Below are 62,409 nucleotides of genomic sequence, written 5' to 3' on the forward strand. Positions count from 1 at the left end.
CAGGAGTAGTAAACTTTACGTCTGTTGCCCATTACATCCCATCTTCCAAAGCGCTTGAAGGCTGGAAAAGGAAGCTTACCTTCAAGGAGCCCTTCCTTCAGTGGAAGTACCTCCCCTTGGACGTGGGCTCTTGGGTTCTGGAGATGGACCTGGGCTTTGGGTCTGGGCTCTCTCCTGGTTAGGCGGTGACCACAGGTTCTGTCCTTAAGTGTCACTCACAGGAGGCACAGAGGCACTAGCAGGTGCCCATATCCCGTAGTTTGGCCGTAGTTACCTTCATCTAGAACCAGATAACTTACCCGGAACCATTACTCAAAATGGTGGTGAGGCCGCTGGTGAAGCAGCTGTCAAGGATCTAACCCCCAAAACACCTTGACAGATCTGTGAGGGCTGGGGGTGAGGTAAGAAACAGTGTGGTGGGGCGCCTGGGTGGCTCAGATGGTTAAGCGTCTGCCTTCGGCTCAGGTCATGATCTCAGGGTCCTGGGATCGAGTCCCGCATCAGGCTCCCTGCTCCTTGGGAGCCTGCTTCTCCCTCTGCCTTTCTCTCTCGCTCTGTCTCTCATGAATAAAAAAAAAAAAAAAAAAAAAAATCTTTAAAAAAAGAAACAGTGTGGTGTTCCCCATCACCAACTGGAATCCTGGCTGGAAAAAAAAAAAAACCCTGCTGTGGGACTAGGGTCCCCAGGAAAATCCCCACTACGAAACCAGGCTGCTCTTCACTCAGACACCTGCCTGGAGCTTCCAAGTTGGTGGGGGGGGACGGGGGTGTGTGAGGCCTGGGCTGCGCTCTACAGAGCAGGGGGATTTGAATACCCTGACAGACGAAGGTGGCTCCCACAATTGCCACCACCAGGTGTGCACATCTCATGGAATCTCCTTCCAACATAGGCCAGACCCGTGGCTGCTAAGCAACACAACAAGGCAAAGGTGACAAGATGTTTCCATGATCACGTTACAGAACATTACATCTGTCCTGCTGTCAGGACATCTGTCCAGAGACAGACCCTCTCTCCCTGCCTTTGGAGAAGCAAGCTGCCATGTGTGTGCTGCCCCAGTTGGAGAGTCAAAGAGGCAAGGAACTAGGGCAGCCTCAGGCTGACTGCCAACAGGGGACCAAAGCTCCTGGTCCAGCAGTCTGCAAGGAACGGAGCACTGCCCGCCCAAACCGCGGGAGACTGGAAGCCGGTCCTTCCCCAGCTGGCCGTTCAGATGAGCCCCAGCCCTGGCCAAGGCTTGACTGCAGCTGTGCAGAGGACCCGGCCAAGCTGGGCCCAGACTCCCGACCCAGAGAAACAGCCAGTAAATGTTTTAAGCTGCTAAATTTGTGGGGATACTGTTATACAGCAATAGATGACTAAGACAAGAAGTGAGCAAAGCGTGTTGGAAGTGGGAGTCTCAGAGAAAAGCATCTGGACAGATTCAAGGCCTTTGTGGCCTTGGCAGCTGACTTCACATGCTCCTTTGGGCCTTGTTGACAGCTGTTGCTTGGTGACGCTTACTACGTGCTAGGCACTGTTCCATGCACTTGGCATAAAACTCGTTTCGCCATCACATCAGCCCTACAAGGAGGTACTCACCCGTTTTACAAACGATGAGACTGAAGCAGTGAGATTAGATAGTTTGCCCGAAGTCACGTGGCTGCTAAATGCTGGGTTAAGAGCTGGGTTAGAACCCCGGGCGTCTGGCTCCAGCATCCATGCTTTTTATCAGGTGGATCTGCGCAACCAGGGCTGGCTCAGAAGACCTGGTTAATCCGTGGAAGTTCCCATTCTCCTAGTAGATCAAGAAAGCCACAATATGGCAGGTATCAAATGACAGGCCAAGGGTGGGGCTTTGCCTCCTGGGTGGATCAGAAGCCACTGCCATGCATCACGGCACATAGTAGGCTCTCAGTAGCTGTTGATTTCTCTGAGCAGAGAGTGATGGGAGGATGCCATGCTCTGTGGGCAGAATGGACCAGAGTTGGGAGAAGGCCAGTTTTTCCTTACTGCAGCTTGAACATAGATGTTTTAATGTTTTCTTCCAGATTACAGATGTAACGCAGGTACGAAAACAAAACCACAAAGGATATTAGCAATCATCCCAAGGATTCCTTGGTTTGTAGGAACATGGGCCCACATCTGCCTCTGTCTTCATGTGGGTTTCTCCTTGTGTCTCTGTGTGTGTCCTCTCCCTTTCTTGTAAGGACACCCTGCACTGGATTTAGGGCCTAAGGACACCCTGCACTGGATTTAGGGCCTTAGGTGTATCGGTGGACCTTAAACCCAGGACGATTTTATCTCAAAATTCTTAATTATATAATCCTTAATTATATCTACAAAGGCCCTATATCCAAATAAGGTCACATTCACAGGTATTAGGGGTTGGGACTTGAACGTATCTTTTGGGGGGACACAATTCAACTCGCCACAGTCTACCCACTCCAAGGTCCGTCAGTAGGGGATGGGTTATATAAATTTAGATACATCCATATAGTGGAATACTAGATTTTTTGGGGAAAATGGAATGAAAAAGCTCTTTATAGGGGTGCTTGGGTGGCTCAGTTGGTTAAGCTTTTGCCTTCAGCTCAGGTCATGATCCCGGATCCCTGGGATCAAGCCCCGCCTGCTTCTCCCTCTCCCTGACTCTCCCCTCCACTTGTTTTCTCTCTCAAATAAATAAAATCTTTTTTTTTTTTTCTTAAACTCTTTATATAGAGGTAAGGAAGTATCGCTGAGCTATATCAAGGGCAGGCAGGAAGGTACAGAATAAGGTGTAGATAGAATATGCTATTTTGCATAAATGGGAAGGAAAGCTACTTTTATGTGCATAAAATGTCTCTGGAAAGGTACACACGAAATAGCACCCCACAAGTTGCCTGCAGGTGAGAACTGGGTGCCTGGGAGACAAAGATGCTAGACACCAGGAGATACTTTTACTTGATAACTTTCTGTTTGAATCTGAACCATGTAAATGTACCACCTTTTCAAAGAAAGAAAGAAAATCTACATTTAAAAGGTCATCTGTCATATCAACACAAATGGAGCAGGGTGAGCATTTTAGTGTCTTTTCATCTTACTATATATAAGCAGTAAATTGTTTTTTTTTACAAATATGGGCTTAGTGTTCTGAAACACTTCACTTAATAACTTATAACCATTTCTCCAGGCATTGAATGTTCTTCTCTAACATTTGGAATGACTTCATGGTTTTTCATTAAACGAACCACCCAAGATTATATATGTTATTGCTGGACCTTTCAGTCTTCCCAATTTTTTTTTTTTTAAAGATTTTATTTATTTGACAGAGAGAGACACAGCGAGAGAGGGAACACAAGCAGGGGGAGTGGGAGAGGGAGAAGCAGGCTTCCCGCGGAGCAGGGAGCCCGATGCGGGGCTCGATCCCAGGACCCTGGGATCACGACCTGAGCCGAAGACAGACGCGTAACGACTAAGCCACCCAGGCGCCCCGAGTCTTCCCAATTTTTTTTGCTATTCAAGTTGGACCTTATAGAAAGACTTTGCAAGTCACCCTTAAGATACCCAGTGAATCCAGTTAATCAGAACACGCCCCGTCCTCTAAGCCTCCTGGTTAATGTGGTTTTACAGATGGTGGGCAGAGTCCAACCCAGCCTAGCACCCAGATTTGGCAGGCATTTGGCCCTAGCAACCCTGGGGTGGGGATTCCAGTCACTTGTTTTCCAGTTACCTGAGCTACAGATTTAGAACCCTCTGCAGTGAGCAGGTGAGCCCCTGGTGCGACTCGCTTCGGGTGGCTGGTCTTGGGGTCGCTGGGCTGAGCACCATCTAGTTATGGGGCAGGGTGACCAGTGGGCAACAGTTCTGGGGACTCAGATGACCCACTGGTCAAGCTGAGCTGGGAACACAGCCTCGTCACAGAGAGGGGGGCCAGAGGCCTCCCGAGGAAGCCTGGGGTACATATGGGACTCCCCTGCAGCAGGGTCCTGTGGGCTCTGGGGTAAGAGGGTCAGGAGAGAGCCGCTGTGTTTGCTGTCCCTTCCAAAGTCTCGCATCAGGGAGCGTAGTATAGAGAGGAAAGAAGGGGGGGATTGAAAGCCAAAGAACTCCCTGCTGCGTATCCTTGGGTAAGTGACTGTACCTCTCTGAGTCTCGGTTTCCTCATCCATAAAATAGAAATAATCCTAGAACCTGCTTCACAGCCTAGATCCTGTTTCACAGAGTGTTCAGAGGTGGTTGAGCATAGCATGAGAAAATGGAAGCCGCAACAGCCCTCACAGTGTGGCACGTGGCCGGTGGAGGCCGCCTTCGAGGTCCAGGTGCTGGTAACCAAGGGACCCCTGGTGGAGGCAACAGGCAGGTCTGCTGGTGGGAGGGACAGGGATGGGGGCCTGAGCGTGGACCCTGCTGCTGGGAGGAGCACTCTGGAGTGAGGGCTCTGCAGGGACACGCAGAATCAGCAGTGGACTGATGAGGCCATGAGCTTGTTAGGGCCTGGGTAGGGACCCAGCAAGTCTGGGGGCTCCAGAAAGGGTGACACAGACCTGGGCCATGCTGGGGTACCTGGGGGCCAGCTGTGCTTACTGGAAGACATCAGTCAGCCCTCCCTTGTGCCCTTCTCCTCCCAACCTCACAGCTCCACCTCCGCATCCCCAAACCCCAGGGATTGACCGAAACCTTTCTTGACTCGAAGCCCTGGCCCAGGCCACAGCCTCGCCTGCACCATCCCAGGGTGTCAGGGCTTGAAGGCCACACTGGCAGCCTCGAGTGCCATTTCTCAGATGTAAAACCCAGGCTCTTCTTTGACAAATAGAAAACTCCCACTCACCCCCTCCTACCCACCTATGGCTGTTTTCCAAATATAAAATCATAAAATTAGGGGCGCCTGGGTGGCTCAGTCAGTTAAGCTACTGCCTTCAGCTCAGGTCCTGATCTCAGGGTCCTAGGATCGAGCCCCGAGTGGGGCTCCCTGCTCAGTGCAGAGCCTGCTTCTCCCTCTGCCTCTGCCACTCCCCCCGCTTGTGCTCTGTCAAATAAATAAATAAAATCTTAAAAAAAAAAAATCATAAAATTAAACATGCTGTTTCAAACCAAGCACACCCCTCTCTCTGCCCTAGAGATTCAGAGCTGCCTCCCCCTTTGAAAATGGATGATTTGATTCAATGCTTTGGAGAACAGAGGGAGATTGAGGCCCAGTGGGCGGATAGAATCTAGCTTACTGTTACAATAGAAATGACAGATCACGGTTTAGTTTCGAAAGCATGGTTTCCTCGGAGTGCCTGGCTGGCTCAGTCTGTGAAGCTTGAGACTCTTGATTCCGGGTTTGTGAGTTTGGGCCTCACTTTGGGTGCAGAGATTACAAAAACAACAACAAAAAGCACGGTTTCCTCTATGGTCTGATCCCTATCCCATTTGGGCAAGGCACATGAGTTTGAGAGAAAGAGTGGGTAGCAGATGGGGTTCCGCCATTTCACAGATGAGCAAACTGAGGCCAGAGCGCCTCAGGCTAGATTGCAGGGCAAGCAGGAAAACTTTCTCCTGCGGGTGGCAGTCATCGAAGCCTCAGTACTGTTACGGTGGGCTCCGAAGGCGCGGGCAGGAATGGCCCCTCAGTCTGGCTGCCGAGGGGCGGAGGCCAGAGCTTGAGTTTTAGACCTTCGAGGCCGGGCCAGGGAACACAGGCGAGACCACAGCGGGACTCTGCAGCTGAGCGTGGGCATTTCCCCTCATGCAAAAGGAGCGAATAATCCCTGTTTGCTGGGTTGTCCGGAGCAGCAAACGAGACCGTGTTGGAAAAGCCCTCAACCCAGTACCCGCCACCAGTAAGCGCTCAACAGCTTGGGAGCGGCGGGCCCAGGGACGCGACGCTCCCTTCACCGCCGGCTACGCGGGAAGCGGGAGGGGCGGGCGCTGGCCCCGCCCCCAAGGCAGCCCCCGCCTCCGCCCCGTCCAGGGCGCGCCTCCATCATCTGTCCCCGCCCCCCGTTCACGCCCCGCCCGCCCCGCCCGTGCGGCGGCGGCGGCGGTGGCGGCGGCGGCGGCGGCGCGCGAAGGTAGGAGGTGGCGGTCGCGCGCTCCGGCGGGCGGAGGCCGCGGGGCTGAGGCGGCGGCGCGCGCGGGCGGGAAGGCGGGCGCGCGCCAGGGGGCGGGCCGGAGCCGCCGTCCCCCGGCCCTGGGGAAACCCTGTGCCCTCGCCGCGTCCCCGCACCCCCGGCTCTGCGGGCGTCCTGCCTGCCCCCCGCTCCAGACCCTGCCCCGACTCTCGCGGGCTGCGGGCCGGGCCCGGCGGGGGCCTGCCGGGCCCGGCGGCCTGAGGCCCCGACGGGGGCCCCCGTGGCGGGTCCCCTCGTCCCGCCGGCTGGGCCGCCGCGGGAGGCCCTTCCCCACCGTCGCCACAAACAGCAGCTCCCGCGCTGCGGCTTCTTGTGGGCCCGACACCGTCCTTGCAGTTCTCGCGCGGGAAGGCATTTCGCCCTCGCTGCGACCCGATGGAGTGCAGAGTAGCCCCATTTTACCCATGGGGAAACTGAAGCCCAGAGTGGTCAATTGAGTGGCCAAAGATGGCACAGCCTGTGCAGGGATTTGGGCCCTCCTCAGGTTTCTCAACATGGGGCCTACGGTTGGCATTTTGAATGGTCTCCGTTGTGATTTTTACGCAAACCCGAGAGGACTGTGGTCTGGGCGGATGTCTGCTCCCATGGTGGCCAGTCTCCCCAGCTCCCCCTGGGACTGGGACTTGTCTGGGGGATTGGGACACTGTGGGGCAGGGTCCATCAGGGTACCTTCTGTCTGTTTTCATCTGAGATTTCCTCTTTTCCTTAGCTGGGCTCATAGCAGGTGCTTCATAAATAAACAAGTCCTGTGTTAGGAGCAGACCGAGGCTAAGGCCAGGCTGGGCTCCTTAGTTAGGAGCAGGGTTCAGAAAAGACCTCAGGAGTCAGAAGGCCTGGATCTTGAAGCTTTGCCTGACTTAGCTCCTCCTCTCCCCAGGCTTTCTCTCAAGCCCTGGAGATGAGGGCCAGCCCTTGGACACTAGGCACCCTTCCCACTCAGGGGTCTGCTGTGGGGGACGCTGTCAGGTTTTTACCCTGAGCTCCTGGGATGTTCCCTGGGGGTCCTTCTGGGATCCCAGTCTGTGGGTGACATCATTTATGGCCAGGACTTGCCCAATGTGACGCCCACCAAAGCTCAGGGGAATTGTTTCTTTTTCTTTAATTTCTTTCATTTATTTTCTATATTATTCCTATATTATTACTTGTCTCTTAGCATTCATTCATTCATTCAACAGCTGTTTATGGAGCGCTGGCTGTGGAGACAGCATTGAACAAGGCCAACTTGGTCCCTGTCCTTGGAGGAGAAAGAGAACATACATGTTACAGAAAACAGAGTATGACTATGGGCAGGGACCACTTTAGTTGGGAGGTCAGGATTAGCTCCCTCAGAAGATGATATTTTTGAGTCAAGATCTGGTTGACAAGCAGGAATCAGCCATGCAAAAGCAGGAAGAGCATTGCAGGCAGAGAAAGTGGCAGGTGCAAAGGTCCTGAGGTGGGAGCGTGCCTGATGTGTTTTGATGAGCATCAAGGCCAGCATGGCTAGGGTGGCATGAGCAAGGGGAGGGAGGAAAGGGGATGATGAGGTGGGAGAAGTGGACTGGGGCCAGACTGGGCAAGCCTTGTATGCTGTGGCCAGACTTTGAATTTTGTTATTTTATTTTGAGTGTGATAGGAAGAGTGTGTGTGTGTGTGTGTGTGTGTGTGTGTGTGTGTGGTGGGGGGGAGCATTGAGCAGAAGAGGGATGTGATCTCCATTGCATGAGAATAGACTGGAACTGAGGGACAAGAGTGGAAGCAGGGAGACCTATGAAGAGCCATCTCAGCAGTGCAGGCAAAAGATGGCAGCAGCTTATATAATACACATCCGAGACCCACGGTGGTGCTTGGCACACAGTAAGCGCTACATAGTGGTAGCCATTGCTGTTATTGTTCAAAACTTTGGAACCAGGCATGCCTGGGTCTCACATGTGGCTCTAGCTCTTCATGCTGGGTAACTTTGAGCAAGTTATTTAACTTCGCTGGGCCTTAGTGTTTTCATCTGTAAAGTGGGTAGAACACTACTGGCATCACAGGGCTATCAAGAAGGTTAAAACAGGGCGCCTGGGTGGCTCAGTCGGTTAAGCGACTGCCTTCGGCTCAGGTCATGATCCTGGAGTCCCGGGATCGAGTCCCGCATCGGGCTCCCTGCTCGGCGGGGAGTCTGCTTCTCCCTCTGACCCTCCCCCTTCTCATGTGCTCTCTCTCATTCTCTCTCTCTCAAATAAATAAATAAAATCTTTAAAAAAAAAAAAAAAGAAGGTTAAAACAGACAAGGTACAGATGCAAAGTTATGGGCAGAGGGCTGGGCTCATGGTTGGTGCAGTGTTTTTGTTCTAATTTCTGGTCAGCAGTAGGAGAATAAAGGTGTAAGTGGGTAAGAACACGGGTGTGTTTGAAACGCATGAGTAATCTCCGAGGGACTTTTTGGCTGGTTCCTGCCGCTCGATCTGGCAAACTGCAGGCTTGGAGGGCGGGCAAAGGCCAAGCAGGCTGGGAGGGTGGGCCAGAGCCCAGCAGGAATGGGAGGGAGCAAGTGCAAAGAGTGTCTCCTCTGTATTTATTCGCCAAACAATGGCTGAGGTACGCTACTGGGTACCAGGCACAAGGTTCTAGAATGGGAAGAGCCAATAATAGTAGTGGTAGTAATGATGACACTTAGTAAGAGCCAACACTTACACACTCCTTAATAGCATGTAATCATTTTTTTTTTAAAGATGTTATTTATTTATTTGACAGAGAGAGACACAGCGAGAGAGGGAACACAAGCAGGGGGAGCGGGAGCGGGAGAAGCAGGCTCCCCGCTGAGCAGGGAGCCCGATGCGGGGCTCGATCCCAGGACCCTGGGACCATGACCTGAGCCGAAGGCAGACGCCCAACGACTGAGCCACCCAGGCGCCCCAAGGGAGTCCCATTTCTTAAGAAGAATTGGAAATATGTTTTGGGGGAACACATAGCAGTCTCTGCCACACCACATCCAAGCACACAGCTAAGCAGAGATCACCTTATTGAATCCTCATGACAGAAACAGTCACCATTATCATCTCATTTTACAGATGAGGAAACTGAGGCTCAGAGAGGTGAAGTCACTGGCCCAGGTCACACAGCTGGTAGGGAGGCATAGCCAAGACTGGAGTTGGATGCTGAAGCTATAACGTCCAGACTTTTTCTGTGAGGAATTCAATCACTGTTCTGAGATTTGACTGCAGATGTGGCACACACAGGGTTTAGATGTGATTCCTTGGGATCTAGAGAACCCAGTTGGACTCTAGGGGGAGAACTCGGGGCAGAGCCAAGGGTTCTGGCATCCTGCTCCCTTCCCCTGATCCATTAGGGCACCGGCTGGGGGAAGGCACAGAATAGTTCAGTTCACCAAGCACATCTGGGACCCCCTCGGTGCCAAGCTGGGCAAGCAGGGGTGGAGATCCTGGCCTAGCGGGTGTTTGTGACCTCCCCCCTGCTCTGGTTATGGGTGTGCAGCCTATAGAGGGGACTTCTGGAGGGTGTCTGGAGGTGGGAAAATGAGAGTCCCAGAGTTTTGTAGTGACAGCTCTCTGCCCCTGGCCGAGTTCACTTCTGCCTAAATTTGGCCTTGGTTGCCATGGCAACTTGGTGGCACTTACCTTTTTGGCCTGGTGCCCTGTTTCCTGGCTTTCCATTTGCAGAGCTGATTTCCTAGTTGAGGTGAGGGGTGCAGCCTGACTGATGTGCATTTATGTAGCACGTGCTGCATTCCTGGGTCTGACCTAGACAGAGGAGTAGAGTCTTAGAGGGAAAATGCCTGGCCTCGCCTTGGAGCACTTACTGGGGGGCTGCCTGGCCCAAGTAGAATGAGCTCTGGGTTTACCACTTCCCTGGGGCATGTCGCTTTGAATGGGTGAGAACTCTAACCTCTCTAAGCCTTGGTCTTCTCATCTGGAAATGGGTTGTGGTGGGGATTTAATGAGATAATGCAAGTATGCCTCCTCCGGGACATGGCACTTAGAAGGGCCACAGGAAACGGGACTGATGCTAATGGGAACAGGAACAGCAGCTGCGGTCTGCTCATCGCTCACTCCGAGCCCGCTGGGGTTCAAACCCCCTTACACCTTTCAACCCACTGGATCCTCAGTGACTCTGTGTGGTAGGGGCTCTCAGTCACATTCTAGAGATGAGGAACTGAGGCTCAGAGAGGTACCTAGTCCAAGGTCAGACTGCTGAGGAGCGAGGAGCGCTGGGACAGGGAAGGAGATAAACAGTTCCATGCGCGCTGGGACTCCCATGTGACCGCAGGTGATGCGGCTCAGTCCAGAGTTTCAGGCCTAACTGCTCCAGGCCCGCCTCATTGCTGCAGGGCAAGGAACCATGAGAGGTGGTGGGTGGACCTCTGGCCCTGGGGTACAGGGACTGTCCATTTTGGATTTTTCAACTGAGTGAAGTCGATATTTATCGAATGCTCACTATGACCTGGCACTGAGTCACATGCTCTTTGTGCCCACGCGGTTTTTGGTTTAATCTCCCAGACAACTCCATGAGATGGGTGCCAGTTACTATCCGCATCATACAAGGGGACAATGAGGTTCAGAGAGGCAAAGTTGCTTTCTCAGAAGCACACAGCCTGTGTGTGTGGTGGGGAGTGGGGGTGAGGGGATGACGGGATTCAGGTGGCTTGGTGTGGGCGATTCCACAGCCTGCGATCTTGGCCCTGAACCTGTTGTGGGAAAGATGTCATCCCAGCACCCTGGGAATACAGATTTAGCAAATCACGTGACCGCCATCTGGGTCACCAAAGAAGGTCTAAGACTGGCCTTTCCCGCCTCCTGATACTGACCCCACCCCCTAGGCTTGGAGGGCTCTAGGACCCAGCAGCTGGGGAGGGTGGACAGTGTGTGTGTGTGTGGGGGAAAGGGTTGTGGGGGGGGTCCTCAGCTCCAGGGCCCTCCTCCTCCCTCTCTCCATCCTTTCCCTTTCTCCCCACCTCCTCCCCTCCTTCGTCCCCTCCCCCTCTTCATCCCTCCTCTTCCCTCTCTTCCCTCCCCTCCTCTCCTTCCCCGGCCCCTCCCCCTCCCTCAGCCCCTCCCTCCTCGGTGGTCACATGGGGGCACCACCGGATTTAAGCCTAATCTGCCCTGTGCTCAGCACAGCGGTCTGGCTGTGGGATGGGTGAGCTGAGCTGGTCTGTGGGGCCCTGGAGAAGGGCCTGGAGGGGGGTGCCCACAGCTTGCGCCCCATGAGTTTGGGGCTGGAGGGACCGTTGGAGGACCAGCCGGCACTGGAGACCGTTATCCAGGTGGGTCCTGAGGCCTGAGCCCACCCTGTCCAGGGCAGGGGAGCGTGGGTCTAGCAGGAGTGGATGAGTGGTAGGTGCATCTTGGGGTCATGGGGTGGGAGAGGTGGGTTTGGGGTGCACAGGGGCCCCAGCTTGCAGCTCCCAGCCAAACTGGGGGGTAGAGCGGGTGCTCAGGGCTCAACTGCTATGGCTCCCTTATCCCTGTGCCCCGTGGGGAAAAGGGGATCCCTCCTCCCAGATTTAAGGGTTGAGGTGACCTCTGCTAGCACAGTGGAATCCCCATCCATGTAGGGCTGGAGCTGGACTGGAGCCCCCGACACTGTGCTGCCTGGATGGGGTTTGTGAGTGGGCCATGCGGTTTGGTTCACTTCTCTGGTCCTTGGTGGGGCCTCCTTCCTGGGGCAGGGGGCACACAGAGAGCCTTCCCATGGGGCTGTTTGCCATTCTAACTCCCAGGCTTCCCTCCGTTTGGCATTTCCTGAGGGTCTCCTGGGCACCCACATCTTGGGCCGCAGGACTTTTTTCCTCTCCCACGCAGGGGAGCCCAGGGTCCCAGGTCCCCTTCAGAGCCTCTCTCCCCCCGCCCTTCCCCCAGACCCTGGAGAGCAGCGTCCTGAGAGCAGGCCAGGAGAAGGGCCTGAGCGTGCAGGACCCAGCCCAGGACCGTCCCAGGACCGCTCGCCTGCCTGCCTGCATCAGAGAGATTATTACCCGCAACCTCTCCCAGCCTGAGAGCCAAGGTGCTACTCTTCTTTCACCTTCTACAGACACTGCTTGCGCCTCACCCCTCCTCTTATCCCCCTTTCCCGCGGTCAGTGGTAATAGTGACTCACCGTGAGGCAGGCACAACCCTGTGATGGAGGGACCCATTTTACAGATGAGGAAATGAAGGCTCAGAGGTATATTTGCTCAGAGTTGTTCCCCATATGGTGCTGCTAGACAGTGGGGATGAGCACCCCGTTTGGCAGCCCGCAGCAAAGACTTAGACCCAGACACCACATTCTCTCCCAGGGACAGTGTGAGCTGCCTGAACCAGAGATTACAGGGGGAGGGCAGCTCAGCTTAGCTCAGCACTTTGCAGAAGTCCGAGGGGTGGTACTGACCATTCCCTGCCCGGGCAGAGAGGCTGATGGGCCCCTGTTCCTCCTGGTGGGTGGCATCCACAGCCTCATATGCGGTTTGAGAGTCTGGGAAGGGTGTACACCGTCGTAGCTGGTGTATTTGTAGCTCTCCTTCGTGGTGTTTCTGGTGCTCTGGCCACAGTCCTTGTCCAAGCTCAACCTCCTTGGAAGGACCAGGGATGTTGGGGCCCCTAGGAGCCCCAGGCAGCGAGAGAATTAGAGAGCCCTCACCTCAGGCTGGAAGAGCCTAAAGGCCTGTGGTGTGTGTCCAGTTGTCCTGGGATGGGAGGGGAGCCCACAGGATGGGGGGACACTTCTACTTCTCCCTTTGGCCTTTTTTCCCCTCCTCCTCTTCCTCCTCCCTCTTCCTCTTCCTCCTTCTCCTCCCAACATGACCCATACTATCTTAAGCCCTGGCTTCAGAAGGTACGTGTTAAGTGAGGCCTCCCTGCTCTCCTGGTCGGGTCTCGTTACCCGTTCCACTCATTTCCAGATCAGCAAAACTGAGGCCCAGAGACGAGTAACAGTTGGAGAACGAAGGAGCTAGAACTCAGGTCTAGTCCCTGCCTCCTAGACCGAGCCTCCTTCCCGCACGTTCTGGGCCTGCTGGGGCCACCCTTCCGCTCTGGTTGTGTCCACTCTAAGTCTAGCTCCAGGCCCATCTCTCTGCCCCCAGCCCCCCAGCCCCCCCACACCCCCCCGTTCTTCAGCTCTATGTGTGCTCTGCTGCTGCGTCCCTGCTCAGGGGCCCGGGCCCCCTTCCCGCCTCCGGTGATGGATGTCGTGGGAGCGTGCCCCACTGCACCCCGGGGGAAGCCAACCTCGTGTCTGCTGTCCCTCTCCAGCCCCGCTGCCGGCCACAGAGATGGCGTCCATGCTGTCACTGCAGGAGGAAAACCAGCTGCTGCAGCAGGAGCTGTCCCGCGTGGAGGACCTGTTGGCCCAGAGCCGTGCGGAGCGTGATGAGCTGGCCATCAAGTACAACGCGGTCAGCGAGAGGGTGGGTGCTGCCTCAGGGCCAGGGTGCTCCCCTGAGGCGAGGGCCGGGAGACAGCCGGGCCGGGCCCGGGCACTGGGCTGAAGGTGGGCCCGCAGTCAGGCTGGCCTGGGTGCTGACCGTGGCCCTGCCGGCGTGAGTGGCCTTGAGCAAAACACTGTGCCCTCCCAGTCTGTTTTCTGTCGCGGGCATGCTAATATGATGTGGGCTTGGGAGGAGTCAACGAGCTGACCGAATAAAGTGCCTCTCACCAGGGTATTTCACTCCTATCTGTCCCACGCCTGCTTGGGGTGGGGACAGAGAGTAAGACCCTTAGAGGCCCCTGCCACCCCTCGAGTGTCTGGCCATCTCTCTGTGCTCCCGTGTATGTGGGTCTTGGGGTCCGGCCAGCGGCGGCCGGACACTGAGGCAGGCAGGCTGGAGTAGGCACGGGCAGCCGCAGACCTGCAGCCACTCCCCACGGGGGTGAGGCCTCGCCAAGGAAGGAGGGAGAAGCCAGGCCAGCCTCCAAGTCCAGATAGGACTCACATTCCCCGAGCACCGTGCTGCAGGCTTGTGGGGACCCCAGGGCCTGGGCCAGGACTGCACTGTCTCCTTTGGGGCTCCAGGCTTGTGAGAGGGGACGCTAGGGAGTGGATGGTGGCTGGCAGTTGGTGAGAGAGTTGCCCGAGGGAGGGAGTGTCTAGATGGGAGATGTGTGGGTGGTAACAGTCATCCCAGTAACTACTGTTTATTGAGGCCTTCCTATGGGCCCAGCGCTTGCTCGGTGCATCACATTTGCTGCCCCAAGGTTGAGACCATTATGATGCTCATTTAACAGAGGGGATAGCAGGCTCCGAGAGGGACGGCACCGGGCTTGGGGTCACACAGCCGGTGGAGGCTCGTGAAGGCTCAGGCTCTCGACCCCCAGCCCAGGGCTGTGCATTGCCGTTTTGTTTTCTGGGTGTGCTGGGAGTTCCAGGGGGGGCAGTTGGAAAGGTGGAAGGACCTCGGACATGAGCCTCTGGATGTAGCAAATGGGAGACTGAAGCCCAGAGCTGGAAACTGGCCCAGAGCCTCCCGTGCGCTAGGCAGAGCCAGGTTAGCCGAGGATCCCTGGGCTGGGCCTGTCACGCAGGGGCTTGCCTACTCGGTGGGGAAGAGGGGCATGCATTTATGTGGGTGGTTGCGGGGTGTGCCATTGTCCTGCCATTGGCTCGCCTGGATAGGCCCCCGACTTGTGGAGACTTGCAGAGGAGCAACGCGGAGGGGGGGCCTGGGGTGGCCCCTAGTGCTGGGGACAGTGCAGAGCTAGTTTTCCCAGGTTTGCAGGAGGTATGGAGAGTGGGCTGGCCCGAATCTCCTGTTCTTGGGGGTGACGGGGACTTGAGCCAGCCCTCCTCCAGTTTAGCCCCCTCTCATCTTTTGGCCACTGGCACAGTGCCAGGCCTCCGGGGGCTGTCTCTTAAATGCCAGCTTCTGACTGACAGTGAAGCTGGCGTGGCTCCCCCCCAGCTGGCGGGGGAAGAGAACGAGAGGTGGGAGGTGGCAGGTTTCTTTTCTGCTAAGACACAGCTGCTGAGGCTAGGGCTGCAGCAGGCCAAAGGCTGGTTGGGGCTGGTGGGGGGGTTGCTGCATTAGTCTAGAAGATTCCCTCATGTAGCTGGGGAGGCCCCTGAATAGCATGTAGAGGGAGCCGGGTGTTTCACTTTTCTCAGTGTGAGGTGGTGTGAGTGAGGCCCCCCACCTGCAGGCAGAGTTTGGATGAGAGTGACCTCCAGGCCTGTCCTGGGGCGTGGGCTCCCGGAGAACATCAGAGCCTGGAGATCACCTTATTACAGATGGGGAAGCAGGCCCAGAGCAGGGCTTGATAGGCCCCAAGGTCAGTGGTGGAGCTGGGTTAAGGCTGGGTTAAGGCCACAGGGCTCTGTGGTCCTGTGACACTCTGTCCCTGCTGCCCACTTGTTCCCATGGTGCAGGTGGCAGGGCCGGCCCGCGTGGCCATAACTGTTACATGTGGGCTGTTTGGAGACCCATCAGTGAGATTGTTCTGACCCTTGCAACCCCACGGCATCCCTGGGAAAAAGAAGTGGAGGAGCGGTCAGGATCTGTGTCCTGTTGACTGCATGTAGGGAAACTGAGGCGGGGGCTCCCCGTGGCCACCTCCCAGGTCAGAAGGAGAACCCAGGCCCCCCATCTTCCTGTCCCTGAGGAGCAGGTGTTGGGCGAGGCAGCTGGGAATGGGAAGGAAAGGAAGGCAGGCCACGCCCCCTGGGCTCCACAGGCCAGACCCCCTGGGCTCCCCCAGTGTCCATGGCAACCTGGACCGAGTGAATGAATGGCGGGTAGTAGGGCAGCGGTTGCTAGGGGAGACAGTAAACTTCTTTCATCCTCAGCTTGGTGACCCGCCTCTTTCCCTTTTGAATTACAAGTTAAACTGAAAGGCTCTTTTGTGAGCGGAGAAGTTTGTGCAAAGGGGCAAGGTGTGGCCGGGAGAGGCCCGGGCCTGGCTGTGAGCACTGCAGAAGCCTGTAGGGCACCCAACGACTGCCTGAACCCCCCTAAATCACAGCAGCAAATAGCACCTGCTTCACACAGATGTGCAAAGCACACAGGGCAGGGGCCCCAATCAGACCCCACCCGGACACACACAGATGTCACATGGAAACACAAGTCCCCCATAGTGATACACTCCGATTCATGGAGCAGACACAGCATAAGTGCCCCCCACAGCCAGATGCCACACAGTCCCCCCCTCCCCCATTCACAGCACATACTGCCCAGACGCACAGCCACACCACTGAGCTACCCCATCCTGCAGACTCGGGGACACACACAGCCAGACAGAGGTATGCTGCATGCCTGCACGTTGCAGAGAGTGGCTGAGACGCATGCTGCAGACACACGTGGAGCCCAGACACTCTCCCCAGCCCTGCCCACTTACAGGTCTGCACGCAGACATAAGAACACATGAACAGGGGCGCCTGGGGGGCTCAGTCGTTAAGCCTCTGCCTTCGGCTCAGGTCATGATCCCGGGGTCCTGGGATCTAGCCCCGCATCGGGCTCCCTGCTCCCTACTCCGCGGGAAGCCTGCTTCTCCCTCTCCTCGCTTGTGCTCTCTCTCACTATCTCTGTATTGCTCTCTCAAATAAATAAATAAAATCTTTAAAAAACAAAGCAAACACATGAATACATGGGCACTCACAGAGGTCCCTGTGAAGGCCTAGACACAAAGACACACAGGGTCCCACATGGAGACAAATGACAAAACACAGCCCAGCCACAGCCAGTGAGGCGAGCCCGCGTCGCTGCACAGCACCTGGGATCTCAGTGCCGCCCGCTCGGATGGAGACACTGTCCTGCCACCTGACTTAGGTAGACTCCATGTAGACACTGATCACGAGCCTGCAGCCTCCCTTCCAGGCAGAAGCCCTCAAGCATTCCCCACTGGCCCCTTTTTACGGGTGGCACCCCAGTGGCCACTGCCGCCCCGCTCTGGCACTGACCCCAGCGCATGGGGTGAGGTCGGTAGAGAGCAGGTTGTTAGCATGGTCGGTGGCTCGTCGGAGGGCTCGCGGGCATCCTGGGTGAATGGAGGCCTAAAGGGCTGGCCTGGCCCGGTCCCGTTATTTAGCCAGGGTGAGAGCAGTGGCCCTTGCTGTTGGCTTCCCTGGGACCTGGTGTTGGGGGGCATGTGAATGGCGTGCACGGGCTAGCAGGCCACGCACTGGGGAGGTGGATGGTGAGTGTGGGCCTGGGGCGGGATCAGCCAGGCTGGGCTGTCTTCCCCTTGGTTCTCCCTGGGCACTGTCACTCCTCTGTCAGTCCTGCTCATCCTCAGCTGCCTGCTCCCTCCTCCTTTCCCCAACAGCTCAAGGAGACTGAAGGGCCCCCTGGGACCAGCAGGTGCCTGAGGGGTTAGGAGACTCAGCCAGAGCAACAGATGATGACAACCAGGCATGCAGGCGTCCAGCCTGTGCTCCCAGGGTCTGATAATGAAGGGGCTGCCAGGCTCCTGGGGGTGGAGCAGGGCGCTGACAGCAGCTTTCCGTATAAGCGCGCCCTCCGTTCGTTGGAGTGTGTGCCTCTTACAGAGTGCTGTGGGTGTGGGGATTGGGGGCGGGGCGTTCCTCTGTGTCACCCGGGGAATGTTTGAGACTGCCACTGTGCCTTATGTGTGTGCGTGTCTCCAAGCTCAGATATGCATGCGGATATTTTTGCCTCTGTTTGAATGTATTCATATGTGCTCATGCGATTAATTCATGATTCAACAAACATGCCACTGCCACTCTCCTGGGTCTAAGATACAATGGAGAACAAAAATCTAGGTTTTCCTGAGCTCACCTCGGGTGGGGATGAGGAGACATAGGCATGTTGCTAATAATCAACCACAGCTGGGTTAGGTGTTTGGCGGAGAGGCTCATGGTGCCCACACGCAAGTGCACGGAGGGCCTGTAAGGTTCCCCTCCCCCCCAACCCCGTGCAGCTTTGTGTTTTGCACGCACATGTTCGTGGCCCACCTGCATGTGTCCACCCGTGCTTTGTCTGTGTGTCCATGCATGCTCAGCCTGTGTCCATGCACAGCCTCATTACCCTGTGCACGCGTGCTTTACACCCTGGGCTTGCCCATGTATGCCTGCAAGGCATTGTGGGTCCGGGCCCAGCCTGGCATCCTCTGTAGAGTTCTGTGCCTGCCTTCCCGGGAGGCCCGGGCCTCTCACCCAGGGACCTTCCCTGCAGCTGGAGCAGGCTGTGCGGCTGGAGTCTGGGGAGCTGGAAACGCCCGAGCCCAGGGGGCTGGTACGGCAGAGCGTGGAGCTGCGGAGGCAGCTGCAGGAGGAGCAGGCCTCCTACCGGCGCAAGCTGCAGGCCTACCAGGAAGGCCAGCAGCGGCAGGCCCAGCTGGTGCAGCGGCTGCAGGCCAAGGTCAGGGCCACCCACTCCTGCTCCCGTCCCCCCATGTGCTTGCTGTGCCCTGCCCCCCTCCCCTGGGGCTAATCTTCCACTCCGCACCCATCCGCAGACCCTCCAGTACAAGAAGAAGTGCTCGGAGCTGGAGCAGCAGCTGGTAGAGAGATCCACAGAGCTGGAGCAGCAGCGGCTGAGGGTGGGTGCCGTGGTGGGGCAAGGCAGGCCCTTCCCTCTGCTTGCCCAGGCTGATGCCCCCTTCTCCCCGCCAGGACACCAAGCGCAGCGGCGACCTGGAGAGCGCCCTCGTCCGCCTGGAGGAGGAGCAGCAGAGGTGGGGCGCGGCCGGGAGGGCACAGGGCTGGCAGGGCTGGCAGGGCTGTCCTCTCCTGCCATGTGCCCACCGGTCCCTTCTGCACCCCCCAGGAGTGCCAGCCTGGCCCAGGTGAACGCCATGCTCCGAGAGCAGCTGGACCAGGCGAACTCGGCCAACCAGGCTCTGAGTGAGGACGTGCGCAAGGTGACTATCGACTGGACACGCTGCCGTAAGGAGCTGGAGCAGCGGGAGGCGGCGTGGAGGCGTGAGGAGGAGGTGGGCATGGGGGTGCTGGGAGGCCAGTGGGGCCTCAGGGGCCCAGCCTGACCCGAGGGGTAGGACCAGGGGTGGGGGGGTCAGGAGAGGGAGGCTGTGCTGGCCGGTGAGCCCTTTAGGAGAGGATAATCGCTGGCCTCACTTAGCCCATACCGCGTGCCTGGCGTGCATTTTCTCCTCTGCTCCGCATCATAACTGTGTGGTAGGTGCTGTCACGCTCATTTTAAAGAGAAGTTAAGTAACCTGCCCGCGGTGATGCAGTGATGCCGCAGGCAGCTAGGATGCAAACCTGGGTCTCCAGCACTTTCTGACCTTTGCACTGCGTCTTGCAGCCGCAGCGGGCCGAGGCATTGCAGCCCAGTTCCCTGTGCGGGAAGGAGGCTCGAGAGCCTGAGCGGGACAGCTCCCGCCCTTCCCCTGGGCGCTGGCCGGGCGCAGGCCCAGAGGAAGACCCACTCGCTGGGCCGCCGGGCCTCCCGGGACCCTCCCGTCGGCGTTGGGGGAGGAGGCGGGGCTGGGAGGGGGCTGGGCGGGGGCGGGGCCGGCCCTCACTCAGCCCGCCTTCCCTCCAGTCCTTCAACACCTACTTCAGCAACGAGCACAGCCGCCTGCTCCTCCTCTGGAGGCAGGTTGTGGGGGTCCGTCGGCTGGTCAGCGAGGTGAAGATGTCCACCCAGAGGTGAGTGAGGCCCGGCTGGCGGAGGGACGGCCTGGGGAGACGCCGCAGCAGCTGGGAGATAGCCCCGCTTTTTAAGTTGAATTCAGCTCAACTCAGTTGTAACTTCAGTACAACCCAACACACCTACTGTGTGCCAGGCTCTGTGGAGATGCAGAAACAACTAGTAATAATGAACTCCTACCACCATCATGGCAGTCAGCATTTACTAGGTGTTTACTCTGAGCTAGGCTCTTTGGCCATTTTATTTCTTCTGATATCTACAGTGTCCCTGTGAGGTAGGAACTATAATAATCCCCCTTTTACAGATGAGGGCACTGAGGCTCAGAGAGTCAGAGTGACCTTCCCAAGGTCACACAGCAGTAACTAAGTGGCCGAGTCAGGATTTATAGCTCCTGCTTTTAATCCACTAGAATATTCAGCTTCTTCTACAGGACCTCACAAGCTCTAGGGATGAAAAGATATGGACTCCCAAAATTCTAGACTGAGGAAGTGAGTGGTGAGTGACGTGGAAACAGAACAGAGAATATCCCAGAGTCTCAGAAGGATGGGAGGGTTGGGGGGGTCAGAGAAACACTTCATAGAGGAGGTGGAATGTGCACACTGACCTCAAGGGCTGGGTAAGATTTTAACCAGCAGAGCCAGGGGTGCTCCAGGCAGAGGGAAAAGTGGGAGCAAAGGCTTGGAGGTAGGAGGACATGGTAGTCAGTGGGGCTGAAGCAAAAGGCAGGGGGAAGGGCAGTCAGGCTGGGAGAGCCTCAAAGGCCCACATCAGCAGGGGAACGTGGTCCTACTTGATCTTTGAGCAGGTGAGGCTGTGGGGAGAGCTGAAGCAGGCAGATCAATTCCTTTCTTCTTCTGCATTAAAACTTTGTTTAAAAAAAAAAAAGTCATTGGATATTCAGTATCCAGATTTTCAGTTGACTGATCAGTGTCACAGATGGGTCCCTTCTTGTCTCTATAATTCATTTGAATTAGGACCCATAGATGCTCACCAAATGTAATTGGCTGACTTGTGTTTTAAGTCTTTTCATTTATTTGTTTAGGAAACTGGGACAGTTGGGGGCACCTGGGTGGCTCAGTCAGTTAGGCGTCTGCCTTTGGCTCAGGTCATGATCCTGCCGTCCTGGGATCCAGCCCCATGTCGTCCTCCCTGCTCGGCGGGGAGTCTGCTTCTCCCTCTTTCTGCTCTTGTGCTTGTTTGCTCGCTCTCTCTCACCCTCTCAAATAAATAAATAAATAATTTTAAAAAAGGAAACTGAGACTGTTGTCCTAAGAGATTCCCACAGTCTGGACTCTGAGGTGGTGTTTAACACCTTTGTCCCCTGTATTTCCTGTAAATTGGATGTTAGATTTAATTTTTTTTTAAAGATTTTATTTATTTATTTGAGAGAGAGAGAGATAACGAGAGAGAGCACGAGCAGGGAGGAGGAGCAGAGGGAGAGGGAGAAGCAGGCTCCCTGCTGAGCAGGGAGCCCAGTGCAGGGCTTGATCCCAGGACCCGAAGATCATGACCTGAGCCGAAGGCAGATGCTTAACCAACTGAGCCACCCAGGCGCCCCCGGATTTAATTCTTGATCAGATTCAGGTTTGGGTTTCAGGTACTCCTTTACTTATTTTCATTTTAAGATTAATTTTTTTTAAAGCTTCATTGAGGTATGGGGCCCCTGGGTGGCTCAGTTAAGCATCCAGCTCTTGGTTTTGGCTCAGGTCATGATCTCAGGGTTGTGAGATCAAACCCCGTGTTGGGCTCCATGCTTGGTGTGGAGTCTGCTTGGGATTCTCTCTGCCCCTCCCCCAACTCTCTCCCTCTCTCAAATAAATCAATAAATCTTTAAAAAAATTAAAAATTTAACGTTTTACTTTGAATAACTCACATATTCACACGGTTCAAATTTCAAAAGGGTGTAGAGTGATAAGTCTCCCCCCTCCCCATTTCTGGCCCAGATGCTTCCCTCCCCTCTTGGAGGCAAGTGGTATAACCAGTTTCCTACATGACCTTCCAGGCTTATTTTATACAAGCAAATACAGCAGATCACACACACACACACACACACACACACACTCTCTCTCTCTCTCTGTGTCTCTTTCTTTCTCTCCCTCCCCCACCCCCTTTGCTCCATACTCTTGGTGGAATTTCGTCTTTGTGTTCTTCTTGAAGATGCTGTCTTCACCTAATAGTTAGAACTGGGAGGTAGCTCCATATCAAACTCTGAACAGCTTCCCCATTTTTCTTGGCTATAGAGTATTCCATTGAATGGATATACCACATTTATGTAATAGTAGCCCTCTTTTGGGGCGCCTGGGTGGCTCAGTTGGTTAAGCATCTGCCTTCGGCTCAGGTCATGATCCCGGGGTCCTGGGATGGAGCCCCGCATTGGGCTTCCTGCTCAGTGGGGAGCCTGCGTCTCCCTCTCCCTTTGCCCCTCCCCCTGCTTGTGTTCTTGTGGTTACACGCACTTACCCTCATGCCACCCGTGTCGGGGAGGGCCTGTTTCCCCATGGTCTCACCTACAGTGTGTGTTATGTGACTTTTCTCTTTTTTTGCCAATCTGATAGTGACATCCCACTATAGCATCCTGGGATAGTTTTAATTTATACTTGGGAGCCTGCCCCCATCCCATGCCTATCCTGTGCTCTCTCCACCAGGGACCTGCTGCACTTGGGAGGGGAGCTGGCCCGGACCTCAAGAGCCATCCAGGAGGCAGACCTGGGGCTGAGCACCGGCCTGCGGCTGGCTGAGAGCCGGGCCAAGGCAGCCCTGGAGAAGCAGGCACTGCTGGAGGAGCAGCTGCGGGACAGGGTGCTCCAGGAGAAGGACCTGACCCAGCTGCAGGTGCAGAGCAACGTGGACAAGGCCAATCTCAGTGCCAGGTGGGTGCCTGGTAGGCAGCACAGGAAGCAGGCTTCCCTGTAGAGTGCGCATCTGGGGATGCAGGGAGGAACGAGTGTCTGTTCACTGGGGATGGGCCCTTCCCTGCTGTGTGAGCTCAGCCAGTCTGCCTCGACACCCTGTGTGACAGAGGGGGGGAGACTGAGGTTCGGGAGCCTCTTATCCAGGGCACATTAATGAGCAGTTTAACCCGCTGATGCTAGAGCTTATGCTCCTAGCTCCTGAGACCTGGATGAGTCCCAGAGTGCCTTCCCATGAGGTAAAGCAAGTGGCAACCTCATTCTCCTTTTACAGACGAGCAGTCTGAGGTCCAGAGAGGAGGGACTTGCTCAAGGTCACACAGCCAGGGACATGGATGCTAGGGTCCCTCCCTGAGGCTTGGGAAAGCATGAAGGACACAGCTGGTGGGTTTGAGGAGAAGATGGGGGTGCTCCCCTTCACCTCTGTTACTGCCCTTCCTCCAGAGTAACAGAGCTGGCCCTGACAGTGGAGCGCCTTCAGAACCAGAATCTGGAGAAGGATCAGGTCAACAAGGCCCTGACTGAGAAGCTTGAGGCCCTGGTGAGATGCAGCTGCCCCTGCGATGTGGAGGGCGGGATCGGGAGTCAGAGCAGATCCGTGGATGAGGGCCGTGTTTGCTTGGGCCACCCTTAGCATCCCATGTAGACTCAGTTTCAGCCCTCATTCATTAAGCACCTAGTGTGTGCCAGGCTTAGTGGTAAGTACGTTCACCTCCTTTATCCTATTTCATTCCTCTCAGCAGCCCTGTAGCATGATTCCCATTACACAGATGAGGAAGCTGAGGCCCAAGGGGAAATACTTGTCCAGAGTCTCAGAGCCAATAAGCTGGGGCTTGGACAGATGCCTGTGCCCTGCTAGCCCAGGGCTCCTTCTCTTGGAGCTCAGCTGCCTGCCCCTTGAGAGGGACACCCTTCAGGGTGCTGCTGGGGTTGGTCATCCTTCCGTGTGGGGCCTGGCCTGGGTTCTGTGGCTCTCCTCCAATAGTCTGGGTGACCTGTGTAGTGACACTGCCCTTCTCTGGGCCTGGTCTGTTCCGTGAGGGCACTGGGGCTGCTATGGGGTCTGCCAAGGGTCAGGCCTCTGGGCATGGCTTTAGAGGCCACCTGATGGGCAGGGCCCCCAGGGAGGGAGGTGAAGGTGGAGTTTCCCGCTAGGGCGGAGACCCTGACCACCGTCTCTTTGTCTCCCCAACATCATTCCAGGAATCCCTGCGGCTCCAGGAGCAGGCGGCCCTGGAGACAGAGGACGGAGAGGGGCTGCAGCAGACCCTGAGGGACCTGGCACAGGTGTGAGGTGGGAGGGAGCCCTGCGCAGGGCGGGGCCAGGCAGGCTGGGAGCACCACCCCTCTGCAAGTGGTTGGGGGCCCTGGGGACCCAGGCTGCTGCTGTTGGACACCCCTGCTAGCTGAGCCTGATCTCTGCCCGGAGGGGAGCCCCGGTCTGAGAGGGGAGGCTGCCCGTTCCAGGCCCATCTGTGAGAACCGCCCGATCCTGTCTTGGTAATACATGGGAGACTTCCCGGCCGGCGTGCTGAGGGCGTGCTGAGGGCTGTGAGCCCGGGGAGGCGGAATCATGGGGAAGACCTGTAGGAAGGGAGCTTAGAATGTGCTGCGGAGTGGGCGAGGAAGCCGGACACGTGGCCCCCGCGACCCCACTGCCTCGCCTGGGCTTCGTGGCCCAGCTGACCCGCGGCCCCCTCCTCAGTGGCCTCCCCACCCCACCTCAGGCCGTCCTGTCGGACATGGAGAGCGGTGTCCAGCTAAGCGGCTCCGAGCGCACGGCGGACGCATCGGACGGCAGCCTGCGGGGGCTCTCGGGCCCCCGGACTCCCTCCCCGCCGCGGCGCTCCTCGCCCGGCCGCGGCCGATCCCCGCGCCGAGGCCCATCCCCCGCCTGCTCCGACTCCTCCACGCTCGCCCTGATCCACTCGGCCCTGCACAGGCGCCAGCTGCAGGTCCAGGTAGGAGGGGCCCCAGCGCCCTCCAGGGCGGCGCCAGAGTCCCGGCGAGCCGCTTTGGGCCACTCGGGGCGGGGCCTGTGTCGTGGGGGTGGAGCCCGGGTTCCGGGGGAGGAGCCCGGGTTCCGAGGGAGGAGCCCGGGCGTGAGCCATTTCGGAGCGGGCCAGAGCCCTGAGAAAGAGCAACTGAGTCAGGACCCATGGAAGTGGCTGAGAGCGAGGAGGCAGATCTGAGCCCAGAGTGGGAGGTGCTTGGGCAGCTGGCGGCGGAGCCTGGGGCTGGAGGAGCCTGGGGCGGAGCTAGAATCCTGGTACAGAAAGTGAGGAGATTGCGGGACAGACAGAACCAGGACCGCCGGGAAAAGGCCTGGGGGGAAGAATCAATCTAGGATGAGAGAAGCTGGGGAACTAGGGACAGCGAGGGGTCTGGAGGAGAGTCAGAACCCGGATGCAAAGGGGAGGAGCCTGGGAGCCCTGGGATAGTCAGAATCCACGAGAGGACAGAGTGTGCTTGGTGGTTTATCTGGGGCTTAGGTCGGAGTGGCCAAGGACGTGGAGGCTCCGAGCCCTGGCAGAGCGCTCAGAAGGGCGGTAGGGGCACAGTGAATGGGAGTGGAAACCTAGTCTGGTGGCCTTAGCCCTCCTCTCCTGCCCCAGGCCTAGGCTGCTGAGTAGGCTGGTGTGGAATGAGCAGAGAGTAGGGGGCGCTCTGGGAGCTTCCTGGGGCTCCTCTGGACTCAGTGGTTCTCATGCCGCAGGACATGCGTGGGCGCTATGAGGCCAGCCAGGACCTCCTGGGCGCCCTGCGGAAGCAGCTCAGTGACAGCGAGGGTGAGCGCCGCAGCCTGGAGGAGCAGCTGCAGCGTCTGCGGGACGAGACCAGCGGGGCCACCCAGGCTCATGAGGATGCCCAGCGCGAGGCCCAGCGTCTGCGGAGCACCATCGACCTTCTGAGCAGGTGCCTGAGAGGTCAGAGGTGGGGGCCTGGATTTAATGCCAGCCCGAGCCTGTAGGCATGTGGATTGCACTAATGTGGTCATCACTGGCCATGTATGTCTGTTAAAATTTAGATTAATTAAGCATCATCCGGGTGCCTGGGTGGCTCAGTCAGTTAAACATCTGCCTTCTGCTCAGGTCATGATCCTGGGGTCCTGGGATCGAGCCCCGTGTGGGGCTCCCTGCTTCCCGGGGAGTCTGCTTTTCCCTTTGCCCCTCCCTCTGCTCGTGCTCACTAATAAATACATAAATAAAATATTTAAATCAATCAGTTTTTTTTAAAGATTTTATTTATTTATTTAATTTTATTTTTTAAAGATTTTATTTATTTATTTGAGAGAGAGAGAATGAGAGAGAGCACATGAGAGGGGGGAGGGTCAGAGGGAGAAGCAGACTCCCTGCCGAGCAGGGAGCCCGATGCGGGACTCGATCCCGAGACTCCAGGATCATGACCTGAGCCGAAGGCAGTCACTTAACCAACTGAGCCACCCAGGCGCCCTTTATTTATTTATTTGACAGAGAGAGAGTGAGAGCACAAGCCGGGAGGCAGAGGGAGAGGGAGAAGCAGGGAGCCCGATGCGGGGCTTGATCCCAGGACCCTGGGACCATGACCTGAGCCGAAGGCAGATGCTTAACCAACTGAGCCACCCAGGCGCCCCTAATGAATCATTTTAAAAAGTAAAAGTTCAGTCCTTCAGTTGTCCTCGCCACATTTTAAGTGCTCGGTAGCCACAAAGAGCTGTAGAGCATTTCTCTCGTCTCAGAGAGTTCTACTGACAGTGCTAAGAGATTATCTACTCTTAACTGCCTGGCTATTTTTGTTGTGTTGTTGTTGTTGTTTGTTGTTTCTCTTCATAAATGTAACCGCAGAATAAAAACTTCGAAAAACAAAGGGGAAATAAAAAGGCGGGACCTTGTCATAGCCTAGCCCCTGTTAACTCGCTGGTTCTGCCTCCCGTCGCACTTGCTGACAGTGAGGCAGAAGACGCTTCTCGGACACCTGCCGCGGGCCAGGCTCAGTGCCAGGTGCTCCACGGCATTATCGTAATTAGGCTGCCCGTCAAACTCACCCAGTTCGGAGCTGGGACTGTCCCGAGCTTGAGACACTTGGCCGAGCTGACACAGCAGGGTGGCGAGGGGGTAGGAATTGGAATTCAGGTCCTTCTGACAGCAAAACCAGAGCTTCTCATGCCTTGGGAGAAGGGTAGTTGTGTACACAGTGAACGCCTTATTTTGCATTGTGCTATTTTTTTAAAAAGATTTTATTTATCTATTTGAGAGAGAGAGCGAGTGTGAGCAGGGGGAGAGGCAGAGGGAGAAGCAGGTTTCCTGCTGAGGCAGGGAGCCCGATGCGGGGCTTGATCCGAGGACCCTGAGATCATGACCTGAGCCGAAGGCAGACGCTTCACTGACTGAGCTGCCCAGGCACCCCGATGCATTGTGCTGTTTTTACTTAATGTTGTGTTGTATGGTTTTTCTCACCTCCTGCCGGCCTTGGCGTCTAGTACACATTCGGGCTGCCACTTCGAGTGAAGAGGTGGGGCCGTGGAGGTGATGCCAGCGATCAGCCCCAGCTGGCTCGGAAGGAGGGGTGACAGACACACTCCCCTCCCCCCTTTGCTGTGACTGCTGGAACTGGGGGAGAAGGCAGCACTCTGAAAATCTCCAGTTGCTGCCCCCTCCCTCCCCTGCCGGCTCCCACGTGCTGCTGGCCTGTGCAGCAGGAAGTGTGGCATCTGGGCACACCCAGCTCTGTCTTCCAGAATTGAGGGGCTCGGGATGCTGTAGGGGCATCTCCTGCGTGTCCCAGGAGCTTAGCCTGGCCTCATGGACCTGGTGGGGTGGTTGGAAATAATGCCAGGGCCTCCGTCCATCCCACTAGGCCTCCGAGCGGGTGGGCTGGGGGAGAAGGAAAGCTGGGTGTCCTCCCCTAGGGAGAGTCAGCTCCAGGGAGATGTGGAGGAAGTGAGTCACCCGTGGGAGGAGGCAGGGAAGGCTCCCTGGAGGCAGGTGCCTTAGAGGTCGGAGGATGTGGCTCTGGTTAGGACAGCAGCATGGCCTTCTTCCCTGGGGAGAGCAGCCCCAGCATCCCCTTCAGCGCCCCCTCCTCTCGTCCTGCAGGGAGAAGGATGGCCTGGCCTGCAGCCTGCAGGCGGCCCAGCAGCAGGCCGAGGAGCTACGGCAGGAGCGGGAGAAGCTGCAGGCAGCCCACGAGGAGCTGAGGCGCCAGAGGGACCAGCTGGAGGAGGAACGGGAGGACAGGGTGCAGGACTGTGCGCAGACTCGCCGGGAACTGGAGCGCAGGTGAGTGGCTTCTGGTCTCCCTGCCACAGCTGCTGAAATGGACCTTGGGGCTCCCGACGGTAGCCCTGGGGGCCACGGAGGACCCACGCCTCCCACCATCGTGAAGAATCTTCACGGCACTGCTCTGAGGTAGGGTCTTCCAACCAGCCCCATTTCAGGAAACCAGGGAGGTAGAGTCACGCCCCTGGGATCAAGGACTGCTGTGAGGTAGGAGTGTGGGTGGTGACAACGATAAAATTTAAAATGACAGTAGTAATATTCATATTATTTTTTAAATGGAAAGCCACAGTAATAGTATTGATGATAATATTACCAAGTGCCAGCGCCATTTTAAGCACTGACATTCTCTTGTTCAGCCCTCATGGTAACTCTGTGATGTAGGACCTGTCACTATCCCCATTTTGTGGATGGTGAAACTGAGGCACAGAAGGGTCGTGTAATTTGACCAAGGTCACACAGCTAGTTAGAAGAGCCGGGATTTGAACCCAGGCATTCTGCCTTCAGAGTTAACCTCTTAACCACTGCACTACTTTCTCGTCTGAGGCGTAAGTTACGGTGGCGTTTAGTATGCTGTGCTAGTGGGTAGTCGTCATGTTCCTGCAGCTGTTGGGGAGGTACATCAGGCACTGTATTAAGCACTTCATGTTCAGTAGGTCACGTATCCTTATAACAACTTTGTGAGGCAGCTGTTACCCCATTTTGCAGATGTGAAAACGGAGGCCCAGAGTCACAGAGCCCAAAACGGAGGGCTTGGCTGTTCTAGTGAGTGAGGCTCTGGCCTCCAGGGCTCCTGTCTCAGGCCAGGCCCACACCCTCTGTCCCGCAGCCACAGACAGCTAGAGCGGCTGGAGGTGAAGCGCTCAGGGCTGGCGAAGGAGCTGGTGGAGGTGAGGGAGGCCCTGAGCTGTGCCACGCTGCAGCAGGACATGCTACAGGCCGAGAAGGCCGAGGTGGCTGACGCGCTGACCAAGGTGGGACCCCGGGCGCTGCACAGCCACAGACCTACCTCTCCCCTAGGCCCTAGGCCTTCTCACTCTGGCCACAGACTGACCCCTGCGTCAGGTTGGTCTCTGACCCTCCGTCCCTTCTGCCTGGACCACAGGCTGACCTCTGACCCCAGCCATAAGTGAACTGACCTCTATTAGAGGTCCTGTCCTTGGCTTTCCGGATGCTCCTGGGGCAGTGGCTGTCGTTCAGGTCATCCTGTCCCCTCTCTGGTCCTGGGGATTGTGAGAGCTGGGGGCGCTATCCTTGACGGGTGCCTGCCCCACCCCTGTAGTCTGGGCCCCGAGCAGTGCCCCTCTCCCCAGACCCCACTCCGCGGGACCCTCTGACCCTGCCCCTGCCCTGCACGAGCTGGGCTTCACCTGCTCCCGCACAGCTCTGCCGTGTGCGGCTTCTTTTGAGTAGCTTCGAAGGCAGCAGGCCTTCCGCACTGGTTTTCTGTCTCACATTGTGTCTTCTCTCGCCCCCCACCCCACCGTCTCGGAGGGGCCCGTCTCTCTGCCTCTCCTTTCTCCCCATGCTCCTGCCTCCATCTCTCCACCTTCTCCGTGTCTCTGCGCGTCTGTTCCTGCCTCTCTCCGGCTCCCCTCTTTCTCTGTCTCTCCCTTCTGCCCCTACCTGGCCGCCCTGGCCCCGCAGGCGGAGGCCGGCCGCGTGGAGCTTGAGCTCTCGGTGACGAAGCTGAGAGCAGAGGAGGCCTCTCTGCGGGACTCCTTGTCCAAGCTGAGCGCCCTCAACGAGAGCCTAGCGCAGGACAAGCTGGGTCTGAACCGCCTTGTCGCCCAGGTATGCCGGGTGCCGGCGGGCCCCCCTGCCTCGCCCCCCTTATTCCCCACCCCTTGCGTCAGGGCTTACCTCCCTGTACCCCTGCACCTGTCCTGCCTGCTGCCCCTCTTTCTGTCTCTGTTGTTCCGTTCTGACTCCATCTGTGTCCGAGAGAAAGAAGCTCCACGGGCCCTCCTCTCTACCGCCCCCTTCTCAGTGTCCACACGCCCGAGGGACCACCCTTACCCCCAGGGGGCCTCCCCTGGGCTGGCTGTGATGGGTGGCTGGGTGGAGAGGAGGGGGCGCATCCTTGGTCAGGGGTGAGGCCCCCTTCTGCAGGTGGAGGGGCTGGGCCAACCCGCTCCTTCTGCTTCCACCTGGCCGCCACAGCTGGAAGAGGAGAAGGCAGCGCTGCTGGGTCGGCAGCGGCAGGTGGAACAGGAGGCCTCCTTGGCGCGGGAGGAGCAGGAGCGGCTGGAGCAGCTGCGGCTGGAGCAGGAGGTGGAGCAGCAGGGCCTGGAGGGCTCCCTGCGGGTGGCAGAGCAGGCCCGGGAGGCCCTGGAGCACCAGCTTCCCACACTGCGCCAGGAGCGCTGCCGGCTGCAGGAGCAGCTGACCCAGGTGGGTGTCTGGGCCCGGGGGTGGGGGTGGGGAGCAGGTGGGAGGGGCTTTCAGGCCCCTAGCCCCCTGCATCCGGTCCTGGCCTAACTCCCAGGCCTAGGAGCCTGATTCCGAGTTTAAATCCAGCCCTCCCTTTGCTAGCTGGGAGCCTTGGGCAAGCTACCCAACCTCCCGATGCCTCAGTTGCCCCCTCTGTAACACGGGGCTAAGAGTTCTTATCACAAAGGATTGTTCTGAAGAGTACACCGTGTAAAGCACTTGGTAGGTGGAGGACTCACCACACAGTAAAAATTCAGGATATGATCCCAGATAGAGAATTTTTGAATTGGAATCTTAGCCTTTTTAGAACACAGCTGGAAGGCACCTTAGGCCTTTAGGGATCCAGGGACCTTTATACAGTGTCTGTGCTGGAGGGCCCAGGCTCCTGGGAAGGGACTCTAGGGGATGGGCCGTGGGGCTCAGGGAGCAGGGCTCCAGGTCTCCACTCCGAGTCTGTTTTGTATATTCAGCTCCTCCAGAAAGTTACTCCGCAGACTGCGTGAGGACGCTTACCTATTTTTGTACGCGTGTATGTTGCAGGCCCAGAGAGGCTGTGATTTGCCCCAAGCACGCATAGCACATCCAGGCAGAACCTGAGCTTGACCCCAGGTCTCCCGCCGGCCTGGCTCGGGGCTGGGGTGCTGCTTGGTGAGCAGCTGGGAGATTCGGGGAGTGGTGCTCACAGTGCCCGGGCCGGGGGCCAGCTGTCCCGGCAGCTGAGCGGGAGGGAACAGGAGCTGGAGCGGGCACGGAGGGAGACGCAGCGGCAGGCCGAGGCGCTGGAGCGGGCAGCCCGGGAGAAGGAGGCGCTGGCCAAGGAGCGGGCCGGCCTGACGGTGCAGCTGGCGGCCGCGGAGCGAGAAGGCCGGACCCTGTCGGAGGAGGCCTCTCGCTTACGGTAAGGCCCTTGGGCTCTGCCCAGCCCACCCTGGGGGGTCTGCCCGGGGCCACACTGTGACCAGCCACACCTGGCATTGGTCCACGGGGACAGTTACTTAGGAGCCAGGCTGGCCAGCATGTCCTAGCTAGGGCCCCGGCTTCCCCAGGGAGCGTGCGCCTGGCTGAGCAGGTAGGCTGGCACTTGGCCCACGGCTGGCCGCGCCCTGAGAGTCACAGTTTCCTGGGACCCCGGGAGGCTGAGTCCCAAGGCCTCAGGGGTCGTGTGTGCTGCAGCCTGGAGAAGGAAGCCCTGGAGAGCAGCCTGTTCGAGGTGCAGCGGCAGCTGGTGCAGCTCGAGGCCCGCCGAGAGCAACTGGAAGCCGACGGGCAGGCCCTGCTGCTGGCCAAGGAAGCCCTGACTGGTATGGGGGGGGGCCTGGGCTGGGCGGGGGGGAATGCCAGGCTCTAGCTCAGGACATAACCTGTCGGGTCCTGGGGTCTCCAGAAGTTGGGAGCATTGGCTTTGGAGTCTGGCTGGTCTGAGTTCTGATCCTGTGCTGCCACTGAGCTCCGAGCTTTCTCGGGGAAGCCCCTTCCCTCTCTGGGCCACCAGTTCTTCCTCTGACAGAGGTTATAACGCTCACTGTCTAAGGCTGTTGCCAGGATGAGGCGAGAAAAGCACGTGAAGACCTTGGCACAGGGCCTGGCGGCCAGCGGTGGCTGTTTCTCGTCACCAGGGCACTTAGGTCTGAGTTCTCTGCAGAGCCATGGACTCTCAGCTCCACACTCCCAGCCCCGCTGCCCTCCACGTTCCCCGCCTAGTGTCTGAACTCAGGGGTTCCTCTTGCTCAATAAGCGTGGACTAGGCATCTACTTGGGCCATGAAAATTAACTTTCCTGTCCACATCTACCTGAGCCAGACAGAACCAGGAAGGGAAATGCTGAAAGAGTCTCTGGCGGGCTTCCGACCCAGGAGATAGTTTTTAGATTGTCCACAGTGGGCTGCAGCTTCCCCATGGTGACATCCATTAGTGCTGACAGCCCACCGAGCATGTTTATAGCAATCAGTCAGTAGAAGAGATGCTTTATGGAAAGCGGTGCAGCTTTGGGGAATTACCTGTCTCCTCTGGGCCTCCATTTCCTCCTCTGTAGATTGGGCACGAGGTAAGCTATCTGTGTGTTATCCTGAAGCTCCAGTGAGAGCAGATCTCTCATGTGCTCAGCCAAGAGTTTGACCCCTTGTAAGCACTCAATCCATAATGGGGGTGGTTATATTTTGCTAACCTCCCCATTGAGGGGGTCTTCCTCATGTTATTTCATTCCTTTGATGCCATTCCAGCTAGATAGGGAGGGGGACAGGGCCAATGGAATCATGTGGTAGATGGGGAAAAAGGCATAGGGAGGGCAAGAAGCTTCTCCAAGGGAACTCAGCCTAGATCCCAGGTGGGCCCTCTCCCCTCTGGGATTTTGCCCACATGGCTCATGTGGTTTGAGTCTGCTGGCCCATGGGGAGGTTCTGACCCAAGCCTGTCCCCTCCTCCTGTCCCTCCTATGCAGGGGAGCTGGCGGGCCTACGGCAACAGATGACAACTGCAGAGGAGAAGGCAGCTCTGGACAAGGAGCTGATGGCCCAGAAGCTGGTGCAGGCTGAGCGGGAGGCCCAGGCCTCTCTGCGGGAGCAGCGGGCGGCCCACGAGGAGGATTTGCAACAACTCCAGCGAGAGAAGGTTCGGGCAGCTGGTTGGGGCAGGCAGGGCTCTGAACCAGTGTCTCCTCTGTGACCTCAGAGCACTGAACCTTCTCACTCCGCGTCAGTCTCCAAATCTGTGAAATGGAACTTCATCTCTGTTCCCCTAAGGGCAGCTGAGAGAATCCACTGGGTATGCTTTATCAGACGTGCAGTTTCCCAGGCCCCAAATCTGGTTCAGCCCTGGTGATCCTGATGCAGGGGATCCACAGCCACATTTGGGAAATGCTGACCTAACGTATAGTAGGAAAGCATTTTCATTTGCTAAGAAGTGCTGTCTGAATATGAAAGACCACTCTGGAAAGGCATAGAGCCAGGTTACTAGAAGACAGAACAGAGCTATCTAAGAACACTGGTTCTAGAATTTCAGTGCCTGGCTTTGGACCTGATCTTGGCCACGTCCTGGTTAGGTTACCTACAGGGCCTTCATTTCCCCGTCTGTTACAATGGGGACGATGATACTATAGAGTATTGTGAGGACGAGGTGAGATAATCTGTATAAAGGGTTTGGCATAATGACTGGCACTTCATAAGTGCTCCACTATTATTATGGCACTGAGATACAGTCCAGAGCAGGCCTCAGGGCAGGGCACCCGAGTCACCCATGTTGGGCAGGGCTGCCTCCGACAGAGGTTCAGGCTGTCCTTTATGGCCAGTGGAGGGCCACGTCCCCCATGTAGTCTTCTTGGATTTGGGTAGATAGTATCTCACTTCTCCAGCAGGTGGCAGCAAAGCCTTCGAAGAAGGAGCCCTCGTGCCTACTTTTCACAAAGTTGCTAAGGCCTAGTGTAGGGCCAGGTACCTGCCTGGGACCCCGAGGAGGCCTTTCTTTCACTGTGGGTTCTACCTACCCACCTACCCCCGCCCCCAGGGAGCCAAACTCCCGGACATCTCTAACCCCTCCTGCACCTTCTGACTTGGCCTCTTCATGTCACCAAATCTGTACTCTTCTGTCCAGCTATTTTGCCGTCCCCAGGCCCCCTTCATCCCTTGCAGCCCACCCAGCTCCTCTCTACCCAAGCCCCTATCCCCATCCCTCTTCCATAGCTTTGAACAACTCCTTAGTCCCAAATTGGGCTTACTCCTTGTAACCCTGACTTGAGGCTCTCTGATGCCCTGACTGTTCTCAGAATCGGCCGAGCCGTCCCTACAGCCCACAGGGCTTGGTCTGGCCTGGTTGTTGCCTGTGACTTTGGTTCTCTTGCTCACCCTGTCCCCTGGTAGTCGAAGCTCCGGGGCCCTTAAATACAGTGCGTCAGGTTCTCTCTATCCTCCAGGCCATCTCTGGGGCTGGACTCTGGGCCTGGGGTTCTGTTTCTTTTCTCTCTTGACCTGGCTGACTGCTGCCTGTCTCTCCGTCGGGAAATGTTCTCTGACCCCCGGGCCAGGCGGCTGCCACTCCCTGGGGCTTGCACAGCCCTGGCGTGTCCCTGTCACAGCCCCAATCACTCACCCCACTTTGTAGTTACCCGGTCAGCTGCCCTGCCCCTCGGGGTCTGGGCTACAGGCGTCTCTTGCTGTCCGGAGGCAGGTGAGGGGCCGCCGGGGCCCAACCTCGTGGGTCACTCGTGCCCGGGCCTGGCCCTCAGGAGGCAGCCTGGCGGGAGCTGGAGGCCTCGCGGGCCCAGCTGCAGAGTCAGCTGCAGCGGGAGCGGGAAGAGCTGCTGGCGCGGCTGGAGGCCGAGAAGGAAGAGCTGAGTGAAGAGATCGCTGCGCTGCAGCAGGAGCGGGATGAGGGCCTCCTCCTGGCCGAGAGCGAGAAGCAGCAGGTTCGTGAGCCCTGGTGTGGCCTCTGCTGCTGCCTGAGGGGCCCCTGTTCTGGGGCTGGTCCCTGCTCAGCCACCCAGCAGCTAGGAGTCCCTCTCTGGGTCTCAGTGTCCTCACCTGCAGGATGAGGGGGGCCCAAGGGGCGTGTGTGAAGCATTGCTGAGACCCATGTTCAGCGAGCCATGCCTGGTGTGTGGTGGGAACTGACCGAGTGGCATCGCATTCGTGACACCGTGAGCATCGGGTCCAGGAAAGCGGACCCACAGTCCGCCATCCCTCCTGCCACTGCGAGCTGGCCAGGGTGCCCCCAGGACTGCCTTCTGAGCAGTCCCCGTGATGCCCACATGTATCAGCGGACTCTCCTTAAGAGAGCTAACTCCTGACTTTCCCATAATGTCATGGAGTCAGGCTGGACTGCGTCCATCTCCTCATTAGCCGTGGCCGCCTGAGCAACTCACTTCACCTCTTGAGTCCGTTTCCTCATCTGTAAAGGGGAGTAATGAAGGACAAGGGTTGTTATGGCAAGTTAGTGAGATTTCTTTTTCTTTTTTTTTTTTTTTAAGATTTTATTTATTTATTTGACAGAGAGAGAGTTAGCGAGAGCAGGAACACAAGCAGGGGGAGTGGGAGAGGGAGAAGCAGGCCCCCTGCAGAGCAGGGAGCCCGATGCGGGGCTCGATCCCAGGACTCCGGGATCATGACCTGAACCGAAGGCAGACGCTTAACAGTTGAGCCACCCAGGCACCCCAAGTTAGTGAGATTTCTAAGTTGTGCCCATGTCCAGACTTATTGTTACGGCTCTTGTGCCCTTTTCTGGGGCTACAGAGGGGGTGAGTCATTTCTGGGGCCATAGAAGGGGTGAGTCTGCACTGCTGCCCCGGGTCCATCTGCGGTGACCCAGACAAGGTACCGAGCCCCCCAGTGGGCACATTTCCCAGGGCAGGGTGGGGGCAAGGCCCAAGCATGCCCCCATGACCAACCAAGCCCCCACACCCCTTTTCTCCCTGCCTCTGCCCAGGCCCTGTCCCTGAAGGAGTCAGAGAAGACAGCACTGTCAGAGAAGTTGATGGGCACACAGCACAGCCTGGCTGCCATCTCCCTAGAGATGGAACGGCAGAAGAGAGACGCTCAGAGCCGGCAGGAGCAGGACCGGGTAGGGCAGGCCATGCAGGTGGGCCCCCATCTGAGCTGGGAGGCACAGCCCTGTCTGGAGGGGCCCCCTGTCTAAGGGGTGGGGGGCATGGCTCTGCCCTGGGGAAGCCTCCGGGCTGTGGGGCAGCTTCAGCCGTTCCTGGGGAGCCCCCGTCAGAGGGAGGTGGCAGAGCTCTGCCCGGTGAATCCTAGCCTGAGAGCGAGAGCAGCTACGGGGACAGCATTCACTGGGCAGCAGGGGACCAGCAGATGGGCCCGGCCGGGCAGCAGGAAGGGAAGGGCCATGTTTGGAGCTGAAGTCTGGACAGCTGAGCTGGCCCCACTGGGAACGGCCGGGGGAGGGGTACGGTGGCACCAAGTCTGAGGAGCCTGCCTGTCCCAGAGCACTGTGAATGCCCTGACGTCTGAGCTGCGGGACCTACGGGCCCAGCTTGAGGAGGCTGCTGCTGCCCACGCCCAGGAGGCCAAGAGGCTGCAAGAACAGGCCCAAAACCTGGACAGGCAACGGGAATCCTCCGCGCGCGAGGTGAGCTGTCCCCCCCACCCTTTCCAGGCAGCCCACTAAATGCTGCTAGGGCCCGGCCTGCTAGGGTACAGAAGAGTGTAAGATTTGTCCCGGCATGTGAGAACAAATGAACAGCCAATGCAGAAAGGAGGCCATAGCATTTACAGAGGCCTTGTGGTGTACATGCGGGACTCAGGGCACTGGTGGGGTCCCTGCCCTCTTGGGGTCCCTCCATAGAAAAATCCCGGTGGGTGATTATTTCAGGCCCAGACACCACTAACTGCAGTGTGCTTTGCCCCAAATCAGAACTCATACGTGTGGTCGGAGTTGCTGCAGAGCGAGGGGGCAGGTGCCTATGGCCAGGGACGTGGGTGTGGGCTGGTTTCTGCCAAGTCCCAGCTGGAGTGGGGCCTGTACCCTGTCCCATGACAACCTGCCACCCTCCCAGGCAGAAGAGCTTCGGACGCAGCTGCGCCTGCTGGAGGATGCTCGGGATGGGCTGCGGCGGGAGCTGCTGGAGGTTCAGCGCAAGGTGCGCGAGGGTCAGGATGGCCACGAGGCCCAGCGCCAGGAGGCCAGCGAGCTTCGGCGCAGCCTGAACGAGGGTGTCCAGGAGCGCGAGGCCCTGCGGCGGTCCAACGAGGAGTTGCGGGCAGCCGTGAAGAAGGCCGAGAGCGAACGGATCAGGTGGGGCAACATGAGGGGACCAGCCCCGAGTCCTTCACCGCATAGCTCATAGTAGGGGCCACGTGGGCAAGTAGCACTCAGGGCACCTCTAGGCCACGAGCTGGCCAGACCCACTCGAAGGATTAGGGCAACAGCCTCTGTGTAGATCCACACACTGTACTCTTCCTGGGACCTGTGGCCGCCTCTGACCTCTGCCTCCTCCCCACTTCAGCCTGAAGCTTGCCAATGAGGACAAGGAGCAGAAATTGGCACTCCTCGCGGAGGCGCGGGTGGCCGTGGGCAAGGAGGCCGAGGAGCTGCGGGCTGGGCTGCAGGAGGTGGAACGTTCTCGGCTGGAGGCCCGCAGGGAACTGCAGGAGCTCCGGCGGCAGGTACCCTCCCTGGGCACTGGCTGCTGGACCAGGAGCACCCCCTTTTGTGGAGCCTGGGCCCCCGCATCTGTAAAACCAGGGCCTTGACCTCTAACAAAGCTTTCCAACTTAAGAACCCCTGAAACTGTGTGCAAAAGTGTGTGTGCGTTGGGGGGGTGTGTGTGTACATTTGTGTACGTAGTCATTCACATTTCTCCCAGGAGAGGGTCTGGAGCTTTGTCCAAATCTCAGAGGAGTCTTTGAACAAGAAGACCCAGTGAGGTGGATCAGGAGCGGCTGAACATTTTTTGCAGAGCCCCACAGTAGATATTTCTGGCATTCTGCCATTGCAGTCCACACAGTTGGCGTAACCACAGAGTGAGAAAGCAGCCCCACGGTACAGAAATGCGTGGGCATGTGTTCCATTCCGACTTTGTGTATGGACACCGAAATTCGAGTTTTATATCATTTTTCTTTTTTTTTTTTTAAAGATTTTATTTATTTATCTGACAGATAGAGAGACAGCGAGAGAGGAAACACAAGCAGGAGGAGTGGGAGAGGGAGAAGCAGGCTTCCCGCTGAGCAGGGAGCCCGATGCGGGGCTCGATCCCATGACCCTGGGATCATGACCTGAGCCGAAGGCAGACGCTTAACGACTGAGCCACCCAGGCACCCCTTATATCATTTTTCACGTGTAGGAAATGTTGTTGTTCTTTGATTTTCTTCCAGCCATTTAAAAACGGGCCATTTCCAACAATTTAAAAATACAAAAGCCATCCTTGGCTCAGGCCTTCCCAGAAGACTTGCAGAACTAGATGATGGCCCCACTGGGCTCCTTGGCTCTGCCTCACCCGGGGCTGTCAGAGCCTGACTACGAGATTCTCTTCATCTCCCGCCAGTGCCCCCCTCTGCCCCTTCAGGCCCCTTCCTGTTGGGTGGAAGTTCCGGGAAAGCACGGGAGTCCCTGAAAGGAAGTCATATTTGTGCGCCAGGCTCTTGCTGGGGGCTTTGGGTGCTGCGGCATGATCTGTGTTCTCCTCTGGGGAAATAGGGGCTTAGAACATACTTTTGCATTCTGCTTGTCTGAGATTGACTCCCAGTCTGCTGCTTGTGGGCTGTGTGACTTTGGACAAGTCACTTCTCTTCTCTGAGCTTCAGTTTTCTCGTCTGTTAAATAAGGATAATGTTAGCATCTGCCCCGTATAGAGTTATGCGAAGGTGAAATGAGCTCATACAATTGAAGTGCTTAGAACAGGGGTGGATGTGTGGTAAATACTCCATAAAAGTCAGGCATCCCTGGAGAGAAAGGTGGCCAGGAAGTTGTGCTTCCTGCCCTCCAGAGTTCCTCTTCTGATGGGGGTCCACCACTCCCCACGGTGAGTGGTTACGATGAGGCAGTCAGTGGAGGTCCTTGGTGCCCAGGTGCCTGGCGTGGCTGGAGCTCAGTGAAGTTATCTGGGGTAGGTTCCCAGTGGATTTGAGGTGGTGTTCAATGTTTGTATCCCTAGAGCAGTGGGTCCTGAGTGCCCCCTGGGCCTGGGCTGGGCAAGGTATAGGGGCGGAATTGAAAAGGCCCTCAGCACCTTGGGCTAGAAGGGGCTGTGGATGCTGAGAATGGGTCCGAGGTCCTCCCTGTGTCCGCTCTCTCTCACAGATGAAGATGCTGGACAGTGAGAACGGCAGGCTGGGCCGGGAGCTGGTGGAGGTTCAGGGCCGTCTGACACTGGGCGAGCGGGCGGAAAAGGAGGGCCGGCGGGAGGCCCTGGGCCTCCGACAGAAGCTGCTGAAGGGCGAGGCCAGCTTGGAGGCCATGCGGCAGGAGGTAACTTGGGTGGGCGGGCTGTGTGGATGGGGAGGGTCTTAGGAGACAGTTGGGGTGCCCTGTGCTTCCTCCCACCAGCAAGAAGTAGGTGGGGACTCCAGTGCTAGAGTCATTCTGAGAGATGACTCCCTAGGACTCGTCCCTGTTCCCCCACTCTTTGAGATTCTTCCCCAGGTATAATAGTAATAACAACTGCAAGAACCATTTAGCAGGGGTGGGGGCGGTGAGAGGAAGCTCTGTAGACATAACCGGGTTTGAATCTCCCAGCAGCCTCAGGAGGTAGGTGTATTTAGCCCCATTTTACATAGATACCCAGATACTTAGGCCCAGAGAGGTCAAGGGATCTACTCGAGATCACACAGCCACCCAGGTCTGTCTGACTCCAAAGCATGCACTCTTTCCATTCTGCTTTTCTGGCTGTTTTACTGTAGCGAATCTACTGTGTGACCTTGACTAAGTCACTTGACCTCTCCGTGCTTCAGAGCATTCATGGGATGGGGGGGCCTGGCATAGGTCCTGGCTTCCAGGTGCTCCGTAAATGGTGGTTTCTAGTGAAACTGATGACCATGAGGGTTGAATTATTCCCTAAACCAGAGGGCTGTGTGTGTGACCATGCATGCCATCAGAAAATAATTTACTACATGTCCTGTTGTGTGATTTATTGATAAATTATGTGCACTGAGAGGCAGTGCAACCTGATTGTTAAAAAAACACCCTCTGGAGTCCGTGTGCCTGTCTTTGAATCCTGGCTCTCAACTTAGTAGCCGTGTGGCCTTGGTTAAGTTATGCAACTGTTGTGTGCCTCAGTTTTTTCATTTGTAAAACAGAAATGATTCATAGTGGTAATGAGGGTTGAGATGTTTGGAAAGTACTTAGTGCCTGCCACTGGTAAGTCCTAACTATGTGGGCTGTTTATTCCTAAGAAACTGTGTATATTACAAGGCACGTACACAGAAGGAAGAGAAAAAACAAATTCTAGTAGTTAACTCCCACACTCCCTGGGATGTTCCTGCACGTCCTGCCTGGGTGGGGACCACTAAAAATCAGGTGTTGTGCAAGCCGCTTTTGGGGGGGGGCTCCAGGTTGGGCCTGCGAGGCGGGGCGCCTGGTTGGGGGCGGCCTTGCTGACCCCCACCTCCGGGCGTCGTCTGCCCCAGCTCCAGGGGGCCCAGAGGAAGCTGCAGGAGCAAGAGGGCGAGTTCCGGGCCCGCGAGCGAGGCCTGCTGGGCTCCCTGGAGGAGGCGCGCGGCGCCGAGAAGCAGCAGCTGGACCACGGCCGCAGCCTGGAGCTGAAGCTGGAGGCGGCGCGGGCCGAGGCCGCGGACCTGGGGCTGCGGCTGAGCGCGGCCGAGGGCCGGGCGCAAGGCCTGGAGGCCGAGCTGGCCCGTGTAGAGGCGCAGCGGCGCGCGGCCGAGGCGCAGCTAGGCGGCCTGCGCTCAGCCCTGCGTCGGGGCCTGGGCCTTGGGAGGTCTCCAAGCCCGGCCCCGCTGCCCTCGCCCGGCTCTCCCGCCCGGAGCGCGCCAGCCGGAGGTGAGCAGAGTGCGGCGGGAAAGTGGGGGGGCGGGGCGGGGCGTGCCTTGCCGAGTCCCCGCCCACGGCCACGCCCCCATCTAGGTCAGCTTCGCCTGAGAGCTCGCTGCTGGCCGGACCGCACCTCTCCTTGACGACGAGCCTCAATCTCGCCCCCATATCGCTTTCCTTCCCTTTGGTGAGCCCGCCGAGGCTCCTCCTTTTCGCTGATCCGTGCTCCCTTGGTTGCTTCATTTTCAAGGGGGTGATGGTGCTGCTTCTTAAGGCCCCTGACTCCTCTGAGTCTTTGAGGCTCCATCTAATAGAATTGATGCTTACCCTCTCCCCATCAGCACCCCATCCTCCTCAGTCTCCCCCCCCTAGCTTGACGCCCCTCCATACTAGGCTCGTGACCCTCAACATCACAGCCAGACAGATAACACACCCAGCCTAAGAGCCCTTCCAGCAACTCCTTCAGAAATCCTTCTAGTCCCATTTGCTCCCAAGGCCCTGTGGATGACCCTGGGAAAGTCAGCCCCATGCTTCAGGGGGTGTGAGCGCGCATTCCAGAGCATCCGCCTTGTCTCAGCCCGACAGAATCTTGATTCCTGGGGCCTAGCACCGTAGCAGTTCACTAGGGGATACTGAGTCCTTGCCTTTTCAAATCTACGGATTTAGCCCCAGGATCACATTCATTCAGTTATTCAATATTTTTTAAGCACCTACTATGTGCTGAATACAATTGGATGGAGCAGTAGACAAACCTGACTAGCGTTTCTGCTCTTACGGACTTTATAGTCTAGGGATGGGAGCTGCAGACTGTAAATGCGGTATATAAATGAAATAGACAATGTATTGGGTGGTAGTAAGTGCTGGAAGATCGGTAAGGAAAAAGGCATCAAGGGATGTTGCTAGTGAGAATGTAAAAACAGCATCCCTGCTGTAGAAGATAACTTGGCAGTTCCTCAGAAAATTTAGAATTACCATGTGCCCCAATAATTCAGCCTCTAGGTGTATAACCAAAAGGACTGAAAAAGGGGCCTGGAACAGATAGGTGTACGTCAGCAACCATAGCAGCATTATTCACAGTAGCCAAAGAGTGGAATCAACCAGTGTCTCTGTCAACAGATGAATAGGTAAACAAAATGTGGTGTATCCGTACAAAGGAACGTTATTCAGCTTCAAAAAGCAATGGCATTCTGGGGCGCCTGGGTGGTTCAGTCGGTTAAGCGTCGGACTCTTGACTTTGGCTCAGGTCATGATCTCACGGGCATGAGATCGAGCCCTGCATCAGGCCCCGTGCTGAGCACAGAGTCTGCTTGGGATTCTCTCTGTCCCTCTCTCCCCTCTCTCTCTGCCACACTCCCCCCAGCTCGTACTCTTTCACTTTCTCTCTCAAAAAAAAAAAAAAGACAATGACATTCTGACACATGTTACAACATGGATGAGTCTTGACAATATTATGCTAAGTGAAAGAAGCCAGTCACAAAAGGACAAATATAGTATGATTCAACTTATATGAAATGCCTAGAAAAGCCAAATTTTATAGAGACAAAGTAGATTAGGGATTCCTGGGGGCTGGGGGGAGGGGAGAATTGGGAGTTATTGTTAGTGGGTACTGAGTTTCTGTTTGAGGTTGTACATGTTAGTTTGCTTGGGGCTGCCAAAACAAAGTACTGTAAACTGAGGTCTTAAGCAACAAATTTTTTTTTTAAAGATTTTATTTATTTATTTGACAGAGACACAGCGAGAGAGGGAACACAAGCAGGGGGAGTGGGAGAGGGAGAAGCAGGCTTCCTGCTGAGCAGGGAGCCCCATGCTGGCCTCAATCCCAGGACCCTGGGGATCATGACCTGAGCCGACGGCAGACGCTTAACGACTCAGCCACCCAGGCACCCCAAGCAACAGAAATTTGTGTCTCACAGTTCTGGAGGCCAGAAGTCTGAGATCAAGCTTTTGGCAGGGCTGTGCTCCCTCTGAAGTCGCTAGGGAAGGATCTATTCCTAGGCTTGTAGTTCCTAGGCTTGTGGCAGAACTCTAGCCTTCACATGGCCTTCTTGTGTGTGTGTCCAAATTTCCCCTTTATATTATGACACCAATCATACTGGATTAGGGGCATACCCTACTCCACTATGACCTCGTCTTAACTAATTACATCGGCAACAACCCTACTCCCAGATAAATGCACATTCTGAGGTACCAGGGGTTAGAACTTCAACCTGTTAGTTTTGGGGGGACATAGTTCAACCCAAAATAGGGGTGATCGAAAAGATTTGGAAACAGATAGTGTGAATATAAGTAATACCACTAAACTATACACTTAAAGATGGTTAGAAAGGCCATGAAAATAGATGCAGAAAAAGCATTTGATAAAATACAACATCCAGTTACGATCCAAACTCCGGGAAAACTAAAAAAAGTTTTCCTTAACTGATAAACTAGGTCTTCAAAACCCTATAGCAAATGTGACATTTAACCCTTCTATTTAATATAGTACTGGAAGTCTCAGAGGTCCTAGCCAGTACACTATGGTAAGAAACATAGAATTAACATCTTAAGGTTCAGGAAGGGAGAAACAAAATTGCCACTATTTACAGATCACATGATTTTTCTATGTAGAAAATATAGGAGAAGCTACAATAAATTTTTAGAACAAATAAGAAACTTTATTTTTCAAATTTTTTTTCAAATAAGAAACTTAGTAAGGTTGCTGGAAACAAGATCAATCTACAAAAATTATATTTTATTATATCAGTGGAAGCAGAAAATGTTTGTTGGTAGATTGCCAACAACATAAATGATAGAATGTCTTGTATACTAGCACTAAGAATTCTCTTCCCCAAAGAAAACACCAGATCTAGATGACTTTACAGAGAAGTTCTACTATGCAAGGAAAAAAAATAATTCTAATAATCTAATAAAATATGTACAAGACCTTTATGGAGACAACTATAAATTTTATTGAGAGATATTAAAGGAAACCTAAATAGGAGAAACATACTATGTTTGTGTATCAGAAAGTCCACTATTATAAAGTTGTCAGTTCTTCCAAATTCATCTATAGTTTCAAGGCTATTCCCAATCAAAATCCTAACTTTGTGTGTGTCAAACTCCACAAGCCAGTTTTATAACTTCAGTGGAAAAACAAAGGCTAAGAAAGCCAACACACACTTGAAGAAAAAGAACTAGATGGGTGGGGGCAGGGCTTGCCTTGCCAAAGATAAAAGTTAATATAAAGCTTTGGTACTTCAGGCGCTGTGCTGCTGAGACAGTAGTTGATCAAGTAGTCAAGGACCAGACCCACATGTCTAAAGATCTGATCTATGTTGGAAGCTTGATCTGTGATGGGCTTTCCAATAAACAGTATTTGGATAATTGAGAATCCATAAGGGGGGGGGGAAGAAAAAGATCCTTACGTCACATTTTACGTAAACATCAATTTCAGGTAGATTAAAGATTAAATGTGAACGACAAAACTCTAGCTTTTAAAAGACAATATAGGAAAATATCTTCATGACTTTAGGGCAGGAAAGGATTTCCTAAGACGCACATGCACAGACCCCATTAAGTATAATGTTAATGAATGTTAATTAAAAACCTAAAAAAAGCTGGTTAGGAAGGCATATTGTATGTTATATAAATTTTATCACAAATTTGTTTAAAGATTTATTTTTTTTTAGAGCATGTACAGGGAGAGGGAGAGAATCTTTAAGCAGATTCCCCACTGAGTGTGGAGCGCAACTCGGGACTCGATCCCAGGACCCCAAGATCATGACCTGAGCTGAAATCAAGAGTTGGACGCTCAATAGATTGAGTCACCCAGGTGCCCTGCAATAAAGAAACTTTTTAACGATATAGCAAGGGCAGGGGTAGGGGTGTTTTATGGGAGATGGAGAGCCCCACTGAGTAGGTTGGAGGTAGGATAAGTAGGAGAAGAGACTCAGGACAAGTGGAAGGTCCTGAGTGGCAGTTCCCCTGTCCGGTGAACAGCAAAGGTGACAGAGCAGCTGGAGGGCGGGGAGCAAAGTGTGGAGGAGTGGGAGGTGAGGACGTGGTGACACTAAGATGCTAGCTTCACTCTGTGGGGGTGGGGGCCCTTGGGGACAGTGGGTAGACGTCCTGCTCTGGGTCCTGTGGGTGCTGATGGAGCTATGGGGCAGCTTGAGTGTCACTTGGCCCAGGCAAGAGGATGCTGACCCCCTGCCCTGCAGTTCCGATGTTGACCTCCAGGTGCCGCCCTGTCTCTGTGCGCACTGCCCCTCCCACCTCTTCAAGCAGAGTTCATTTCTCTGCCTGGAAATAGGGCTACCTGGTTCCCAATCTCAGCTCAGGATCTTCCCAGCTTTGAGACCAAACAAATCCCTTAACTGCTTTGAGCCCGTCCAGCCTGTGCAGGGGGGCATTGGTCCTTCCTTCTCAGAGAATTGTGAAGGTGGAATAGGATGTCAGGAGAGCCCAGTACCTGGCATGTAGGAAACATTGAAGGGGTGATATTGAGGGGGTGGAGTGTTGTTGAGGGGGTGGAGTGTCCACCTTTGGACTGGGCCCTGGAGGGTGCAGCCCTCATAGTGCTCCTGGTCTGGGCAGGGAGGCAGATCTCAGAGCCTCATGGCCGGGGGGAATGAGCTCACCCCAACCCAGCCTGGGGTCAGGGACACCTCTGGGAAGCAGGCCTAAAGGAATGGGCCAGGCAGAGGGAAGCCATGGGGAGAGAAGGGAACAGCATGTATGAAGGCCCTGCTGCTGGAAGGGGGACCTGAGAGTAATGCGGAATGGACAGCTTGTAAAGGTGAGAGGGCTGTGCTAGGGTGAGCAGCAGGGCCTCTGTGTGATGGCAAGGATGCTGGGTTTTATTCTGAGGGCCGTGGGACCTGGGAAGGGTTCAGCAAGAGGGTGAGGGACCCAGTATGCAGTGGGAAGCTCATGCGAGCTGCTGGGTGCGGCAGGGTGGGTGAGGTGGTGTACGAGGAGCCTGCAGGCCCCTTCCAGGCAGGAGAGGCCCGGGCTCCTGCACCCCTAAGCACACCTCCTCCCCTAGGAAGTGGCGAAGGGCTCAGCAGCCCCAGCCCCTTGGAACGCAGCCCTGGGTCTGAGCCACCATCCCCCGGACCTGCCACCTCCCCGGCATCTTCAGACCTGGACCCCGAGGCAGTGCGAGGGGCCCTCCGGGAATTCCTGCAGGAGCTGCGGGATGCCCAGAGACAACGGGTGAGGCTGGGTGTGAGCGGCTGGAGAGGGAACCGGGTGGCCCAGGGCCCTGCAGGGCGCTGCGGGTTGTCAGAGCAGAGGTCTTCCCTTTCCCCGGACGTTGGGGCCTCAGGATGAGCTTCAGGCCCAGATGAGCACCCTGAGTCGCCAGCTGGCCGAGATGGAGGCCGAGAGGGACAATGCGACGTCACGGGTGAGGCAGCTGCAGAAGGCTGTGGCCGACAGTGAAGAAGGTGAGTGTCACCCTCTGGGTCCTTGTCCTGTTCTCTGTGCTCTTAGCAGCCGCGGCGGGACCTGTGGGATTGGCCTGAACAGCTCCTGCGTCCCTGCCCTGGCCACCATGTCCTGTCTCCTCTGGGGGACCCCCCCTAATCAGTCCCGCTCCGTGTGTCCAGACCGGCAGGCCCTCGAGGGCCCTGTGGTGGGTGGAGGGCAGGCCTGGCTGGGCCTGACGGGGCTGGGCTGCCACAGCCCGGCGTGGCGTGAGCGGACGGCTGAGCGGGGTGCAGGCGCGGCTGGTGCGCCAGGAGGAGAGCGTGCGCCGCAGCGAGCGGGAGCGCCGGGCCGCCCTGGGCCAGGTGGCCGCCCTGGAGAGGAGCCTGCAGGCCACGGAGAGCGAGCTCCGGGCCAGCCAGGTAGGCGGGAGCTGAGGGCCAGCCGGGGCGGGGGCGGCTCTGGGTCCGACTGTGCTCCTCTCTGTTGCTGTCTGTCTGGGTCACAGCGCCCGCTAACGTGACCAGCCTGTGGCTCCGTCCGGAAGCACATTCAGATTCCACTCTTCTATTCCTCCCCGGGGTCACTAGGCCGTAGAAGAAAAGGCCTGGGCTTTTGAGCCTGAAGGAGAAAAGCCTGGGTTCAAGTCCTGGCCCGGCTGCTTGCCTGCCTGCTCTCATTTTCCTTCTCTGTAAACAGGGGACACCAGCCATTGTCTCCCAGAGATGATGCTCGAAGGGTCATAACATACGGTGTTTGGGGGCCCTCCGTTTCCTTTGTCTCTGTGTAGCCACACGAGTCGTGCTCTGGACTTTTTCTGGGGGTGGGGTGGGGTGGGTGTGTCTGAGGCAGGGCACCCTGGCCCTGGTGGTGACAGTCCAGGCCACCAATGCCTTGAGCCTTTCTCCCCCTCGCTCCCTCCCCCTCCCTCCCCCTCCATCCTCGCCCCCACCCCCTGCCTCTGGCTCCAGGTCAGTCTGAGCAGGATTGTTATGTCTGTGGTTCCAGCTCTGGCCTTGGGCCCGGCCGCGGGGGCCGCAGCGGGGCGGGGAGGCCAGGAACACAGCTGAGCAGGGGCCAGAGTGGGGCTGCCAGGCCCAGACATGGCAGACATGGGGCTCTGAGCACGGCAACAGGGGGGCCAGACCCGGGGCGGGGTTGTATTGGCTGTAATAGGATGGGAATGGAAATGGAAGGGCCCCAGTCTGTCTTCCGGTCCTGTCCCGCCCCCAGCTTCCTTTACTGTCTGACCCCGTGTGAGGCAGGGAAGAACATCATCCCCTAAAACCAGGTAGGGCCCAGGGCTCCCACCCGGCTCAGCTCACACAATGCAGCTTCCGGGCCTGCCTCTGGAGAGTGACGCAGCAGAGCAGGGGATGCCCTGGAATCTGCATTTTTACCCCCCCTCCCTCCCCAGGGCTCTGTGAATACCTTGTGGTGCCCCTGGGCAGTGCAGTCTCCCCACTATACAGATGTGAAATAGGGCCACAGAGCAGGAAGAGAGAACCCTGGATCACAAAGCCTGTTAGACACAGCCCAAACCAGAATGTGCTCTGGGATCCTCAGGTCAACCCATCCTGCAAACATAGGGGGAGACTGAGGCCTCAGGAGGGTCACAGGCTGGCCCCAGGTCACACAGGGAGTGGCTGGACCAGCCCCCTCAAGGTCCTGAGGGGATGGGGGGAGGTGTGGGGCGGCCAGGCAGCTGGGGCCTGATCCCTCCGCATCCCCAGGAGAAGGTCAGCCAGATGAAGACCAATGAGGTGAAGCTGGAGAGCGACAAGCGGCGCCTGAAGGAGGTGCTGGACGCCTCTGAGAGCCGCACCATCAAGCTTGAGCTGCAGCGGCGCTCGCTTGAGGGGGAACTGCAGCGCAGCCGCCTGGGCCTGGGTGACCGTGAGGCTCAGGCCCAGGTTCTCCAGGACCGGGTGGACTTCCTGCAGAGACAGGTGGGTCCCCACCACTGCCTGCAGGCTCCTCATCTGCACACCCAGCACCAGGTGCTTTACACGGACCCCATAACACTCCCAGCAACCCTGTGAAGCAAGCGTCATCCTCATTTCATGGATGGACAGGCAGAGACTCAGACATGACATCATCACCCAAGATCACATAGCTAGTAAGAGACACAGACAGAATCCGAGTTTAAGACTCTAACAATAGAATCTGCACTTCTAGGAAGCAGGTGGGACAAGTTAGAGTTGTAGATTCCACTCGTGTCCTTTTTTGCCTTGGCTGCCAGGAAGCTCAGCTTTAGACTGTTCAGTAACTCTGCGAGCCCTGCACAGTCACCCACCAAAGTCAAGAACACAGAACATTTCCAGTTTGTGGTGGTTGTGGTGGTTACTCCTTCTCTTCCATAGCAGGGAGGAGAAGGGAGTGAGAATGGGGAGGAGACTGTGGGGTCTGAGACAACCAGGTGGGTGGCACTCCGGGTGAGGGGAGTTAACCAGCAGTGGGACCAGGGCCCTGGTTGCAGTAGGCTGAGCCTGCGGGAGCACATGGGAACAATGAGCATCAGTGATGAAGGCCTAGGCAGAGTGGGAGGGGCTTGGCTTGGGTTCAGCCTCCCTGCTGGAGGCCATGTCGAGAGCAGAGCCACTTTACCATCCTGTCTGTCCTCCTGCCAGGTGACAGACAGTGAGGTGAAAGCAGGGACCCTGCAGCTGACAGTGGAACGGCTGAGTGGGGCCCTGGTCAAGGTGGAAGAGAGCGAGGGGGCCTTGCGGGACAAGGTGCAGGGCCTGACCGAAACCCTGGCGCAGAATAGTGCCAGCCTTACCAGCACCCAGGACAAGAATCTGCACCTGCAGAAGGCCCTCACCGCCTGCGAACATGACCGCCAAGTGCTGCAAGTATGGATTCCGGGGCCTGGCTCGGGGTGGGCTCGGTGAGAGAGTTAGCCGCCAAGGGCAGGCTTGGAGGGGCCCTGATAGAGAGCCAGCCCCTGGGGCCATCAGTCGGGAACCCTAGGGAGCCAGTCAGTGAGGCTTGGAGGTGGGGGGGCCCAATAAAAGCATTGCCAATAAGAGGAGATTTGGGGGAGCAATAAGAGAATAAGTCTACTCATAGAGGCTTACAGACACCCAGAGGCAGGGTTGATGGGACAGAGTTGGGGTCCGAGGGGTCCCCACCTTATGTAGGTCAGTGGGCCAGGCCTGCTGTCCTCCTCGCCCTCAGATAAGATTTTTGAGCTGTTTTACGGGCTGTGACCCTGACCCGGAGGTACAGGGGAGAGGGAGCCTTTGCTCCATCCTGGCCCCATCAGCCCCCGTCCCCCAGGAACGGCTGGAGGCCGCTCGGCAGGCGTTATCCGAGGCACGGAAGCAGAGCGGCTCCCTGGGCGAGCAGGTGCAGACGATGCGGGGCGAGCTGGCAGACCTGGAGCTGCAGCGGGCGGAGGCAGAGGGCCAGCTACAACAGCTTCAGGAGGTGAGGGCCGGAATGGGCCTCTTCTGTCCCCAGGACGCTGAGGCCCTCCGGATGGAGTGGGACCTTCCTTATCCCAGCCTCCTCCCAGACCCAGGCCCAGCCTCCCCTGGGGAACCCTGGTTCCTTCAGCCCACACCCCCATTACACAGATGGAGAAGCCGAGGCCCGGAGAGGCGGCCTCAGGTGATAGGTGTCTGCCGTGGGCCTCCCAGCCGCCCTGCCGAGCTAAGGGCCGGCGGCGCTAGGGGCTTGCTGGCTTCTGCAGGTGCTGCGGCAGCGCCAGGAGGGGGAGGCTGCAGCCCTGCACACGGTCCAGAAGCTGCGCGACGAGCGGCGGCTGCTGCAGGAGCGCCTGGACAGCCTGCAGGCCGAGCTCGCCCAGCTGGAGGCCGAGAAGCGGGAGGTGGAGCGGTCAGCGCTGCGGCTGGAGAAGGACCGGGCGGCCCTCAGGAGGATGCTGGACAAGGTGGGCGGAGCCTCCAGGGCCCTCCCCTCCCTTCCTCTGGGTCCTAGCCGGGGTTGCGTTTGGCCGCGTGTCCCCAGGGCCTGGGGGCCTCGGGTGCTCCCTGGCCCCCTGGTCTTGCTGCCTCTAACCTGACACCCCTCCCTGAGCCCCCCCATCTAGGCGGGACCTCCCTCCTTCCCGGGGCCCCCTGCTGCCCTCCTGCTCTCCCTGCCTAGGTGGAGCGCGAGAAGCTTCGCAGCCACGAGGACACGGTGCGGCTGAATGCCGAGAGGGGCCGCCTGGACCGCACGCTCACGGGGGCCGAGCTGGAGCTGGCTGAGGCCCAGAGGCAGATCCAGCTGCTGGAGGTCCAGCCCCCGGCTACCCTCTCTCCCCCGAGCCCTGGACCCGGACCCCCACCTCCCGCCCCTGCCCTTGGCCTGAGTGCTGAGCTGTCCCGGTAGTTGCTGGTGGCTCAGCCGGCCCAGGCCCCTCAGCCTCCATAACCAGTCCGGACCCTTGGAGGGGGGCAGCCCAGAGCCAGGTCCCAGAGGGAGAGGTCCTCCCCAGCGTGGAGAGAAAAGAGAAGCCAGTTAGCTGTGAGACTGTGTGCGCGTAGGCTGTGGGCACGCAGGGGTGTGAGTGTGCCTGGGAGTGTTCTCGTGCATGTAGCGTGAGTCTTGTGCACAGACGTGGCAAGTCGAAGTATTAGGAACGTGTTTTACGTGTGTGTGTCTTTGTGTACAGACGTCTTCCTGTATGTAGATGTAGCAGTGTTGGGCTTTTGCACATATGCGTGCATCCATGTGAGCTCGGTGAGTATTTACGTGCTTGCTTTTGTGCCCGTGGGGGGGCCTGTCTCTGTGTTTGACCACGTCTGCGCGTGGGTGTGCCTGCCTGTCAGTGGGGCTCGCTGGGTACCCTGAGCCAGGCTTCGCAGACCAGGTGGGCCAGGAACGTGGGGGACAAACACGGATCTCTCCTGCACCCCCATCTGCACTGACTTTGCCCGGAGGGGCCTTTAGGCTCCTGGGAGGTGCCCGACATCCCCTTGCATGCGCGCACACACACACACAGGGCCAGACCCCTGACTAGCCACCCCGCCCGCAGGCCCAGGTGCAGACAGAGCGCACGCTGGAGGCGCGAGAGCGGGCCCACCAGCAGCGGCTACACGGGCTGGAGGAGCAGGTACCCAGGCCCCTCCGCAGGATGTGGAAACGTGGGGGGAGCAGCAGAGGGCTGGCCGCGACCCCCGTAGAAGCAGTCAGCGGCACCCATGACTGAAATGGTCCGGACACGGGCTCAAGTGATGTCATTGGAACTCTGTCCTCGTGGCTGTCCGCTGGGTGGCACAGATGGCCCGAGCAGCCCCAGCCTAGGTTATCCCAGCAACCCACCATCCTAGAGGAACGGGGGCGTTTTTTTCCTGAGAGCAATAGCAGAAGTCCCAGGGATGATCCTTACTGGCCAGCGTGGATCCCAGATCCCTGACCTGACCTGTGCATGGGTAGGCCAGGCCTGGGTCATGGGTCCCCCCAGTCGGGCTAGCGCCAGGCCTACTTAAATAATGAGAGTGGGGACAGGTGGCCCCTGAAGAGATGCCGAGGAGCGGTCAGAAGACAGCCAGCTGCCCTGTGAGACGGAATGGGAGGGGAGAGAAGCATCCTGGTGCTTCATGAGACCCACTTTTTCCTGAAACAGGCAGGATCAGGTCCCCTGTGGGGCCCCAGCTGCAGCCACCCCCATTTCTCTGACATCAGGCAAGGGGCCTGGGCTGGCCGGGCTGGCCTCACCTTCTCTTTCTTCTCCAGGTGTCCACGCTGAAGGGACAGTTGCAACAGGAGCTTCGGAGGAGCTCAGCATCCTTGTCCCCCATGTCTGGCCCCTCAGGGGAATGAGCCGAGCCCCTTCCTGGTGGGCATCCTGGAGAGCAGCAGCAGCCATCTGTCCACGCGGTCTGCCCTGGCCCTGGCCTGTCCGGGCCACCAGAACTTGGCTGGGGTGGGGAGGAGCCAGGTGGCAGCACCGAGGGCTGAGGGCCGGGGACTCCAGCAGCAGCTTCTTGGCATCATCCGTGGGTCCCACCTCGGTCTGGTCCCTCCCCTGGGATGAGCCTCCAGGTCCCATGAGAGCCTCCCTGAGTGGCTGAGCCGAAGCCGGGGGTCACAGAGGCCCCCTTGCCTCTGGCTGGCCCTGGAGCATGGACTCACAGGAAAGAGGAGGGGAGCCTAGGAGTCAGAGACCCAGGCCTTCCCCCAGCTTTCCAGAGCTCTCTTTGCCTTAGTTCAGAGTGTGTGTCAGGAAATTCCTCAGAGTTCAGAGTCCCTGTATTTTTATACCTTTTTCAGTGTTAACGGTTCAGAACTGTTTTTTGTAGCAAGGAGACCTCATTTTCTAAAAACGGTTTGTACAGACGCGTCTCTTCACTTCTGCACCTGAGAGATGGTGGGGGGAGACACTGGGGCCTGAGCTGGGAGGGATGAGGCCCCTGGCCAGGGGTGCACGGTGGGGTGGTGGGGCTTGAGAAGGGCTGTGGCACTTCCCAGCCTCACAGAATGTCGGCGCGGGGAGGGCCCCGGGGTCCCGTGCCACCCGTCCCAGGTAACAGATGGGGCCGTGACCCAAACTGCACAGCTCGACTCCTTCCAGCTACAGCTCTCTGGCCCCTCCTCAGGACAGGGCCCCCCTCTGGACAGTGGCAGGCCTTCCAGGCCTGGGAGTGACCCTGGGGTCTTGTCCTGGCTCCGCCCAGTGAGCCCGGCGAAGCTGCACAACTTCTCAGAGGCTCGGTTTGCTCGTGTGTAAAATGGGACGCGCCTCAGGGTGGTTATGAGGAGGTACTCAAGCAAGGTGCTCAGTGTTCGTGAGGAGAAATTCCTGTCCTCCCTGGAGTCCAGTGGAATCAGGTTCTGCCCCAGCTCTGCCACCTCTAGCTGTGGACGGACCCTTGGTGGGTCACCTGCTGCCCCTGGGCGTTCTGTCTGTAAGACGGAGACATTCCCAGGCCCGTTGGGAGGGGGTGCTGGCCACGCACGGGGCGCCTGGTCCTCCCGAGCTGGTCAGAGGGAGGCATTCTAATGCCTTGCCCTATTTCTGCCCTCTGAACCGCCAGTCTTCCCCCAAAGGTGGATCTGAGTCCACCTGCCTTGACCTCCTGCTTTATATCCTATGTGCATCTTTATGCCTCCATGTGGGCGGCCTCCCGTCTTGGCTTGTACGCCTTGTACCCCTCTGATGACAGGGAACTCACGCCCTCACCAAGCAGTCTGAACAATGAGGAAGCTGTATCCCCCGCCATGCCCCCACAGACCCTGGGAGGAAAGTTGTCCCAGTCCATCTTTCTGGGGGGGGGGTCCGCTGAAGCCGGTGGGGGAGGAGGCAGGACTGGGACCGCAGAGGCAAGGCCACAGGTCACCCGAATGGTCCCTTCTCCCCAGGCAGCCTCTCAATGAGGACAAGCAGTCGGAGGCAGCTGGCCACCCGCTCTGGCTCCCAACTGAAAAATGACTGAATCTTTTGTAAAAACAATTTTAATTTTATATAAAACAAAGGTGGTCTATGCCCGGGAGCTGTAGGAAATCCAAGCAGACCAGCTGGGGTGAGGGGCATAGCCTACCTTGAGGGGCCAGGGGACTGTCCTCAGAGGGACTGAGAAGGCACATCAGAGGCCCAGGTCCCACCCAGAGGCCTGGGATGCCCCTCATCAGGGGGCGAAGAGTGGGGAGCCCCCCTTGTGCCGCAGGGGTGTCTGCAGGCTGGGAGAGGGGCCTGAGACGAACCCCCAGGGCCACAGTCCACTAACTTTTTACAGAATAAAAGGGTTGTCAGGCTGGGGAGAAAAGCACCAGGTCAGGCAGGGCCTGAGGGCCCCGGATCCGAGGAAGGTCCAGGGCGGGGGTGGGGGATGGGGGGGTACCAGCTCCGCCCTAGCAGCCCCCGCAGCTCCTGGCACAGGAGGCCGCCACGGATTGACACAGCCCACTGCTGGCCATGACACCACATTTGGAGAACTTGTCCCGACACAGGTCAGCTGCGGTGGGGGCAAGGAGCTGGGGTCAGGGTGGGGCCGGGTGACGGAAAACCACTGGCCCCTTCTCCACCCTGTGGCAGGGAATGTTCCGAGGCTGAGCAGCCAGGAGGGGGCTCAGGATCCCCCCTGAAGTGGCCCTGGCGCAGAACACATGCTTAATCACCACCAGGTGGGAGGGTGGGGGCGGGGAGGGGTCTAGGGGTGTAGGCCTTCCTACCTCGGAGGAGCTCCTCGTGGGCACAGACCGTGCGGACACAGATCTCCTTGTTGACCACGTACACGCGGCGGAGGCTGGGGATACGGAGCCGGGCGTCACCCCACCCTCACCCAGCCCCACTGGGGCAGCCCGCGCGTCCCGACCCCTCCGTCTGGGCTCAACTTCAGGATTCGCGCTTCCCTCAAGTCCCACCTCGGCCGGGTGCTGCCGCCCGCCCTGTGCCCCCGCTGCACCCCCTGCCCCCCCCCCCCGCCTGTGCTCACCTGTAGAAGCAGACCTCATTGAGACACTGTTTGCAAGGCTTGTGGATGGAGTAGAGGCGGGTGCATGGGTACTGCTCCTCACGGCAGTCTGGGGGATGGGCGGGATCAGACGGGGGGGGGGCTGCAGCCTGGGGCCCCGAGCTGGCGGGGGGCCCCAACTTTGCCCACCAAGCCTGGCCCTCCTATCAGGGTCTAGGTCCACCCTGCGCCCTCCGGCCCGGGGCGCACACGCACACGGGCGTGCACCGATGTCAGCCTGGCCGGGCCTCGGGGGGCTGCCCGATTTTGTACAAGGTATTCATATGTGCACAGAGCAGCAACCACACTTGGAAGCATTTACTAGGACACGCATAAGCTCAAACACGCCCACGCCCACACTCACATGATCACAGGAGTCCACACCAACCCCGCGGGCAGGGCTGTGCACGCTCACAGGACCGCACCCTAACACTGAGCTCACGAGGGGGACAGCGGCCTCGCGCTCCGGCTCCCGCAGGCTCGTGGGGGCAGCACAGGGGCTCCGCTCTTGGCCTCACCTGTCCCGGGCACCAGCTGGGCCTGCTGGCCGGCAGGCAGGAAGCCCCCTGCACGCTCCCTTCCTCTCCCCAGTGTCTGGGGGTCGAGGGCCCTTCCTGAGCCTGCAGCCAAGCCCGGGGGCAAGGGGGTCCCCCAGAGCCCGAGGGGCCCTGGAGTTGCTGGCCTAAAGCAGGGGCATGTGTGCAAGCCACTGACCCTACCATCTACCCAGCCAAAGCCAAAAGCCCGGCTGTCCCCGTCCCACCAGCGCCGCGCCCCACTCTACCCCGACTCCTGGGGCCGTGCCTCTGTTTCTCCAGCTGTCAGGGAAGCTCTTACCCAGAGGCCCAGGCTCCGTGGGCTCTGTCTCCACATTTCCTGGAGCTGGTGTTGGGAGAGGGGCAGGCAGAGATCACTGAGTGGGGTCCATTCAGAGCAGCTGCCCCACCCTGGCACAGACCCGCCACTCCCAGGGCCGTCAGGAGCTGGAAGCCTACCTATGGTGGGGGCCGCGATGACTTCCTGTTGGACTTGCTGCTGGGACTGGAACTGGAACTGCTCCGCGGGGGGCCGAGGAGTCACCTCTGAGACGGGGCACGATCAGGTGGTCCGCTCCATTCTCTCCAGCCCCGCACCCAGCTGCCCACCCACCCGCCCTGCCCTGGCCCGGCCCGGCCCTTTACCTTGATAATCATAGTAGTCCGGGTTGTCTGAGAACAAAGACGAATATGGAATTGTGGGGGGTCGGGTGAGCTCTCAGTCCCAGGGGCCAAGGAGGTCACGGCTAAACCCAGGACCACCCCCTAGGACTCCCACCTCCCTTCCCACCGGGTCCCCAGCTGAGTCAGGCACACCCGGCAGGGTGTGGGGAGACCTGGGCGGGGCAAGGCCCTTACCTATCTGGTCACTGTAGTGGGTGTACTGGACGTGGTCTGGGAACGGGGGCAGTGGGTCTAGGTCATATTGGCCCTGAGCCAGCAGGCCTGCTGTGAGGAAGCAAAGTATGAGGGGGTGCCCTGCAGGGCAGGACAGCAGGGGCCCCGAGGCACATCTGGGGAGGATGAGTAGAGGTCCCAAGGGCAGGCCGGCAAGACCCTAAGATTCTACAACTAGACTCTTAGATCCAAGGGATCCAAACTCCTTCTTCAAGCACAAAGGTCCTTACACTCCTTGTTCCTCTGTCACCTCACTGACCTTTTTTGGCCTGTCACCCCCATGCTGGCTTCCTGGCTATTCCTGGAACTCAGCACACTCCTGTCTGCCCCAGGGCCTTTGCACTTGACTTTCCCTAGGCCTGTGATCTTGGTTAACTTCTCCTCCTTCAGGTCTCAACTAAAAACTCAGTCCTGCCAAGAGGCCCTCCCTGGCCCATCCACCCTCTCCATCCCGTTCTTCTGTTTCCATCACAGCACTCGACACATTGACATTTATCACATGGACTTGATATGTCAGCTGCCCTTCCCTAGACGGGCAGCAACGAAGGCAGGGATGTGTCTGCCCGGTTCATCACTGTATCCCCAGAGTCTAGGCCGGTGCCTGGCACATAGTAGGAGCTCAACAAGTATCTGTTACATTAATAAATGTTAGACTTGGCAGGGCCTTTGATCCCCACTGATAACTCCTCATTTGACCAATAGGGATCACTCCACGGTCAAAATTGTATAGGGTGGTTGGGTCCCAAATGGGTCTAGAACCCAGACCTCTCTAGAGACTCCCTGCCTTGCGTACCTCTCCCTCCTACACATCGGCTCCCAGGAGGGTCAGTACTTTAGAGGAAAAGCATGGGCTCCCAGTGCCTGGGTGCATGCCTACTCTCCAGAGCCCCAGCCTGGCTGCTTCTGTGGGGGGTTGGGATGAGGGCCCGGGAGGTGCCTCCAACTTCAGGAGGGGTTGGCCAGTCCAGTCTGTGGTCCAGGAGGCCGGAGGCCCTGCGACCCGGGGAGCTGAGTTCTGGCCACAGGGCCCAGTAAAGGCTCACCGCCAGCTCCCAACCTCCGCCCATGCCGGGGGGGGGGGGGAGCCCCCCAGCCCCAGGAGCACTTACCAGGCAGGAACAGCAGGAAGAGGTAGGCAGCTCTCATGGCTACGAGGTGAGGCAGTCTGGGCTGGTGTCGGGACAGCTGGAGGAAGAGGAGGGGCGAGCTGTAGCTCAGGCCCACTCACCCAGGACTGCGGAGCCCACCTCCGCTCCCCCGCATCTAGCCCAGAGAAGGAGGCGCTCGGAATGGAAGCCTGGCATAGGGAGGGCCAGGAGTCGGGCGGGGCGGGGCAGGGGGAGCTACTTTGGAGGGCCATCTGCTGTCCCCTGTGGCCCACTGGGTGTTCAGGTCCCAAGGGACAAGGCCTCCAACCTTGCTGCAGGGTTGATCCAGCAAAGGGACAGAACCCACCCTGCCTTTCTCACTAAGGGGCCCTTTCTAGCCCCCCACTAGCCTTGACTCCACTCTCCCAGCCCACGGCCATGCCCACCTTCTGACTCAGCGCCTTCTGGTGTCTCATGCACTGATCATGTGAACCCCTGACCCCAGGCCCAACCTCAGGACCCCGGCCCCGCTCAGCCACCATCACAGCCGGGACTCCGCAGCGTCTGCCAAACCCACAACCTGCTCCCAATTAGCCCCCGGGCCCTGAGTGTCTTGCTCTGCAGGAAACCACATGCATGCATGGGCCCCAGGGGCCGAAGGGCAGCCAGGCCTGGGCAGGGCTCCCACCCCCAGAAGATTCCTCTCCTGCCAGGCCTCCAGGGCCCCCCCTCCTAAGACCTGGCTGTCTTCATCACAGGCTCACGAGACTAAGGTCTATTTGTCTGCAGCAGCAGGAAACACTTAGGGTGGAGTCTGAGGAGAGTTTCTCTGGATCCTAGAAGGGCAGTGCTGGAGGGACTGTGATGTCACCCGGCCCAGGGGTTCTGAGCTCCCTAACACTGTATGACAAGTGTTACACGGGTCATTTTGCGGGGAGGGAACAGTGGTCCTTAGCCTTCACCAGGCTCTTGAAGTTCCAGAACTGCAGTCTTTGGCCACACCGTGGGCTTGGCCGGGTCTACAGGTCCCCGTGTGCAGTCCCGGCTCAGTGGGAGGCAGTCTCCGGACTGTCATCCTTCCGCCGCCGCCGACAGTGCTGGGAGAGAGCCCAGGGTCCTCCCAGGAGGGCCCCTCCCACCACAGCGAAGGGAGTTCTTCCAGACAGCTAACTGGACCCCTAACTGCCCCCGGGCGTCTAGGGAGAGGGGAAGGAAACGTGGGCATCGGTCCCTCTTCCCTCCCAATCCTGAGCCTTCCGGGACCCCCTGCCTGGCTCATACATTCACCACCTCCCTTCTTTACTGGGGTGGGGTGGGGTGGAGGAGATGAGACCCATGACTCAAGCTGCCCCAGAGGCAGGGCACATCTGGCTCCCCACAGTCCCATTCTGAAAACCCTTGGCCTTCTCATGGTAGGAGGGACCAAAAGACCTGGAGCTCTTTCCTTGTAACTCCCCACAAGGCCTCACTATCCCCTCCTTGTCCCCATGGGCTGGTGGCAGCCAGGCCAGTTGGAGCTGTCACCACTCGGGAGGAGGCCCTGAGTTGGGGCCTAAGGGGTCTTAAGAAGTGGGGTGGGAGCTGTCTGTCCCCCAAACCCTTCCTAGGCCTCTCAGCCTCCTGCATGGAGTCTTCCTCCCCAGGAAGTTCTGGCACCCAGGCCCAGGCTTATTGGGGGAAGGGGCCCCAAGGGCAAGGGGTGTGGGAGTAACGGATCCTCCTGGGGGGACCACATCTCCAAGCACCTCTGTCTAGACTATGGATTTTGGGGTGTGGGGGAGGCCGGGACCTGCCTAGGAGGCAGCCCCCTTCTGGCTCCTTCCACAGCTGGGGACCCCACCCCAAGCGATCGTGGGCAGGAGGGGATGAGCGGGGCCTACTCAGAGCCCCGGACCCCATGCTCCCGGGGCGAGGGTGGGGGGGCGCCCGTTGCGGAGCGGCAGGGGGGGAGACCAGATGTGGCGGCGCACAGCTGGGAACAATCAGCTGCAAGCTGGCTTGGCAGCTCCCTGCGCCCTCCCGGTCCCGGCTGTCCCTTTGTCTCTCCGCGGCTGTGGCCCGGCCGCTCCCGCCGACGCCTCCACCCCACCCGCGGCAGTCCAGCCTCCCGGGGCGAACGAGAGCCCCCCCGCGCCCCGACGCCCCAACTCGGGTTCCCCCAAGCTCTTCCGAACTCGGGCCCCCCCTCCAAGCGACTCCAAAGTCCCCAAGTGCCTTCTTAGCATCTGCTCAGACGGCCCCGGGGTTCAGGAAGCCCGGCAGCCGCCCCCAGGCCCGGGGGCCTGCGGAGCCCCGCACCCCAGGCCCCCCCACCCCCCGGGGCCCCTTAGTGGCCCCCGCCGCCAGGCCCGCGCCTACCTGGTCGGGTCACTCCGCCGCCCGCTCCGAGTCCGCCCGCGGAGCCGCCCCTCCGCCCGCTCCGAGCCCCCCTCCGGGCCCCCGACGGGTCGGCGCCCGCCCTCCAGCCCCGGAGCTGCTGGGTCCTAACGCGAGCTCCGCCCGCCCGCCGCGCCCGCGGGGCTCCAGCCCGCTTCTGGGGCGGCACTGGGGGAGGCGCCCCCGGGGCCACCCTCACGTCGGCGCGCAGACCTCAGGCGGGCAGAACGCCGGCCCCGTTTCCTCGCCACGTCTGGGCTGCGGTCTGGTGTGAGGTGCGTTTTGGAGGACGTGTTACCCCATTTCACAGAGAAGGAAACCGAGTCCCCCAAAGGGGATTCGCCCACGGCCACGCAGCTCTCTCCCCTCAGGCTTCTCTTAGCTTCCGTCCGGGACAGCCTTTCTGACCTGTTTTCCCTCCTGCCTCTCTGGCAACGCCTCCTGGGTCTCCCTAGCCAGCTCCAGGTGGGGGCTGGCTTCCAGAATCAGCACTGCTGTCCGCCGGTGCACCACAGGGTACCAGGCCTGGCCCCAAGAACGTCCCCAAGGCAACAAGGATCCAACGAGGATCCAAGTCCAAGTTCATGCCTCCTGACTGGCTCCGGGAGGGGTCCCCATCTGGGCAGCAGTACCAGCATCCTTCCATCCCTCAGGCTTCCTCCCTTGCTCTCCGCCCCTGCACCCAGCCCAGCACCCAGCCCAGCACCCTGCCACTAATCCCGCTTCACAGAGATTGAGTCTGGGCACTGCCCCCGCTGTGGTGTAAGCCACCATTAGCTCTTGCCTGGACTCTGTAATAACCTCTCATCTAGGCCTTCCCAAGTGGGCTCTGCCCTCCCTGACCCCCTCAGACGCTGGCCCCCTTCTACTTAGAGCCTTTTGCTGGCTTCCCATGGCACCTGGGAAAAAAGCTAAACTGGCCTGTGACACCCCCCAGGACCTCACCCTTCATCTCCGTCTGGCTCTGCCTCCTCATTCCCTGCCTGGTCTCCCAGAGGCCACGTGGCCTTTTGGCAGTCTCTCACTAAGCCCTTTCCTCTGCTGCCACAGGACTTTTGCTCAAGCTGCTGCTTCCTCCTGCAACACCGATGAGGTCCGCCTCCTTCAGGTGATAGACCAAACCCTCCCTTCCTCAGAGGAGCCTTCCCTTTCTCCCTGTTCCGCCCCTAAGCACCTTCTGCTCTGCGGCTCACAGCCGACCCCTTGCCCTACGTCTGTGCCCATTTGAATCCTGCTCCTCTCCCACGTGAGCTCGTGAGCTACATGAAGACAGCGACAAAGTCTGTGCTCATCCCCCGTTTATGCTCATTAGGCACAGTGCCAGGCTCAGAGCAGCTGTTCAGTAAACATTAATGGAATGAATGAATATGCATTCAATTCTCCTGGGAGAGACTGGCTGGGTGGGGGGTGTCGGTCCCTGCCTCTGGGGCAGACCTTCACCCTGCCTGGCCCGGGGAGCCCATGCCTGAGGCGGCAGCTCTGGCTGGGAAGACATGGGGATCTCCTTGCCCCCAGTCATGCACCCCACAACTGCCTATCCCTTAAACTCTGAATCCTATTAGGCAGAAACTCCGTATGTCCCATGCATCCTTTGTTCCCTGGTGCTGGTTTGTCAAAGGAATGAATGAATGAATGAATGAATGAATATCTGCCACCCCCTCTCCAGGGTCTATCACAGAATAGCAGGGACTTCTGTTACCTGGAGGCCTGTGGGCCCTGGGGGCCAGCACAGCCCTCTGCACCCTCCCTTAGCCCTTGGCTGCTGCCAGCCACAGTCCCACTAGGGTAGAAGGGGACACCAGCTGGCAGAAAGGCTGTCCCCTACACTCCTGACAAAAGGGGGAAACGGAGACCCCAAAGCTTCCCACTCTCATGTCGTGGCCCCCAGATCCTCTCTGCTGCTTCCACCCCCTCCCCTGGCCCTAAGGACCCAAGCAGAGGCGGCAGTTCTGCAGGGAGGGGCTGGTGGGAGTGGGTACTCTTCTCCTGACGGCCTCGGAGATTCGCTTCTTCCCTGCTCCCCTCTCCCACCGGGTTACAAGCTGTCCACGGGCAGAGGCCAAGTTTCTTGTATACCGTCCGATACACGCGCGAGTAAATTGGCGAAGGGTAGAGGAGGGATTCCAACCCAGGCCTCTCCTGGTGTCCTCCGGCCTCCCCTTGCCCAGCACCTGCCACCCCGAACTATTGCTGGTTGATGACGCCGTGCCCGGTGCAGAAGGTCTGTGGACGCGCCTCATCGTATAAATTGCTTTTTCACGCCCCACATCTCTGCCCCGCAGTTTGAGTCCACATTTACTGAGCTCCTGCGAGGGCAGGCCGCGTTTGGCGCCGGGGCTTCCGGTAATGAGGTCGGCGGGGGCTTCCGGAGGGCGGGAAGCCGTCTCTTTCCTGCTCCCTCCTGCCCCGCACCGACGGGCCAAATGACCGAGTTGCCTCTCCAAAGTAGGGCTTGGCCAGTGTCCCACTGGTGGGATGAAGTCAGAAGCACCCACCCTTCCCCGGGGAGCAGGGCATGTGGTTCGGGCTGGGAGACGTGGGCTCAGAGCCTGGACTTTCATCGGAGCGAGGAGCCAGACCACAAACTCGTCTGGGGGGCAGGGCACGGGGGGCAGAAGGGAACCGACCCCGTTAAAAGTCTCGGAGGCTCTGGCACTTGTGGGAGGCACGGCCCTTCTCTTGCTGCCCCCACAGGACGATAGGAAGGAAGAGCGTGGATGCTGGAGTCCGAGCGATCTGGCCCCACCTCTAAGTGTGGGGCCACTAAGCCTCAGTTTCTGTATCTGTAAAATGGGGATAAGACTGACTCTACAGGGCGCCTGGGTGGCTCAGTTGTTTAAGCGACTGCCTTCGGCTCAGCTCCTGATCCTGGAATTCCAGGATCGAGGCCCATGTTGGGCTCCCTGCTCTGCCGGAAGTCTGCTTCTCCCTCTGACCCTCCCCCCTCTCATGTGCTCTCTCTCTCTCTCATTCTCTTTCTCTCAAATAAATAAATAAAATCTTAAAAAAAAAATTAAAAAAACGGGGGGGGCGCCTGGGTGGCTCAGTTGGTTAAGCGACTGCCTTCGGCTCAG

General features: G+C 58.1%; 2 protein-coding genes across 7 annotated transcripts; one reads left to right on the forward strand and one right to left on the reverse strand.

The window, feature by feature from the left end:
• The first annotated feature begins 6,236 nt into the window (after positions 1 to 6,236).
• Positions 6,237 to 52,322, forward strand: CROCC (ciliary rootlet coiled-coil, rootletin). Of its 3 annotated transcripts, none has more exons than XM_081817564.1 (38): positions 6,237 to 11,320; positions 11,916 to 12,060; positions 13,287 to 13,441; positions 18,158 to 18,343; positions 18,441 to 18,524; positions 18,598 to 18,659; positions 18,752 to 18,917; positions 19,490 to 19,596; positions 22,243 to 22,467; positions 22,951 to 23,047; positions 23,710 to 23,793; positions 24,234 to 24,467; positions 25,223 to 25,422; positions 27,582 to 27,764; positions 27,912 to 27,971; positions 28,591 to 28,735; positions 29,409 to 29,555; positions 29,925 to 30,155; positions 30,899 to 31,092; positions 31,368 to 31,495; positions 32,631 to 32,800; positions 34,410 to 34,589; positions 35,606 to 35,758; positions 36,122 to 36,265; positions 36,693 to 36,931; positions 37,143 to 37,302; positions 38,936 to 39,103; positions 40,261 to 40,633; positions 45,651 to 45,820; positions 45,933 to 46,053; positions 46,292 to 46,455; positions 47,767 to 47,982; positions 48,664 to 48,888; positions 49,316 to 49,465; positions 49,731 to 49,931; positions 50,147 to 50,278; positions 51,021 to 51,098; positions 51,722 to 52,322. In XM_081817564.1, the coding sequence occupies exons 1-38, from the start codon at positions 11,261 to 11,263 to the stop codon at positions 51,806 to 51,808; spliced, it is 6,024 nt and encodes a 2,007-aa protein (XP_081673690.1). In that variant the 5' UTR covers positions 6,237 to 11,260; the 3' UTR covers positions 51,809 to 52,322. The 3 variants fall into 3 exon arrangements, with proteins under 3 accessions (XP_081673690.1, XP_081673691.1, XP_081673689.1); XM_081817565.1 differs by lacking the exon at positions 27,912 to 27,971 and adding an exon at positions 50,617 to 50,626 and having other exon boundaries at positions 6,238 to 11,320; positions 35,606 to 35,740; positions 50,147 to 50,370; XM_081817563.1 differs by lacking the exons at positions 6,237 to 11,320; positions 27,912 to 27,971 and having other exon boundaries at positions 11,423 to 12,060.
• Positions 52,323 to 53,424: 1,102 nt separating this feature from the next.
• On the reverse strand, positions 53,425 to 59,433 carry MFAP2 (microfibril associated protein 2). 4 transcript variants are annotated; one of them, XM_031032899.2, is made up of 9 exons: positions 59,318 to 59,433; positions 56,981 to 57,056; positions 55,833 to 55,919; positions 55,620 to 55,646; positions 55,434 to 55,520; positions 55,276 to 55,320; positions 54,421 to 54,508; positions 54,158 to 54,231; positions 53,425 to 54,011 (listed from the first exon to the last, which is right to left on the reverse strand). In XM_031032899.2, the coding sequence occupies exons 2-9, from the start codon at positions 57,015 to 57,017 to the stop codon at positions 53,716 to 53,718; spliced, it is 741 nt and encodes a 246-aa protein (XP_030888759.1). In that variant the 5' UTR covers positions 57,018 to 57,056; positions 59,318 to 59,433; the 3' UTR covers positions 53,425 to 53,715. The 4 variants fall into 4 exon arrangements, with proteins under 4 accessions (XP_030888759.1, XP_030888756.1, XP_030888760.1 ...); XM_031032896.2 differs by having other exon boundaries at positions 55,833 to 55,922; XM_031032900.2 differs by lacking the exon at positions 59,318 to 59,433 and having other exon boundaries at positions 53,425 to 53,940.
• Positions 59,434 to 62,409: the final 2,976 nt, after the last annotated feature.

The sequence above is a fragment of the Leptonychotes weddellii genome, chromosome 4 (assembly GCF_054177405.1).
Source record: "Leptonychotes weddellii isolate Sample4059 chromosome 4, ASM5417740v2, whole genome shotgun sequence".
Classification (NCBI taxonomy): domain Eukaryota; kingdom Metazoa; phylum Chordata; class Mammalia; order Carnivora; family Phocidae; genus Leptonychotes; species Leptonychotes weddellii.

Bases quoted from the DNA above. Each gene is read 5' to 3' on its own strand.
- CROCC (XM_081817563.1), top strand. From the start codon at position 11,673: ATGCGGTTTGGTTCACTTCTCTGGTCCTTGGTGGGGCCTCCTTCCTGG. The intron at 23,048-23,709 runs GTGAGATGCAGC...ACATCATTCCAG, and splicing joins CTGAGAAGCTTGAGGCCCTG to GAATCCCTGCGGCTCCAGGA. The intron at 30,156-30,898 runs GTGGGTGTCTGG...GCCGGGGGCCAG, and splicing joins TGCAGGAGCAGCTGACCCAG to CTGTCCCGGCAGCTGAGCGG.
- MFAP2 (XM_031032896.2), bottom strand. From the start codon at position 57,017: ATGAGAGCTGCCTACCTCTTCCTGCTGTTCCTGCCTG. The intron at 55,647-55,832 runs GTAAGGGCCTTG...CTTTGTTCTCAG, and splicing joins CCACTACAGTGACCAGATAG to ACAACCCGGACTACTATGAT. The intron at 54,232-54,420 runs GTGAGCACAGGC...CCGTATCCCCAG, and splicing joins AATGAGGTCTGCTTCTACAG to CCTCCGCCGCGTGTACGTGG.